This window comes from Bombina bombina, chromosome 4 (genome assembly GCF_027579735.1).
Source record: "Bombina bombina isolate aBomBom1 chromosome 4, aBomBom1.pri, whole genome shotgun sequence".
In the NCBI taxonomy this organism is placed as follows: domain Eukaryota; kingdom Metazoa; phylum Chordata; class Amphibia; order Anura; family Bombinatoridae; genus Bombina; species Bombina bombina.
In genome coordinates, this window is record NC_069502.1 from 1,210,719,841 (window position 1) to 1,210,791,929 (window position 72,089).

Sequence of the window (72,089 nt, forward strand, 5' to 3'; positions counted from 1 at the left end):
TCATTTAAGGAATTTGATCTATTTTGCTTTATATGTTGTTTTTTTTCTATTACATATTGCAAGATGTTCCACGTTGCAACTGAGTCAGAAGATACTTCAGGAAAATCGCTGCCCAGTGCTGGAGCTACCAAAGCTAAGTGTATCTGATATAAACTTTTGGTATCTGTTCCTCCAGCTGTTGTTTGTATTGAATGTCATGACAAACTTGTTAATGCAGATAAAATTTCCTTTAGTACTATTACATTACCTGTTGCTGTTTCGTCAACATCTAATACTCAGAGTGTTCCTGATAACATAAGAGGTTTTATTTCTAAATCCATTAAGAAGGCTATGTCTGTTATTTTTCCTTCTAGTATACATAAAAGTCTTTCTCCAACATAGGTGTGTCCGGTCCACGGCGTCATCCTTACTTGTGGGATATTCTCTTCCCCAACAGGAAATGGCAAAGAGCCCAGCAAAGCTGGTCACATGATCCCTCCTAGGCTCCGCCTACCCCAGTCATTCTCTTTGCCGTTGTACAGGCAACATCTGCACGGAGATGGCTTAGAGTTTTTTAGTGTTTAACTGTAGTTTTTATTATTCAATCAAGAGTTTGTTATTTTAAAATAGTGCTGGTATGTACTATTTACTCTGAAACAGAAAAGAGATGAAGATTTCTGTTTGTAAGAGGAAAATGATTTTAGCAACCGTTACTAAAATCGATGGCTGTTCCACACAGGACTGTTGAGAGGAATTAACTTCAGTTGGGGGAACAGTGAGCAGACTTTTGCTGCTTGAGGTATGACACATTCTAACAAGACGATGTAATGCTGGAAGCTGTCATTTTCCCTATGGGATCCGGTAAGCCATTTTTATTACAGAGTAAATAAGGGCTTCACAAGGGCTTGTTAAGACTGTAGACATTTTCTGGGCTAAATCGATTCATATATAACATATTTAGCCTTGAGGAATCATTTAATATGGGTATTTTTGTAAAATAATATCGGCAGGCACTGTTTTAGACACCTTATTCTCTAGGGGCTTTCCCTAATCATAGGCAGAGCCTCATTTTCGCGCCGGTATTGCGCACTTGTTTTTGAGAAGCATGACATGCAGTCGCATGTGTGAGGAGCTCTGATACATAAAAAAGACTTTCTGAAGGCGTCATTTGGTATCGTATTCCCCTTTGGGCTTGGTTGGGTCTCAGCAAAGCAGATACCAGGGACTGTAAAGGGGTTAAAGATAAAAACGGCTCCGGTTCCGTTATTTTAAGGGTTAAAGCTTCCAAATTTGGTGTGCAATACTTTTAAGGCTTTAAGACACTGTGGTGAAATTTTGGTGAATTTTGAACAATTCCTTCATATTTTTTCGCAATTGCAGTAATAAAGTGTGTTCAGTTTAAAATTTAAAGTGACAGTAACGGTTTTATTTTAAAACGTTTTTTGTACTTTGTTATCAAGTTTATGCCTGTTTAACATGTCTGAACTACCAGATAGACTGTGTTCTGAATGTGGGGAAGCCAAGGTTCCTTCTCATTTAAATAGATGTGATTTATGTGACACTGAAAATGATGCCCAAGATGATTCCTCAAGTGAGGGGAGTAAGCATGGTACTGCATCATTCCCTCCTTCGTCTACACCAGTCTTGCCCACTCAGGAGGCCCCTAGTACATCTAGCGCGCCAATACTCCTTACTATGCAACAATTAACGGCTGTAATGGATAATTCTATCAAAAACATTTTAGCCAAAATGCCCACTTATCAGCGTAAGCGCGACTGCTCTGTTTTAGATACTGAAGAGCATGAGGACGCTGATGATAATGGTTCTGATATGCCCCTACACCAGTCTGAGGGGGCCAGGGAGGTTTTGTCTGAGGGAGAAATTTCAGATTCAGGGAAAATTTCTCAACAAGCTGAACCCGATGTGATTTCATTTAAATTTAAGTTGGAACATCTCCGCGCTCTGCTTAAGGAGGTGTTATCCACTCTGGATGATTGTGAGAATTTGATCATCCCAGAGAAACTATGTAAAATGGACAAGTTCCTAGAGGTCCCGGGGCCTCCAGAAGCTTTTCCTATACCCAAGCGGGTGGCGGACATTGTAAATAAAGAATGGGAAAGGCCCGGTATACCTTTCGTCCCTCCCCCCATATTTAAAAAATTGTTTCCCATGGTTGACCCCAGAAAGGACTTATGGCAGACAGTCCCCAAGGTCGAGGGGGCGGTTTCTACTTTAAACAAACGCACCACTATACCCATAGAAGATAGTTGTGCTTTCAAAGATCCTATGGATAAAAAATTAGAAGGTTTGCTTAAAAAGATGTTTGTTCAGCAAGGTTACCTTCTACAACCAATTTCATGCATTGTCCCTGTCACTACAGCCGCGTGTTTCTGGTTCGATGAGCTAGAAAAGGCGATCGATAGTGATTCTCCTCCTTATGAGGAGATTATGGACAGAATCCGTGCTCTCAAATTGGCTAATTCTTTCACCCTAGACGCCACTTTGCAATTGGCTAGGTTAGCGGCGAAAAATTCTGGGTTTGCTATTGTGGCGCGCAGAGCGCTTTGGTTGAAATCTTGGTCAGCGGATGCGTCTTCCAAGAACAAATTGCTTAACATTCCTTTCAAGGGGAAAACGCTGTTTGGCCCTGACTTGAAAGAGATTATCTCTGATATCACTGGGGGTAAGGGCCACGCCCTTCCTCAGGATAGGTCTTTCAAGGCCAAAAATAAACCTAATTTTCGTCCCTTTCGTAGAAACGGACCAGCCCCAAGTGCTACGTCCTCTAAGCAAGAGGGTAATACTTCTCAAGCCAAGCCAGCCTGGAGACCAATGCAAGGCTGGAACAAGGGAAAGCAGGCCAAGAAGCCTGCCACTGCTACCAAGACAGCATGAAATGTTGGCCCCCGATCCGGGACCGGATCTGGTGGGGGGCAGACTCTCTCTCTTCGCTCAGGCTTGGGCAAGAGATGTTCTGGATCCTTGGGCACTAGAAATAGTCTCCCAAGGTTATCTTCTGGAATTCAAGGGGCCTCCCCCAAGGGGGAGGTTCCACAGGTCTCAATTGTCTTCAGACCACATAAAGAGACAGGCATTCTTGCATTGTGTAGAAGACCTGTTAAAAATGGGAGTGATTCATCCTGTTCCATTAGGAGAACAAGGGATGGGGTTCTACTCCAATCTGTTCGTAGTTCCCAAAAAAGAGGGAACGTTCAGACCAATCTTGGATCTCAAGATCCTAAACAAGTTTCTCAAGGTTCCATCGTTCAAAATGGAAACTATTCGAACAATTCTTCCTTCCATCCAGGAAGGTCAATTCATGACCACGGTGGATTTAAAGGATGCGTATCTACATATTCCTATCCACAAGGAACATCATCGGTTCCTAAGGTTCGCATTCCTGGACAAGCATTACCAGTTCGTGGCACTTCCTTTCGGATTAGCCACTGCTCCAAGGATTTTCACAAAGGTACTAGGGTCCCTTCTAGCGGTACTAAGACCAAGGGGCATTGCAGTAGTACCTTACTTGGACGACATTCTGATTCAAGCGTCGTCCCTTCCTCAAGCAAAGGCTCACACGGACATAGTCCTGGCCTTTCTCAGATCTCACGGATGGAAAGTGAACGTAGAAAAGAGTTCTCTATCTCCGTCAACAAGGGTTCCCTTCTTGGGAACAATAATAGACTCTTTAGAAATGAGGATTTTTCTGACAGAGGCCAGAAAAACAAAACTTCTAAACTCTTGTCAAACACTTCATTCCGTTCCTCTTCCTTCCATAGCGCAGTGCATGGAAGTAATAGGTTTGATGGTAGCGGCAATGGACATAGTTCCTTTTGCGCGCATTCATCTAAGACCATTACAACTGTGCATGCTCAGTCAGTGGAATGGGGACTATACAGACTTGTCTCCGACGATTCAAGTAAATCAGAGGACCAGAGACTCACTCCGTTGGTGGCTGTCCCTGGACAACCTGTCACAAGGGATGACCTTCCGCAGACCAGAGTGGGTCATTGTCACGACCGACGCCAGTCTGATGGGCTGGGGCGCGGTCTGGGGACTCCTGAAAGCTCAGGGTCTTTGGTCTCGGGAAGAATCTCTTCTACCGATAAATATTCTGGAACTGAGAGCGATATTCAATGCTCTCAAGGCTTGGCCTCAGCTAGAGAAAGCCAAGTTCATACGGTTTCAATCAGACAACATGACGACTGTTGCGTACATCAACCATCAGGGGGGAACAAGGAGTTCCCTGGCGATGGAAGAAGTAACCAAAATCATTCAATGGGCGGAGACTCACTCCTGCCACCTGTCTGCAATCCACATTCCAGGGGTGGAAAATTGGGAAGCGGATTTTCTGAGTCGTCAGACATTACATCCGGGGGAGTGGGAACTCCATCCGGAAATCTTTGCCCAAATTACTCAATTGTGGGGCATTCCAGACATGGATCTGATGGCCTCTCGTCAGAACTTCAAGGTTCCTTGCTACGGGTCCAGATCCAGGGATCCCAAGGCGACTTTAGTAGATGCACTAGTAGCACCTTGGACCTTCAAACTAGCTTATGTATTCCCGCCGTTTCCTCTCATCCCCAGGCTGGTAGCCAGGATCAATCAGGAGAGGGCGTCGGTGATCTTGATAGCTCCTGCGTGGCCACGCAGGACTTGGTATGCAGATCTGGTGAATATGTCATCGGCTCCACCATGGAAGCTACCTTTGAGACGAGACCTTCTTGTTCAAGGTCCGTTCGAACATCCGAATCTGGTCTCACTCCAGCTGACTGCTTGGAGATTGAACGCTTGATCTTATCAAAACGAGGGTTCTCAGATTCTGTTATTGATACTCTTGTTCAGGCCAGAAAGCCTGTAACTAGAAAAATTTACCACAAAATATGGAAAAAATATATCTGTTGGTGTGAATCTAAAGGATTCCCTTGGAACAAGGTAAAGATTCCTAAGATTCTATCCTTTCTTCAAGAAGGATTGGAGAAAGGATTATCGGCAAGTTCCTTGAAGGGACAGATTTCTGCCTTGTCTGTGTTACTTCACAAAAAGCTGGCAGCTGTGCCAGATGTTCAAGCCTTTGTTCAGGCTCTGGTTAGAATCAAGCCTGTTTACAAACCTTTGACTCCTCCTTGGAGTCTCAACTTAGTTCTTTCAGTTCTTCAGGGGGTTCCGTTTGAACCCTTGCATTCCGTTGATATTAAGTTATTATCTTGGAAAGTTTTGTTTTTGGTTGCAATTTCTTCTGCTAGAAGAGTTTCAGAATTATCTGCTCTGCAGTGTTCTCCTCCTTATCTGGTTTTCCATGCAGATAAGGTGGTTTTACGTACTAAACCTGGTTTTCTTCCGAAAGTTGTTTCTAACAAAAACATTAACCAGGAGATAGTCGTGCCTTCTTTGTGTCCGAATCCAGTTTCAAAGAAGGAACGTTTGTTGCACAATTTGGATGTTGTTCGCGCTCTAAAATTCTATTTAGATGCTACAAAGGATTTTAGACAAACATCTTCCTTGTTTGTTGTTTATTCTGGTAAAAGGAGAGGTCAAAAAGCAACTTCTACCTCTCTCTCTTTTTGGATTAAAAGCATCATCAGATTGGCTTATGAGACTGCCGGACGGCAGCCTCCTGAAAGAATCACAGCTCATTCCACTAGGGCTGTGGCTTCCACATGGGCCTTCAAGAACGAGGCTTCTGTTGATCAGATATGTAGGGCAGCGACTTGGTCTTCACTGCACACTTTTACCAAATTTTACAAGTTTGATACTTTTGCTTCTTCTGAGGCTATTTTTGGGAGAAAGGTTTTGCAAACCGTGGTGCCTTCCATTTAGGTGACCTGATTTGCTCCCTCCCTTCATCCGTGTCCTAAAGCTTTGGTATTGGTTCCCACAAGTAAGGATGACGCCGTGGACCGGACACACCTATGTTGGAGAAAACAGAATTTATGTTTACCTGATAAATTACTTTCTCCAACGGTGTGTCCGGTCCACGGCCCGCCCTGGTTTTTTAATCAGGTCTGATAATTTATTTTCTTTAACTACAGTCACCACGGTATCATATGGTTTCTCCTATGCAAATATTCCTCCTTTACGTCGGTCGAATGACTGGGGTAGGCGGAGCCTAGGAGGGATCATGTGACCAGCTTTGCTGGGCTCTTTGCCATTTCCTGTTGGGGAAGAGAATATCCCACAAGTAAGGATGACGCCGTGGACCGGACACACCGTTGGAGAAAGTAATTTATCAGGTAAACATAAATTCTGTTTTTAAAACTTCTCTTTTTTCAGATGAATTTTTAAAATGAACATCATCATTCTGATACTGATAATGGTTCTTCTGGTTCAGAGGTTTCTGTCTCAGAGGTTGATGCTGATAAATCTTCATATTTGTTCAAGATGGAATTATTTGTTCTTTACTTAAAGAAGTATTAATTGCATTAGAAATTGAGGATTCTGGTCCTCTTGATACTAAATCTAAAACGTTTAAATAAGGTTTCTAAATCTCCTGTAGTTATTCCAGAAGTGTTTCCTGTCCCTGGTGCTATTTCTGAAGTAATTTCCAGGGAGTGGAATATTTTGGGTAATTCATTTACTCCTTCTAAAAACGTTTTTAAGCAATTATATCCTGTACCATCTGACAGATTAGAGTTTTGGGACAAAATCCCTAAGATTAATGGGGCTGTCTCTACTCCTGCTAAAGATCCTTTAGATAGGAAAATTGAATCCTTTCTAAGAAAAGCTTACTTGTGTTCAGGTAATCGTCTTAGACCTGCTATATCCTTAGCGGATGTTACTGCAGCTTCAACTTTTTTGGTTAGAAGCTTTAGTGCAACAAATAACAGATCATAATTATCATTTGCATTTCTATAACATGCTAATTATTTTATTTGTGATGCCATCTTTTGATATCATTAGACTTGATGTCAGGTATATGTCTCTAGCTATTTTAGCTAGAAGAGCTTTATGGCTTAAAACTTGGAATGCTGATATGTCTTCTAAGTCATCTTTGCTATCCCTTTCTTTCCAGGGTAATAAATTATTCGATTATCAGTTGGATTATTTTATCTCAACTGTTACTGGAGAGAAGGGAACTTTTTTACCACAGGATAAAAAATCTAAAGGTGAATTTAGGTCTAATAATCGTTTTCGTTCCTTTCATCACAACAAGGAACAATAGCCTGATCCTTCATCCTCAGGAGCAGTATCAGTTTGGTAACCTTCTCCAGTTTGGAATATATCCAAGCCTTATAGAAACCCAAGCCAGCTCCTAGGTCCACATGAAGGTGCGGCCCTCATTCCAGCTCAGCTGGTATGGGGCAGATTATGTTTTTTTCAAAGAAATTTGGATCAATTCCGTTCACAATCTCTGTTTTTCGGAACATTGTTTCAGAAGGGTACAGAATTGGCTTCAAGTTAAGGCCTCCTGCAATAGATTTTTTTTCTTTCCAGTGTCCCAGTAAACCCAGCAAAGGCTCATGCATTTCTGAAATGTGTTTCAGATCTAGAGTTGGCTGGAGTAATTATGCCAGTTCCAGTTCTGGAACATGGGGCTGGGGTTTTATTTAATCTCTTTATTGTACCAAAGAAGGTCAAATCCTTCAGACCAGTTCCGGATCTGTCAATATTGAATCATTATGTAAGGATACCAACATTCAAGATGGTAACTGTAAGGACTATCCTGCCTTTTGTTCAGCAAGGGCATTATATGTCTGCATTAGATTTACAGGATGTATATCTGCATATTCTGATTCATCCAGATCACTATCAGTTTCTGAGATTCTCTTTTCTAGACAAGCATTACCAGTTTGTGGCTCTACCGTTTGGCCTAGCATCAGCTCCAAGAATTTTTACAAAGGTTCTCGGTGCCCTTCTGTCTGTATTCAGAGAACAGGGTATTGGTATTTCCTTATTTGGACGATATCTTGGTACTTGCTCAGTCTTCACATTTAGCAGAATCTCATACGAATCGACTTGTGTTGTTTCTTCAAGATCATGGTTGAAGGATCAATTTACCAAAAAGTTCATTGATTCCTCAGACAAGGGTAACCGCTTTAGGTTTCCATATAGATTCGGTGTCCATGACTCTGTCTTTTTCGGACAAGAGACGTCTAACATTGATATCAGCTTGTCAAAACCTTCAGTCACAATCATTCCTTTTGGTTGCCTTATGCATGGAAGTTTTAGGTCTTATGTCTGCTGCATCGGACGCGATCTCCTTTGCTCATTTTCACATGCGACCTTTCCAGCTCTGTATGCTGAACCAATAGTGCTGGGATTACACAAAGATATCTCAATCAATATCTTTAAAACCGATTGTACGACACTCTCTGACGTGGTGGACAGATCACCATCGTTTAATTCAGGGGGCTTCTTTTTTTCTTCCGACCTGGACTGTATTTTCAACAGATGCAAGTCTTACAGGTTGGGGAGCTGTATGGGGATCTCTGACGGCACAAGGAGTTTGGGAATCTCAGGAGGTGAGATTACCGATCAATATTTTGGAACTCCGTGCAATTTTCAGAGCTCTTCAGTCTTGGCCTCTTCTGAAGAGAGAATCGTTCATTTGTTTTCAGACAGACAATGTCACAACTGTGGCATACATCAATCATCAAGGAGGGACTCACAGTCCTCTGGCTATGAAAGAAGTGTCTCGGATTCTGGTTTAGGCGGAATCCAGCTCCTGTCTAATTTCTGCGGTTCATATCCCAGGTATAGACAATTGGGAAGCGGATTATCTCAGCCGCCAAACGTTACATCCGGGCGAATGGTCTCTTCACCCAGAGGTATTTCTTCAGATTGTTCAAATGTGGGAACTTCCAGAAATAGATCTGATGGTGTTTCATCTAAACAAGAAACTTCCCAGGTATCTGTCCAGATCCCGGGATCCTCAGGCGGAGGCAGTGGATACATTATCACTTCCTTGGAAGTATCATCCTGCCTATATCTTTCCGCCTCTAGTTCTTCTTCCAAGAGTAATCTCCAAGATTCTGAAGGAATGCTCGTTTGTTCTGCTGGTAGCCCCGGCATGGCCTCACAGGTTTTGGTATGCGGATCTTGTCCAGATGGCCTCTTGCCAACCGTGGACTCTTCCGTTAAGACCAGACCTTCTGTCACAAGGTCCTTTTTTCCATCAGGATCTCAATCCTTAAATTTAAAGGTATGGAGATTGAACGCTTGATTCTTGGTCAAAGAGGTTTCTCTGACTCTGTGATTAATATTATGTTACAGGCTCGTAAATCTGTATCTAGAGAGATATATTATAGAGTCTGGAAGACTTTTATTTCTTGGTGTCTTTCTCATCATTTTTCTTGGCATTCTTTTAGAATACCGAGAATTTTACAGTTTCTTCAGGATGGTTTAGATAAGGGTTTGTCCGCAAGTTCCTTGAAAGGACAAATCTCTGCTCTTTCTGTTCTTTTTCTCAGAAAGATTGCTAGTCTTCCTGATATTCATTGTTTTGTACAAGCTTTGGTTCGTATAAAACCTGTTAAGTCAATTTCTCCTCCTTGGAGTTTGAATTTGGTTCTGGGGGCTCTTCAAGCTCCTCCTTTTGAACCCATGCATTCTTTGGACAATTAAATTACTTTCTTGGAAAGTTTTGTTCCTTTTAGCGATCTCTTCTGCCAGAAGAGTTTCTGAATTATCTGCTCTTTCTTGTGAGTCTCCTTTTCTGATTTTTCATCAGGATAAGGCGGTGTTGCGAACTTCTTTTCAATTTTTACCTAAGGTTGTGAATTCCAACAACATTAGTAGAGAAATTGTGGTTCCTTCATTTTGTACTAATCCTAAGAATTCTAAGGAGAAATCGTTGCATTCTTTGGATCTTGTTAGAGCTTTGAAATATTATGTTGAAGCTACTAAGTCTTTCCGAAAGACTTCTAGTCTATTTGTCATCTTTTCCGGTTCTAGAAAAGGTTAGAAAGCTTCTGCCATTTCTTTGGCATCTTGGTTGAAATCTTTTAATTCATCATGCCTATGTCGAGTCAGGTAAAACTCTGCCTCATAGGATTACAGCTCATTCTACTAGGTCAGTTTCTACTTCCTGGGCGTTTAGGAATGAAGCTTCGGTTGATCAGCTTTGCAAAGCAGCAACTCTTTGCATTCTTTTACTAAATTCTACCATTTTTGATGTGTTTTCTTCTTCTGAAGCAGTTTTTGGTAGAAAAGTACTTCAGGCAGCGGTTTCAGTTTGACTCTTCTGCTTATGTTTTTATTAAACTTTATTTTGGGTGTGGATTTTTTTCAGCAGGAATTGGCTGTCTTTATTTTATCCCTCCCTCTCTAGTGACTCTTGCGTGGAAAGATCCACATCTTGGGTAGTCATTATCCCATACGTCACTAGCTCATGGACTCTTGCTAATTACATGAAAGAAAACATAATTTATGTAAGAACTTACCTGATAAATTCATTTCTTTCATATTAGCAAGAGTCCATGAGGCCCACCCTTTTTGTGGTGGTTATGATTTTTTTGTATAAAGCACACTTATTCCAATTCCTTATTTTATATGCTTTCGCACTTTTTTCTTATCACCCCACTTCTTGGCTATTCGTTAAACTGATTTGTGGGTGTGGTGAGGGGTGTATTTATAGGCATTTTAAGGTTTGGGAAACTTTGCCCCTCCTGGTAGGAATGTATATCCCATACGTCACTAGCTCATGGACTCTTGCTAATATGAAAGAAATGAATTTATCAGGTAAGTTCTTACATAAATTATGTTTTTTTCATTATAATGGTGTTTTTTCATGTATTTTATGTCGATGCTGAATATCTTCTCTTTTTTTTAATTTTCTTTTTTTTTCAGGTATTTTATGAAAATGCTGGTATGCTTGGTTTTTTATGTTGGATTAAGGTTGCCTCTCCCATCTCTTATTCTTTTTTCTCCTTTTTTTTTTTTCTCCCCTCCTCTCTCTCTTCCTTCAGGTCCAGGGGGTCATTAGTTATTTTTAGTGTATGAAGCTCAAACTAGTTTCGTGGAATGTGGGTGGGGTTTCTTCACCCATTAAACGTAAGATGATTATTAAATTTCTTGCTAGAAGTAAACCAGATATCGCACTGTTGCAGGAGACTCACCTTGAAGAAATGGAAGCCAAAAAATTACAGATAAAATGGGTAGGAGAAGTGATTTCTTCTCCGGCTAGAGGTAGGAAATGTGGGGTGGCGATGCTTATTAATAAATCCTTAGACTATAAGATCATTCAGACTGAAATCGACCCTGAGGCTAGATTTATTATTCTTCATATATGTATAGATAATGTCAAAATTACATTATGTAATATTTATGGTCCTAATAAATTTAATCGGGTCTTTTGGGACTTGATTAAAATTAAGCTGTTTCCATACGTTAAAGAGAATTTGGTCATTGGCGGGGACTTTAATATGACCTTATATCCAGAATTGGATAGGTTGGCAGGTACAAATTTACGGGAGAATAGTAGAAGTTCGAAGTATTTTCTAAACTTCTGCCAGAAATTACAGGTTTGTGACATATGGCGGAGACAGAATCCAGATCTGCGGAGTTTTACCTGTGAATCTAAAGCTCATAGAACATTCTCACGTATAGATTTATTCCTAGTTGCGGAGTCACTTGCGTTGGGCAAACCGGAGACACGGATCGGAGAGATCGCAATTTCGGATCATGCCATAATTTCTCTTGTGTTGCATTCTCAGGATAGAACTCAAAGTAAATTCCCCAGATTCTTTTACCCGCGGTACCTATATAGTGATCCTAGATTTTTGTCCTGGTTAGAACAGGTGGGAGGAATATACTAGGCTCAATGTTTCATACTCACATAAAATAGAAGTTTTTTGGGAAGCTGGCAAAGCCGTATTAAGGGGTGACATTAAGAGCTTCTTGGATGTAAGATATAAGAAATCCCGAGCCAGGGATAGGCAATTGTCTAATCAAGTACGAAATGCTTTTAAGAAATTTTGTGGTGATCGTTCTAGAGAAAACTGGTCCTCATATTCAAATAGTAAGAAGGAGAGAGATGTCTTTTTAATGCAGAAACATCAGGAGGAGGAGTTAAAAATTAACCTACGGTTTAGGGGCTTTCATGGGTCCTCAGCTAAAAATCTGGCAAGATTGGTTAAAGCTAGGGACAAGAAGAACCTGATCCCCTTGATCCAATACAGGGGCAGACGTACCTCTGAGGTAGATGAGATTTTGGGAATTTTTCTAGAATTTTACCAGCAATTATATGCTAAAGGGGAGTTTAATGAAGAAAATCAGATGAACTTTTGGTCACAGATTATTGTCCCTAAAATTTCAACTGAAGATCTCGAATTGCTGAATGCGCCTATTTCGGTTGAGGAGATAAGCAAGGCTATTGACCAGGCAAAACTTAATAAAGCAGCTGGGCCTGATGGTTTACCAGCGGAGTTCTATAAAAGCTTATCTAGGCAAGTTATACCTATTTTAGGAAATTTATACAATAGTTATTTTTTAAATAGTAGTAATATTTCAGCATTCTTTTCAGCAGCCAATATTTCTCTGATCCTGAAAAAAGGGAAAAACCCGGAAGATCCTACATCGTATAGGCCTATTTCCGTCCTTAATACGGATTATAAAATTCTTGCCTCTATTATTTCTCATAGACTAGTCCAGTGTCTAGATAAACTGATTCATCCAGATCAGGCTGGCTTTATGCCATCCCGGAGTTCTGCTAAAAATATAAGGAAACTTATAACGTTAGTTGATTTTATATGGAATACAGATCAGTGTAAGAAGAGGAAGGAGTTTAAGGATATTGCGGTCCTTACCCTAGATGCAGTCAAAGCGTTTGACTGCATCTCTTGGAGACATATGTTTACCACTCTATCTAAATTTGGCTTTTCGGGTAACTTTTTCAATTTTGTACAAAAGATTTACCAGAAACCTGTCTCTTATTTGCTGGTCAATGGTATGATCTCTCCTAAGATCCTTCTACACAGAGGAACAAGGCAAGGTTGCCCACTCTCACCCCTGCTCTTTAATATAGTTTTGGAACCCTTAGCTATTAAACTTCATGAAATTTTACCGGGGATTCCTTTGGGAGACCAAAATTTGAAAATTTTGCTATATGCAGATGATATTCTTTTATTTTTGAATAAAACGGCTGTCACTATCCCGGAAGTGATTCAGTCAATTAACCTATTTAGTTCATTTGCGGGCTAGAAGAGTGAACTGATGTGGCTTGGCCAGCAGCGTCCAGATCACAATCTTTCAGGAGGTGAAGGCCGTGAAGTATCTGGGATTAGAAATTAACAGTAATCCTAAAATGTGGTATCAGGCGAATTTCGGTTGGCTCTTTCAGAAAATACTAGATGATCTAAAGATTTGGGCTTCATTTCCTCTATCGTTATCGGCTTCAATTAATCTGATTAAAACTATAATCTTTCCAAAAATCTTGTATCATCTACAAAATCTCCCACTTTTGATTTTAAATAAAGATCTCGAGAAACTGTCTTCTGGGTTTTCAAAGTTTATTTGGAAATCTAAAAAACCTCGACTCTCGTTAAATAGGCTTTCTCAGAAATATGTGGAGGCTGGGTTAGCTTTACCCTGTCTTAGATTTTATAATTATGCATCTTTATGTAAAATGGCAATTGACTGGATTTCTCAGACTAATTTAGTCACTACTCTGGATAGTGAAGCTTACATGATTAAACCGTGGACCTTGAAAGCTCTATTGCATTGTACCCCTCGCTCTCTACCAGCAGGGGTGTCTTCACTTCTGTCTTTTAGGAATATAATTGTGGCATGGCATAGGTTTTGTAAACTGTTAAAAATTGATCCTTCCTTTTCCGAATTTTTACCCATTAAGGGGAATCCATTATTTCCTCCTGGTGTTGACCAGAAGTGTTTTCATGATTGGCAGGTGAAAGGTTTAGAATATGTACATCAACTGCTTAATGATGAGCTACAGATACTTTCTTGGGAGTCCATTAAGGAGCAGTATTTTCTTCCCTGGTCAAATCGTTTTGCTTATTTTCAGATCCGGCATTTTGCTAGATCGCAAAATTGGTGCCCTGATAGGTGTGGTAACTGGTCGGAGGTTAAGACGTGTATTAAAAAATGTATTGTTGGTGATGCTTCTATCTCATTGATCTATGATATTATGTTGACCAAACAAGGGGTACTAGATGAAGATAGATTAATTAGATTTTGGCTCCCCTATATTCCTTCAATAGATCGCGGGAAAATATGTAAAAGCCTCTCATTAGTGGCCAGTTCCCCTGTTCCAGTGAGCTGGAAAGAATCTCACTTGAAATTACTAAATAATTGTTATTTCTCTCCGGCTAGATTGTCTAAATTTTTCCCCAACAAAGTGTTTAAATGTGAGCATTGTCTATACATTTGTGCAGATCTCCGCCATATGTTATGGTCCTGTCCTAAAATTTCTCAATTATGGGCGAAAGTCCAATTTTGGTATAATAGAGTCTTTGAAAGCTCCATCCTCTTTTCTTTCGAGGACATTGTGTTACTCTTTCCAGTAATAGGTGGGAGTGTTAAAACACGCATTTTAAATACCATTTTATTAATAGTGAGGTTCAACATCTTTAAAAAATGGATAGCAAAGAGCTCCCCGAGCCTGTCACTTGTCTTAAGAGACATTCAAGCTCAGATTATTTTTTAATCTTTCCATTTGTCGCAAATATCTGAAAGAAAAATTAAGGAATTTTTGGTTGGATGGTCACCGGTTATTAAGTTATATCCAATCTCCCTTCAAAGGCAGATTTTGAAACTGTTTGTGGCCTCAATTAGTTTTGCGGAACTAGTAATTCTTCAGGTTTTTCCTGATACTTGGATTACCAATGAAGCGGGATAGACTAGTTACCTTTAAAAATTGATCCCCAGGTAATATGACGGCATAGAGTGAGTCCGGAGGCGGGAGGGGTTCTTATGGGTTTTTTTTGTTTTGTTTTTTTTTCTCTTTCTTTCTTTTCTTGTCTTTTTTTCTTTCTTCTTACCCCGAGGGGTTGTTAGTTATTTGAAAATTAGCCATCTTAGCTGAATTGCATCTGTGAAATAGATAGGGGCAATGCTGACCTGAAATTTTGGATATATATATTTCTTTGTTTTTTGTTTTTCGGATATGCGTTGGTCCTGCGTGACACAGAAATTGTTATTTATGTGTTATTATCATTTTTTGTTAAATGGCTAATAATAATAAATATAATTTAAAAAAAAAAAAAAAAAAAAAAAAAAAAAGATTAGGGGTATGTGGGTGGTGGGTTTTAATGTTGGGGGGGCTTGTATTTTTCTTTTACAGGCAAAAGAGCAGTTTTCTTTGGGGCATGCCCCACAAAAGGCCCTTTTAAGGGCTGGTAAGGTAAAAGAGCTTTGAACTTTTTAAATGTAGAATAGGGTAGGGAATTTTTTTTATTTTGGGGGGCTTTGTTATTTTATTAGGGGGCTTAGATTAGGTGTAATTAGCTTAAAATTGTTGTAATATTTTTAAAATGTTTGTAACTTATTTTTTTTATTTTTTGTAACTTAGCTTTTTTATTTTTTGTACTTTAGTTAGTTTATGTAATTGTATTTAATTGTAGTTATTTGTAGTTCATTTATTTTATTAATTTAATGATAGTGTAGTGTTAGGTTTAATTGTAACTTAGGTTAGGATTTATTTTACAGGTAATTTTGTATTTCTTTTAGCTAGGTAGTTATTAAATAGTTAATAACTATTTAATAACTATTCTAATTAGCTAAAATAAATACAAAGTTACCTGTAAAATAAATATAAATCCTAAAATAGCTACAATGTAATTATTAATTACATTGTAGCTATCTTAGGGTTTATTTTACAGGTAAGTATTTAGTTTTAAATAGGAATAATTTATTTAATTATAGTGTAGTGTTAGGTGTAATTGTAACTTAGGTTAGTTTTTATTTTACAGGTAATTTTCTCTTTATTTTAACTAGGTAGGTATTAAATAGTTAATAACTATTTAATAGCTATTGTACCTAGTTAAAATAAATTGAAAGTTGCCTGTAAAATAAAAATAAATCCTAAGATAGCTACAATATAATTATTATTTATATTGTAGCTATATTAGGGTTTATTTTACAGGTGTGTATTTAGCTTTAAATAGGAATAATTTATTTAATAAGAGTTAATTTATTTCGTTAGATTTAAATTATATTTAACTTAGGGGGTGTTAGTGTTAAGGTTAGACTTAGCTTTAGGGGTTAATAAATTTATTATAGTAGCGGCGAGGTCCGGTCGGCATATTAGGGGTTAATACTTGAAGTTAGGTGTCGGCGATGTTAGGGAGGGCAGATTAGGGGTTAATACTATTTATTATAGGGTTATTGAGGCGGGAGTGAGGCGGATTAGGGGTTAATAACTTTATTATAGTAGCGGTGAGGTCCGGTCAGCAGATTAGGGGTTAATAATTGTAGGTAGGTGGAGGCGACGTTGGGGGCGGCAGATTAGGGGTTAATAAATATAATATAGGGGTCGGCGGTGTTAGGGGCAGCAGATTAGGGGTTCATAGGGATAACGTAGGTGGCGGCGGTGTGCGGTCGGCAGATTAGGGGTTAAAAAACTTTAATAGAGTGGCGGCGATGTGGGGGGACCTCGGTTTAGGGGTACATAGGTAGTTTATGGGTGTTAGTGTACTATAGAGCACAGTAGTTAAGAGCTTTATGAACCGGCGTTAGCCCAGAAAGCTCTTAACTCCTGACTTTTTTCTGCGGCTGGAGTTTGTCGTTAGATTTCTAACGCTCACTTCAGCCAAGACTCTAAATACCAGCGTTAGAAAGATCCCATTGAAAAGATAGGATACGCAAATGGCGTAGGGGGATCTGTGGTATGGAAAAGTCGCGGCTGGAAAGTGAGCGTTAGACCCTTTCCTGACTAACTCTAAATACCAGCGGTAGCCCAAAACCAGCGTTAGGAGCCTCTAACACTGGTTTTGATGGCTAACGCCAAACTCTAAATCTAGCCGTCTGTGTTTTGTTCTTTTAAGAGCACAATGAGTTGTTGACCGCTGAGCCTGTTTATCAGCTTAATGTAACAAAATGACATTTTTAGGAAATAATTATGAATTTGATTCTAGTACATAAGACTGAAAAAGCTAATCAGTCAGTTTAAAAAAAGAATAAATGAATGCAGAGAACTGGCTAAAATTCTTCTGTGTGAGATAATGTTTAATAACTATAATACTATAATCAGGCTTTATAATAAAACACCGGCATAGTTTAGTTTGTAACTATGTAGAAGTAGATTTCAGCCTATTATTCAGTAGAGATTTTGTTCTGTTGTTTTTTTGTCATTTCTAAATAACAATTAAAATCAGTTACTTTGTTAATCAAAATTCAAACTATCACACTTCAACAGTGGCTTTAAGTATGGCTTTGGCTTGTTAGAAGCAGTTTGTATTTTTCTGCTGCATCTCATATGCTTTGGTTTTCAGGTGACGTGGTCTGACCTATAGTGTGACAGACAGGCTGAGATGGTAAAGGATATCTAAATGCTTATTACTTTGTTTAGTAATTATAAACTAAACCAACTTAAAGGGCCATGATACCCAAATGTTGAAACACTTGAAAGTGATGCAGCATAGCTGTAAAAAGCTCACTAGAAAAAGGAAATTTATGCTTACCTGATAAATTGATTTCTTTTACGATATGCCGAGTCCACGGGTTTCATCCTTACTTGTGGGATATTAACCTCCTGCTAACAGGAAGTGACAAAGAGCACCACAGCAGAGCTGTTACATAGCTCCTCCCCTAACTCCTCCCCCCAGTCATTCGACCGCAGGTATAGGAAGAGAAAGGAAAAGCTAAAAGGTGCAGAGGTGACTGAGGTTTTGAAAAATAAAATAAATCCTGTCTTAAAATGACAGGGTGGGCCGTGGACTCGGCATATCGTAAAAGAAATCAATTTATCAGGTAAGCATAAATTTCCTTTTCTTTTACAAGATATGCCGAGTCCATGGGTTTCATCCTTACTTGTGGGATACCAATACCAAAGCTTTAGGACATGGATGAAAGGGAGGGACAAGACAGGAACCTAAACGGAAGGCACCACTGCTTGAAGAACCTTTCTCCCAAAAATAGCCTCAGAAGAAGCAAAAGTATCAAATTTGTAAAATTTGGAAAAAGTATGAAGGGAGGACCAAGTCGCAGCCTTACAAATCTGTTCAACAGAAGCATTGTTTTGAAAGCCCATGTGGAAGCCACAGCTCTAGTAGAATGAGCCGTAATTTTTTCAGGAGGCTGCTGTCCAGCAGTCTCATATGCCAGGTGGATGATGCTTTTCAGCCAAAAAGAGAGAGAGGTAGCCATAGCTTTTTGACCCCTACGTTTTCCAGAATAAACAACAAAAAGAGACGATGTTTGTCTGAAATCCTTGGTCGCTTGTAAGTAAAACTTTAAAGCACAGACCACATCCAGGTATGTAATAGACGTTCCTTCTTAGAAGAAGGATTAGGACACAAGGAAGGAACAACAATTTCCTGATTAATATTCTTATCTGAAACAACCTTAGGAATCCAGGTTAATACGTAAAACCACCTTATCAGAATGGAATATAAGATGAGGCGAATCACATTGTAAAGCAGAAAGCTCAGAAACTCTTCGAGCAGAAGAGATAGCAACTAAAAATAAAACCTTCCAAGATAACAGTTTAATATCTATGGAATGCATGGGTTCAAACGGAATCCCTTGAAGAACCTTAAGAACTAAATTCAGACTCCATGGTGGAGCAACAGATTTAAATACAGGCTTGATTCTGATTAAAGCCTGACAAAAAGACTGAACTGGGACATCCGCCAGATGCTTGTGTAATAAAATTGACAAAGCAGAAATTTGTCCTTTCAGAGAACTAGCAGATAATCCTTTTTCCAATCCTTCTTGGAGAAAGGACAATATCCTAGGAATCCTAATCTTACTCCATGAGTAACCCTTGGATTCACACCATAAAGATATTTACGCCATATTTTATGGTAAATCTTTCTATTGACAAGCTTGCGAGCCTGAATCAGAGTATCGATGACCGACTCAGAGAATCCCTGCTTAGATAAGATCAAGCGTTCAATCTCCAGGCAGTCAGCTGCAGAGAATTTAGATTTGGATGTTAGAACGGATGTAAATTGCTGAAAGATGGCAAGAGTGAATCTCTGCCCATCGGATTATCTTTGATACCTCTATCATTGCAAGAGAACTTCTTGTTCCCCCTTGATGATTGATATATGCTACAGTCGTGACATTGTCCAACTGGAATCTTATGAACTTGGTCAGGGCCAGCTGAGGCCACGCTTGAAGCACATTGAAAATTGCTCTCAGTTACAGAATATTGATTGGCAACTGAGACTCTGTTGGAGTCCAGGTTCCCTGAGCCTTCAGGGAATTCCAGACTGCACCCCAGCCCAAGAGGCTGGCGTCCGTTGTCACGACTACCCATGCTGGCCTGCGGAAGCACATTCCCTGAGACAGATGATCCTGTGACAACCACCAAAGAAGAGAGTCTCTGATCTCTTGATCCAGATTTATCTGAGGAGATAAATTCGCATAATCCCCATTCCACTGTCTAAGCATGCATAGTTGCAGTGGCCTGAGATGAAAGCGAGCAAACGGGACAATGTCCATCGCTGCTACCATTAATCCAATGACCTCCATACACTGTGCCACTGATGGCCGAGGAATGGACTGAAAAGCTCGGCAAGTATTTAGAATCTTTGATTTTCTGACCTCCGTCAGGAATATTTTCATGTCTACCGAGTCTATCAGAGTTCCTAAGAATGGAACTCTCGTTTGTGGAACAAGTGAACTCTTTTCTATATTCACTTTCCAACCGTTGGTTATTAGAAAGGACAGCACAATGTCTGTGTGAGATTTGGTCAGATGATAAGTTGACGCCTGAACCAAAATATCGTCCAGATAGGGCGTTACTGCTATGCCCCGCGGCCTGAGGACCGCTAGAAGGGACCCTAGCACCTTTGTGAAGATTCTTGGAGCTGTGGCCAACTCAAAGGGAAGAGCCACGAACAGATAATGCTTTTCCAGAAAGGCAAACCTTAGAAACTGATGATGATCCTTGTGGATAGGAATGTGAAGGTACGCATCCTTTAGGTCCACGGTGGTCATGTATTGACCCTCCTGGATCATTGGTAAGATTGTTTGTATAGTCTCCATCTTGAACGATGGGACCCTGAGAAATTTGTTCAGGAACTTTAATTCCAAAATAGGTCTGAAAGTTCCCTCTTTTTTGGGAACCACGAAAAGGTTTGAGTAAAACCCCTGTCCCTGTTCCAGTTTTGGAACTGGACAAATTACTCCCATGGAATAGAGGTCTTTTAAACAATGTAAGAACGCCTCTCTTTTTGTCTGGTCTACAGACAAACGTGAAAGATGAAATCTCCCTCTTGGGGGAAAATTTTTGAATTCCAGTTGATACCCCTGGGTCACAATTTCTAATGCCCAGGGATCCTGCACATCCCTTGCCCAAGCCTGAGCAAAGAGAGAAAGTCTGCCCCCTACTAAATCCGGTCCCGGATCGGGGGCTGGCCCTTCATGCTGTTTTTGTAGCAGCAGCGGGCTTTTTGGCTTGTTTACCCTTATTCCAGGTCTGATTAGCTCTCCAGACAGGCTTGGACTGAGCAAAATTTCCTTCCTGCTTATTGGTGGAAGGGGATGCAGAGGGTACTCCTCTGAAATTTCGAAAGGAACGAAAATTATTTTGTTTACCCTTCCTAAGAGGTTTATCTTGAGGTAGGGCATGGCCTTTACCTCCAGTAATGTCCACAATGATTTCCTTCAATTCAGGGCCAAACAGAGTTTTACCCTTGAAGGGAATAGTTAACAGTTTAGACTTTGATGATACATCAGCAGACCATGATTTTAACCATAGCGCCCTGCGCGCCAATATTGCAAAACCTGCATTTTTTGCTTCTAATTTAGTAATCTGAAAAACAGCATCAGTGATAAAAGAATTAGCTAGTTTGAGAGCTTTAATTCTGTCCAAAATGTCGTCTAGGGGCGTCTCTACTTTCAGAGACTCTTCAAGGGCATCAAACCAGAAAGCCGCCGCTGTAGTTACTGGAACAATGCAGGCAGCAGGTTGTAACAAGAAACCCTGGTGAATAAATAATTTCTTTAGAAGACCCTCTAATTTTTTATCCATAGGGTCTTTGAAAGCACAACTATCTTCAATAGGTATAGTTGTACGCTTAGCTAGAGTAGATATTGTTCCCTCCACCTTAGGGACCGTTTGCCAAGAGTCCTTAATGGTATCTGACATGGGAAACATTTTCTTAAAATTAGGAGGGGGAGAGAACGGTATACCTGGTCTATCCCATTCCTTTCTAACAATTTCCGAAATTCTTTTGGGAATCGGAAAAACATCAGTGTAAGTAGGAACTTCTAGATATTTATCCATCTTACACAATTTTTCTGGAGGAATTGTAATGGGTTCACAATCATCCAGAGTTGCTAGGACCTCCCTGAGTAACAGACAAAGGTGTTCAAGTTTAAATTTAAAGGACGCTAAGTCCGACTCTGTCTGAGGTAAAATATTCCCTGAATCTGAAATTTCACCCTCAAGCAATAATTCCCTAACCCCCAATTCAGAGCATTGTGAAGGTACATCGTAAATAGTTAATAAAGCATCAGAGGGTTCAGTATTTACATTAATACCTGGCCTACTGCGTTTACCCTGCAAACCTGGCAGTTTAGAAAATACCTCTTTGAGAGTAGTTGACATAACTGTAGCTATATCTTGCAAAGTAAAAGAATTAGATGGACTAAATGTACTAGGTGTCACTTGTGTGGGTGTTAAAAGTTGGGATACTTGAGGAAAATTACATGGCATATCCTGATTCTCTTCAGACTGAGAATCATCCTTAGACACACTTTCATTTCCTAAATATGTCATATATCAGTACAAGAGGTACACAAAGTAAGAGGGGGTTCCACAATGGCTTCTAAACATATAGAACAATGAGTTTCCTCAATGTCAGACATGTTGAACAAAGTAGTAATAACCACAACAGTTGGTAAATACTTTATTTATTAACAAAAACAATTTTGCAAAAAAACGAGTACTGTGCCTTTAAGAAATAAAAGCACACAATTTTTTTCCCAAATACGCTTAAAAACGTCTATGAACGTTTAAAACCTATGTATGGATATATAAGTTTGCCAAAAATTATTGCATCCACATACAGCGATTGAATTTACTCTACAGGAACATTAAATAAAAAAAATAATACAATTTTCTAAGTAATGACCTCTACACCTCGCCAGAGCTCTGCTGTGGCGCCTACCTGCCCCCAGAGAACTGCCAAATGAATCGACACCAATCCGGATAGTGTAAAACACAGATAGGGCCCAACCGGAGCTAATGTCTGCTGTCTTTTTCAGAGTAAACTGCGCAACTGAGGCGCTAAAATAGGCCCCGCCTACAATGGACGTCGCACTTAGAAATTCAACTACCGCATGGGAAGCGGTTATAAACAGCCAAATTGTCCCCAAACGTCTTAATAATAAAATAAATAAATAAAAATTCTTTTACTGTTCCTTCATAATAAATTTTTGAACAAAAGGTCCCAGTGTCAATTATATGCTTGCAATAAAGAAAAAAACACCCAGTAGGACAGTAACTCCCCTTTACATTTAGGACTACTGCTTACCTGTTCCTTATAAGGAACCAAATACAGCCAATTCTGATATACAAGGTTTCCTCAGAAAAACTATTGATGCTGATTGGCTGCAGTTCATTTCTTCATTTTTTATTTTTTTTTACCTGCAACTTTTTACACAGAACTTACTCTGCTGAGCTGTGAAAGTTGTGAGGTAAAATATCTTCCTTTTTGACATAGAGATGCTCAGGTGATATTTTCCTGTCAGCTTTTTACAGTTATACTGCATCAGTTTCAAGTGATTTAGCATGTGAGTATTATGTCCCTTTATAGAAAATCTCAGTGCTGATTATCATAAATGTTTGATATACACACAGAACCCCTTTCATATTGGCTAAACCTATCTTCCTATTTTTTTCATTGCTGCTTGTATTCACCCATATAGAAAACTAAAGTGTTGAATCTAAGCCTGAGCCCTTGAGTGCCAGTTCAACTCTAAGCCTGAGCCCATAACCACCAATTCATCTCTGAGCCTGATCCCATGAGTTTCATACCTCAAGTACAGTATTTGTTTCCAGTGTCAGGAATCGCTCACGAACCACCCTGACTTTCTGTTTGAGTAGCCCATGGTCTGACATGGAATGATGAACATTCTTGTATTTCAGTACTTCCAGAATGCAGAGTAAATTGTTCTCTAATAGAGGAAGTTCCTCTTGAGGTCCATGTATCTGAAGGTATCTAAGAAAATGAAGAATCTGTGGAGTCGGCCATCCTTCTGATCCCAAGAGCAGTGCGTTCTTGAAGGTGGCTACATCTTCTGCATTTGGCCGTACTTGTGCTGGATGACAAGGATGTTTTTTTCTATTATGCAAGCGCTTAAGCACCATTTTTGTAGTTATCACTTGAAGGATTGGCTGGAGACGAGTCCAGTCCTCATTTGTACTTTGTTCAACTCCACAGTCCCTCAGCCGATCTTCCACCTCTCTCCAAAACCTATCAAAAGACTCAGCCAAAAGGGATCTGAGGAAGATTGTGATCTCATCCAAACATGAGTTGCTTATCCTACCTTTTGATATCTCAGCCATCAAGCGCTTTCTCAGCCCATTCATGAGTGGGTTACACATGCTATCCATTTCTAGAACTCTTTGCATCAAGGACATTATTTTCCTTTCTAATTTTACATGATTCAGTGTATGCAGAATATCTAGAGCTTTCAGTAGCTCTGGCTCCTCTGTATCTTGGACTGCTTTTCTGTATACCTTATAAATAGATTTATTCTGCAGCAACTCCAGCAAGGTGCTCAGATCTTGCTGGGACTGACCAGTGACTTCTGTAGCTTTGCCAGTTGATTTGTAATTATCTTTTTTCCTGTGTAGACGAAGGTTGACCTTTTGGGGACCAGTACCTTCCATGTGCCTTTGTTTTTTTGCCCTGTTAAAAGGAAAATACTTTTGATAATTCGGCAACAAATCCTAAATCTGTTCTAAAGTGGTTAGTAATTTGTCAGGATTTATGGTCTCAGGCTACCTCTACGTTCCAGTCTTGTAAATTTACTTTGTTATTTTGCATCTGGAAAATGATAAATAATCCTTTCTAATTTCTAGAGTAGTATATTGAAAGCTTTCTGCAGCAATATGAAAACCTAGGTTACAGGTTATGGTTTTGGCCTCTCTGGTTGGCGTTGGACAAAACAAACATTTTATATAAAAGCAAGAAGTGTTTAATGTTCCTTAAAGAGATTGATAATGTTATTTTATTCCTTCGATACCTAGTCACATGGGGTCTGAATGGGCTACACTTACTGACATATTTTTGAAATCTAATTTTATAGAATTAGTGTGAGCTTCAGGTATTTTTTACTAATCAAAATATCATACTTTTTTTGGATGACGTAAAAAATTGAAAATGTAAAAAAAAGATATTTAAGGCTATGCGATGATTATTTGCATTGAGAGCTCACTTGTTAGCATTTCTGCTCAGTAGTAACTCATTTTCTTATATGCAGTTATTAGTAAATAAAGGCAAAACTGCCACACAAAATGTCATGTGACAGAGTAATCTGACAGTTCTTTCATGGGCAACTAATGCAGCTAACGGTGCAGAAGTTGTGTGGAACAAGAATATTTCCTACCTTGTCTGGTTGGTCTTTATTGTGCTGGTTCCGTCACGCTCCTGTTCCTGGGTTTCATTTTGACATGGCGGGACGCAGAATCTGGAATGTAAATCAGCTCTGTTAGAAGGTACTGGCCAGGGGACAATCATAGAACTGGGGCTCAGCCTTACAGTTTACTATAAAAGACAAACGTAATATGTGACGCTAAAAGGAACGAAGCGAGAGAAGTAATATGACAGAACCTTCAGCTGCATTAGCGGATTTGATAAACCTGAGTATAAAAGTATTCAGAACAAGAGGATCTCATGCTGAAGAGCAGTAGGTTTATGTGTCATTTGCAGAAGCATCTTTACATAAAGGGTGTTTGATGCATGGGATGGGCTTCCAGTAGAGCAGGTAAAAGACAAATACACAAGAATGCCGGGGTATGACAAATCGTAGTGTCTAGCTAAATGTGCATTGTTGCTTCATCTAAAAGAAAACACTTCAAAATGTCAAAAACCTCATGTTCCCGTCCTGAATAAATGACTGTTTCCTGTCACACTTGCTGAGGCTTGTCCCTCTCCTCAGTAACGCAGGGGGAGTTGTCTTTCTTAGCCAGTGAGGATTAGTAGGAAGTACAACAATACTACTGCAGTATTAGTTTTTTGTGCTTTATATCAATAGTTTAATATTCGTATTTAACATTTTCTCTTGTAAGGTGTATCCAGTCCACGGATCATCCATTACTTGTGGGATATTCTCATTCCCAACAGGAAGTTGCAAGAGGACACCCACAGCAGAGCTGTTATATAGCTCCTCCCCTAACTGCCATACCCAGTCATTCTCTTGCAACTCTCAACACGCATGGAGGTAGTAAGAGAGAGTGGTGAAATATAGTTAGTTTTTTATCTTCAATCAAAAGTTTGTTATTTTAAATGGTACCGGAGTTGTACTATTTTATCCCAGGCAGTAAATAGAAGAATAATCTGCCTGAGTTTTCTATGATCTTAGCAGGTTGTAACTAAGATCCATTGCTGTTCTCACATATGTCTGAGGAGAGAGGTAACTTCAGCGGGAGAATGGCGTGCAGGTTACTCTGCTATGAGGTATGTGCAGTTACAATTTTTTCTAGAAATGGAAAATGCTAGAAAATGCTGCTGATACCGGATTAATGTAAGTTAAGCCTGAATACAGTGATTTAATAGCGACTGGTATCATGCTTACTCTCAGGGGTAATACCCTTATAAAATTGCAATATAAAACGTTTGCTGGCATGTTTAATCGTTTTTATATATGCTTTGGTGATAAAACTTTATTGGGACCTAGTTTTTTCCACATGGCTGGCTTAAATTTTGCCTAGAAACAGTTTCCTGAGGCTTTCCACTGTTGTAGTATAAAAGTTACAGTTGTTGCAGTTAAAATTACAAAGTGTGACATCCAGCTTCCCTCAGGAGTCCCCTGTATGCTATAGGACATCTCTAAAGGGCACAAAGGCTTTCCAAAGTCGTTTATTGGGGAAGGTAGGGCCACAGCAGGCTGTGGCAGTTTGTTGTGTCTGTTAAAAAACGTCTATATCGTTTTTTTTAATCCGTTTTTTTAATTAAGAGGTTAATCATCCATTTGCAAGTGGGTGCAATGCTCTGTTAACTTATTACATACACTGTAAAAATTTCGTTTGATTTGCTGCCTTTTTTCACTGTTTTTCAAATTTTGACAAAATTTGTTTCTCTTAAAGGCACAGTACCGTTTTTTATATTTGCTTGTTAACTTGATTTAAAGTGTTTTCCAAGCTTGCTAGTCTCATTGCTAGTCTGTACAAACATGTCTGACATAGAGGAAACTCCTTGTTCATTATGTTTAAAAGCCATGGTGGAACCCCCTCTTAGAATGTGTACTAAATGTACTGATTTCACTTTAAGCAATAAAGATCATATTCTGTCTTTAAAAAAATTATCACCAGAGGAATCTGACGAGGGGGAAGTTATGCCTACTAACTCTCCCCACGTGTCAGATCCTTTGACTCCCGCTCAAGGGACTCACGCTCAAATGGCGCCAAGTACATCTAGGGCGCCCATAGCGATTACTTTACAAGACATGGCGGCAGTCATGGATAATACACTGTCAGCGGCATTAACTAGACTACCTGAATTTAGAGATAAGCGAGATAGCTCTGGGGTTAGACGAAATGCAGAGCATACTGACGCTTTAAGAACCATGTCTGATACTGCCTCACAATATGCAGAAGCTGAGGAAGGAGAGCTTCAGTCTGTGGGTGATGTTTCTGACTCAGGAAAGATGATGCAACCTGATTCTGATATTTCTACATTTAAATTTAAGCTTGAACACCTCCGCGCGTTTCTCAGGGAGGTTTTAGCTGCTCTGAATGACTGTGATACAATTGCAGTGCCAGAGAAATTGTGTAGACTGGATAAATACTATGCAGTGCCGGTGTGGTGTGTACTGATGTTTTTCCAATACCTAAAAGGTTTACAGAAATTATTAATAAGGAATGGGATAGACCAGGTGTGACGTTCTCTTCCCCTCCTATTTTTAGAAAAATGTTTCCAATAGACGCCACCACACGGGACTTATGACAGACAGTTCCTAAGGTGGAGGGAGCAGTTTCTACTTTAGCAAAGCGTACTACTATCCCTGTCGAGGACAGTTGTGCTTTTTTAGATCCAATGGATAAAAAATTAGAAGGTTACCTTAAGAAAATGTTTATTCAATAAGGTTTTATCCTACAGCCCCTTGCATGCATTGCTCCTGTCACTGCTGCTGCGGCGTTCTGGTTTGAGTCTCTGGAAGAGGCTTTACAGGTAGCGACTCCATTGGATGACATACTTGGCAAGCTTAGAGCACTTAAGCTAGCCAATTCCTTTGTTTTCTGATGCCATTGTTCATTTGACTAAACTAACGGCTAAGAATTCTGGTTTTGCTATACAGGCGCGCAGGGCGCTATGGCTTAAATCATGGTCAGCTGACGTGACTTCAAAATCTAAGCTGCTTAACATTCCCTTCAAGGGGCAGACCCTATTCGGGCCTGGTTTGAAGGAGATTATTGCTGATATCACTGGAGGAAAAGGTCATGCCCTTCCTCAGGACAGGTCCAAATCAAGGGCCAAACAGTCTAATTTTCGTGCCTTTCGAAACTTCAAGGCAAGTGCAGCATCAACTTCCTCTAATGCAAACAAGAGGGAACTTTTGCTCAGTCCAAGACGGTCTGGAGACCAAACCAGACCTGGGACAAAGGTAAGCAGGCCAAAAAGCCTGCTGCTGCCTCTAAGACAGCATGAAGGAACGGCCCCCTATCCGGTAATGGATCTAGTAGGGGGCAGACTTTCGCTCTTCGCCCAGGCGTGGGCAAGAGATGTCCAGGATCCCTGGGTGTTGGAAATTATATCCCAGGGATATCTTCTGGACTTCAAAGCTTCCCCCCCAAAAGGGAGATTTCACCTTTCACAATTATCTGCAAACCAGATAAATAGAGAGGCATTCTTACACTGTGTACGAGACCTCCTAGTTATGGGAGTGATCCATCCAGTTCCAAAGGAGGAACAGGGACAGGGTTTTTACTCAAATCTGTTTGTGGTTCCCAAAAAAAAGGGAACCTTCATACCAATTTTGGATCTAAAAATCTTAAACAAATTCCTCAGAGTTCCATCATTCAAGATGGAAACTATTCGTACCATCCTACCTATGATCCAGGAGGGTCAATATATGACTACAGTGGATTTAAAGGATGCTTATCTTCACATTCCGATAACAAAGATCATCATCGGTTTCTCAGGTTTGCCTTTCTAGACAGGCATTACCAGTTTGTAGCTCTTCCCTTTGGATTAGCTACAGCCCCAAGAATCTTTACGAAGGTTCTAGGGTCGCTTCTGGCGGTCCTAAGGCCGCAGGGCATAGCAGTGGTCCCTTATTCAGACGACATCCTGATACAGGCGTCAAACTTCCAAATTGCCAAGTCTCATATGGACGTAGTACTGGCATTTCTGAGATCGCATGGGTGGAAAGTGAACGAGGAAAAGAGTTCTCTATCCCCACTCACAAGAGTTTCCTTCCTAGGGACTCTGATAGATTCTGTAGAAATGAAAATTTACCTGACGGAGTCCAGGTTATCAAAGCTTCTAAATTCCTGCTGTGTTCTTCATTCCATTCCGTGCCCTTCGGTGGCTCAGTGCATGGAAGTAATCGGCTTAATGGTAGCGGCAATGGACATAGTGCTGTTTGCACGCCTACATCACAGACCGCTGCAACTATGCATGCTCAGTCAGTGGAACGGGGATTACACAGATTTGTTCCCTCTACTAAATCTGGATCAAGAGACCAGGGATTCTCTTCTCTGGTGGCTATCTCGGGTCCATCTGTCCAAAGGTATGACCTTTCGCAGGCCAGATTGGACAATTGTAACAACAGATGCCAGCCTTCTAGGTTGGGGTGCAGTCTGGAACTCCCTGAAGGCTCAGGGATCGTGGACTCAGGAGGAGACACTCCTTCCAATAAATATTCTTGAAGAGCGATATTCAATGCTCTTCAGGCTTGGCCTCAGTTAGCAACTCTGAGGTACATCAGATTTCAGTCGGACAACATTACGACTGTGGCTTACATCAACCATCTAGGGGGAACAAGAAGTTCCCTAGCGATGTTAGAAGTCTCAAAGATAATTCGCTGGGCAGAGACTCACTCTTGCCACCTATCAGCTATCCATATCCCAGGTGTAGAGAACTGGGAGGTGGATTTTTTTAAGTCGTTCTTAAGGTTCTTCAAGGAGTTCCGTTTGAACCTCTTCATTCCATAGATATCAAACTTTTATCTTGGAAAGTTCTGTTTTTGGTAGCTATTTCCTCGGCTCGTAGAGTCTCCGAGTTATCTGCTTTACAATGTGATTCTCCTTATCTGATCTTCCATACGGATAAGGTAGTCCTGCATACCAAACCTGGGTTTTTACCTAAGGTGGTATCTAACAAGAATATCAATCAAGAGATTGTTGTTCCATCCTTGTGTCCTAATCCTTCTTCAAAGAAGGAACGTCTATTACACAATCTGGACGTGGTTCGTGCTTTAAGGTTTTACTTACAAGCTACTAAAGATTTTTGTCAAACATCTGCTTTGTTTGTTGTCTACTCGGGACAGAGGAGAGGTCAAAAGGCTTCGGCAACCTCTCTTTCTTTTTGGCTAAGAAGCATAATCCGCTTAGCCTATGAGACTGCTGGCCAGCAGCCTCCTGAAAGGATTACAGCTCATTCTACTAGAGCTGTGACTTCCACTTGGGCCTTTAAAAATGAGGCTTCTGTTGAATAGATTTGTAAGGCGGCGACTTGGTCTTCGCTTCATACGTTTTCTAAATTCTACAAATTTGATACTTTTGCTTCTTCGGAGGCTATTTTTGGGAGAAAGGTTTTACAGGCAGTGGTACCTTCCGTTTAAGTACCTGCCTTGTCCCTCCCTTCATCCGTGTACTTTAGTTTTGGTATTGGTATTCCACAAGTAATGGATGATCCGTGGACTGGATACACCTTACAAGAGAAAACACAATTTATGCTTACCTGATAAATTTATTTCTCTTGTGGTGTATCCAGTCCACGGCCCGCCCTGTCATTTTAAGGCAGGTAATTTTTTCATTTAAACTACAGTCACCACTGCACCCTATGGTTTCTCCTTTCTCTGCGTGTTTTCGGTCGAATGACTGGATATGGCAGTTAGGGGAGGAGCTATATAACAGCTCTGCTGTGGGTGTCCTCTTGCAACTTCCTGTTGGGAATGAGAATATCCCACAAGTAATGGATGATCCGTGGACTGGATACACCACAAGAGAAATAAATTTATCAGGTAAGCATAAATTGTGTTTTTCATGCAAAACAAACAAACAAACATATATTCACATGTGAATGCTGCTGTTTCATATGCATGACAAAATTCTTGAGTAAAATGTTCCTTTAAGCTTATATTTTCAGAAGGGAATATTGGCCTTCTGGTTCATATCTACCTTGAATAGCTATATTTATATTATGTTTTCTTTATATTTTTAATACCTTGTCACAGAATTTATAAACACAGTTGATCAACTTGTAAATACAAATAAAGCTGAGAAACCTTATGGGTAACGTGTTTTACACCCAGTAACCATAACTGATTATTTATATTTGTCACTATAATGGATGTTTTTTGCACTATTTTATTACAAGTTTAAGAAATTCAGAAAGTTAATTATTTTTAAAAATTGTATTCTCTATCTGAATCATGAAAGAAAAAAATTGTATTCTCTATCTGAATCATGAAAGAAAAATATTGTATTCTCTATCTGAATCATGAAAGAAAAAAATTGTGTTTCATGTCCCTTTACTTTTTTGTTGTTGTAATTTTTATTTTTATTGAAGGAAACAAAAACAAGCATATGCTATTGCTCGTATAACAAAAAGTTCACAAATAACAAGATAATTTGCTAGTTACAACTTGCAGTATACAATGCCAGAGGAGCAAACCCATACTTCCCTCATTTTCTTTTACCCTTCTCGTCAATTAACACAACAGTGGCCACTTTAGGGCCTTGGTCAAACCTTTTACGCTAGGGGTTTTAGGTCAGGATAGGTCACTTGTAGACCTATATTATACGCTCGCCCTCCTATGTCACAAGGACCACGGGTGGGCCCAAGAATAAAATAAAAACCGAAGGGGAAAGGAAGGGTATATGAATGCAAAAATTTCTAATTCTCTATGGTAGGGTTCAGAGAACAAACCATCGTTCTCCAAACAGGGCAGAGACTGCTTAACTCTGCCAAATATACAGAGGATAGTAAAGGGAGAAGGAACATAAAATAATATGGAGGGGGAGCTGTGCCTCTCTCTACCTGCATTAGGTATAGTCTATAACACTACAGGAGTGCACGAATCTATATCCAGCTAGGTTATGTACATTAATATACAGGGACATGCTGTTTAACATAGATCCAATGAACTACCCATGAACAAACCCCCCCTCATGTAACCCACAGGAAAATGATCAGTCACATAGTGGGGAGGCCTAAAGTACATTAGCAAAGGGACCATATTAAATTATAAAACTATCAGTAGTTTGCATCATAAACAATCATTCATACCTAGCATATTATAAGAAACGTCATCAAACAGGAAAATCATCAAAACTTAGGATGAGAAATGAGGAGTAACATTTTGTGCCCAACTATACATGAGTTTGAAAAGAAGTAAAGGTGCACAGATAATATAGCTGATGCAAACTACACCAAACTGGTCAAACTTATATTGCAGTGGCGTCACTAGGGGGGGGCGGGGGGGGGGCGGGCCGCACCCGGGTGACACCCACCAGGGGGTGACACCAAAAAAAAAAAAAAAAAAAAATTTTTTTTTTTTTTTTTTTTTTTAAATTTTATTGAAATTCAAAGAAATACAATGTTGAGATGCATAGATTTTTTTTTATTAGAGGGGCTGGCATTTGTGAACATTGGTGGGACTGGGGAAGATGTAGACACACAATTTTTTTGCCCCTTGAGCCAGTGCTGCAATTTCAACAAATAGTTTTCCCGGCTGCTTTTGCTTGTTTGTACTTTGCTTCTCCCCTGCCCAATTTCGCTATGAATGTTGTGGGCATGCCGTGGGGCTTGCAAAGTTGCGCTGCTAGCCTAAACCTGCCTGCCTATCTGTGCTCACTGCTCAGTGACATGTGGAGCAGTGGAGTCACTCACTGCTGTGCTGTCTCTCTAAACGGGAACTGGCAAATCATGAGGGGATGCCTGGCACCTGACCGCATGACTGTTTGACACTGTCTTTAAAGTGAAGGAGCCACGTATGATGCCCACCAGACCATTACGGTTACGGTACACTAAGTGCACACTGAACAGGTAGGAGGGCGGGCGGGGGTCTGGGGGTGGGCAGAGTGCAGAGGTGATTGGCCATAAGAAGCGGTAGGCACGCGGCCCGGGGCTGTGCACTGACAGACTTGGAACAGAGTCAGAGAGCAGAATTTTCATAGTTTGCACCTAAAACTTTTCTTTAGTGATTTATTTTTAGAGTGCTCTGTTTATCTTTCATTTGATGCTCTGCTGAGCCAGGGAGCAGCTCTAGGCATGAGCTTTATAATTAATGCAGTGCAGTTTACATATTTTGTATGTGTGTGTCTGAGTTTTTGTGTGTGTGTGTGTGTCTCAGTGTTTTTGTGTGTGTGTCTGAGTGTGTTTCCGAGTGTTTGTGTGTGCATCTGAGTATGTTTTAAGTGTGTCTGAGTGTTTGAATGTGTGTTTGCCTGTGTTTTTGTGTGTGTCTGCTTTCTGGGGGGGGGGGGGGGTGACACCATAACTTACCGCACCGGGTGACACCAACCCTAGTGACGCCACTGCTATATTGCAGTACATCTTATAGGCCCTGTTGAGACTCACAGGCTTAACCCACTCCCGCTTTCTCCATGTGTGTAGTACATGCGGCACTCAAACCACTTCTGGTGATTAAAGCCCTTTTACAGCTTTGTGTACAAAATAGATCAATGAGGTTTATAAGTTTTCATCCTTAGTGCATACAAAAAAACACCATCAAACCTAAGAATCATCATAAATAGGATGTAAACTTGGTAGTCCACAAAATAGGAGAGAGGAACAAAGTGTGGCATGAGTACTGGTTATTCATATATAATATCTAGTTACAAAGAGAGAGGGAAAACGGAAACACGCAATGCAGTAAACAGTTTTATAGTACATGAGAGGAGCCAGGTCTATTTCATAGAATGTTACACAGACCTTCATAAGTGTCCCATATCTAACCCACTCCAGATTTGACAGTGTCCGTGGCATATTTAGTGTTGAAGCCTCTCTCTGTAAATGGGCCCCATTTATAACCTCGTGCACCAGGGAGCTCAATGAAGTGCAACCGGTGCAACAAATATCGCTGTCTTTGAAATATGAGGATGTACAGTCCCTGGGGTCCTTCCGTTCTCTTGTGTCTCCGGTGTTCCCCTCAATATGACCCGCTTGTGGTCCTGTGCTGGTCTGCTTGCGTGACATACACAGTCGCTGCTGCAGCTCCTGCTAGCTTGCGCTGTATGGAGGTCTCCTCGTTACGGTCTAGTCCACTGTCCACTTTGGTGTTATTGAGAGGTTGCTCCGTTGCGTCCGCAGTATAGAACAAAGCGTTCTCTGCAGTGTGGGAAACTATTTCTTCAGAGCTACAGCTCTCAGTGTGTGCTCCTTCCAATAAGTTATGGCGCCGGACAATAGACTCTATGCGCTTCTCCAATCTGCCGTAATGTTCGCTGAAAAGTTTCTCCAAAGTACCCCATGTCAGTTCAGCTACACAGGCCATAATTGTTGGTCGGGGTCAGGTCAAGATCCGTAGTAGAGCGCTATACCTGTATATGCGATAATCCTCCCTTTAACTCTGTAAGCGGCCACTTAACCCAGATGGCCGGGGGGGTGGAAGTGTCACGCTAATGTGGGTAGGCCGCAGCCGCCTGGATTCAAATAATGGAGTATGTGTTAGGACTTAAAGCAAGTTTCTTCAGCTCTCCCTGTGCTCAGGTAGTTCACAACGATAATTGTTCTCAGATATAGTATCCTCAGACAGTAATTTTTGGTAAGTTCTTAATGATTCCTGGAGAGCTGTGAATAATGCGTCCTATCATGGCTCCTTCTTGGACACGCCCCCTGTTTCATGTCCCTTTAATTGTAATGTATGAGACAGCAGCCTATGTGGGATATTTATCAAAGCGTCAACTATGTTGCATTCGCGGGCGTCAATACGCTCACCAAACATTGTGACCGTGGATCTGAATACGATCTAATTTATCAAAAAAGCCGTCAAAAACACGCGCGTCAAGTACGGTGCGAAGAGCATCGGAGTGATGTTAACTAACAGTCATCGATGTTGCGGATTTTCGGGTTTTTTCCCAACTTTATTTATACCATTTCATTACTGTCCACAAACAAGCACATTTCTCTTTAGCACATTATTGTATACTAGTCCTAAAGCCTGTGTACACGGGCCAATTTTTTAGGTACCGCGGTTTCAACCCTTGCTCCCTCTCTCTCCCCCCTCTCTTTTGCGCTCTCTCTCGTCACGCCCCCACCAGGCAGCTGAAGGCCAGGTGTGTTTGTCCGCGCGCAGTCTCTACTGCGCATGACGGCTTCAGACAAACACACTTGGCCTTGGCCTTTTATAGTGTAGCACAGTGTTGTGCTCTTTTATGAGCCTATATTAAGGCAGGCTTTTTTTTTTAGTTGTATAGAGACTTTTTATATGTGCTGTGCAGCGCAGTGTTGGGCTCTTTTATGTGCCTATATTTTCTATGTGCTGTGTATCACAGTGTTGGGCTATTTTTTGACCCTATTAAGCCTGCTTTTTTTTTTTTTAAACTAAAATAGTTATTTTATATGTGCTGTGCAGCACAGTGTTGAGCTCTTTTATGAGCCTATATTAAGACAGTAAAATATTTATTTTCTATGTGCTGTGTAGCACAGTGTTGGGCTCTTTTATGAGCCTATTAATCCAACCTTTTTTGTTTTTTAAAGAAAAATATTTGTTTTCTATGTGCTGTGTAGCACATACATAAGTCCTGAGCAAATGTTTTTATTTTGTAACTAAAATATGTTTTTTCTATGTGCTGTGTAGCACATACATAAGTCCTGAGGCCATTTTTTTTTTTTTTACTAAAATATTTTTTTTCTATACATAAGTCCAGACCAATTTTTTTTTTTTTTTAACTAAAATATTATGTGCTGTGTAGCACATACATAAGTACAGAGCAAATGGTTGTTTTTAAAACTAAAATATTTGTTTTGTATGTGCTGTGTAGCACATAGATAAGTCCGGAGCTTTCAATTGACTTTTCTATACATAAGTCCAGACCAAAGTTTTTTTTTTTTAAAGTAAAATATTCTAAGTACAGAGCAATTGTTATTTTTTTTAAACTAAAATATTTGTTTTGTATGTGCTGTGTAGCACATAGATAATTCCGGAGCTTTCAATTCACTGCATTGCGCATTTTTATTAAGTTTTGTGAAGCCTCGCGACGCTTTCAACTGCTAGTCACGCGACTACTCGCGCCGGTGTGGATTCAGCTCGCGCTGAGGCTATGTTTGCGTGTGCGTGCTCGTGCGGCCAAGTTTGAGGTAAGTGTGTGGGTGCAAGGGTGCGCATGCGTGCTAAGTGTGTGGGTGCGAGGGTGCGCGTGCGGCCAAGTTTGAGGTAAGTGTGTGGGTGCGAGGGTGCGCGTGCGCGTGTGGGCAAGTAAGTGTTAATGGCTAAGTGTGTGGGTGCGAGGGTGGGTATAATAGGCTAAGTGTTAATGGCTAAGTGTGTGGGTGCGAGGGTGCGCGTGCGGCCAAGTTTGTGGGTGTGTGGGTGCGAGGGTGTGCGTGCGAGGTATAATGTGTCAGCTGTCAGCTGTGCGCTGCAAGGTGTTTTCTCAGCTTGGAGGTGCGCGTGCGAGGATCTAAGGCCAAGTGTGTTTGTCTCTACTGCGCATGACGGCTTCAGACAAACACACTTGGCCTTGGCCTTTTATAATATAGGATAGTGTAAATGTATTCTTTTTCTGAGCAGGACTAATATAGCAAGAAGCGACATATTTGGTGCAAAGTGGGGAGTGAATAATTAGAATTCTTTTTAATATTGTACATACATATTTTAGTATGTATATACACACACACACACACACACACATATATATATATATATATATATATATATATATATATATATATATGTGTGTGTGTGTGTCATGTCAGAAATCTTTTGCAAACATGTTTACATGTTCCTAAGTTCCTTAAAGGGACAGTCTACACCAGAATTTTTATTGTATTGAGAGATAGATAATCCCTTTATTACCCATTTCCCAGTTTTCATAACTAACACATTTATAATAATATACTTTTAACCTCTGTGATTATCTTGTATCTAAGCCTCTGCAAACTGCCCCTTTTTTCAGTTCTTTTGACAGACTTGCAGTCTTGCCAATCAGTGCCTGCTCCCAGATAACTTCTCGTGCACGAGCACAGTGTTATCTATATGAAATACGTGAACTAACACCCTCTAGTGGTGAAAAACTGTTAAAATGCAATCTGAAAGAGGTGGGCTTCAAGGTCTAAGAAATTAGCATATGAACCTCCTAGGTTAAGCTTTCAACTAAGAATACCAAGAGAACAAAGCAAAATTGGTGCTAAAAGTAAATTGGAAAATTGTTTAAAATTACATGCTCTATCTGAATCATGAAAGTTTATTTTGGCCTAGACTGTCCCTTTAAGTTCCTTTTTTTGTTCTAAACAATGTTGTCTGTCATATCTCTGTGTTTATTTATAGCACTAAATGTATATTTTGTAAATGTATTATTAGTCTGAGCAGGAATAATTGCAAATATAACATGTAATCAGAGTATCATACAGGGTCGGCTCCAAGGGGGCCCACCCAAATGGAATGCTGTGCCCCCTCAAAAAATATTGATATGAGCATACGCTTTAAAAATAATAAATAAAATAATGAATTGTTATGTAATGCTGCATGTTGGGGGCAGGTTTAGCTGCCGAACTGTGAGGTCGCATCACGCATCTGCAAGGAGCTCTGTGTCTTAACCTTTTATTTGAATTGGAAGCTAACTAGAGATTTTTTTGGATTTATCTTTAACCCTATTCATTTTACCTAACTATCGTGAGGGCCTAAGATCACAGTGCACTTTTGAGGCGTCGATAGAAGCCGGTAGCCATTTATAGACTTATATTTATATGATACAATCATATTCTTATAGGTTTACAGTACATAGATTGTATTAAGTAGCCTGATATCCATTAGTTATTGCAAAACAGGTATAGCAAAATCTAATTTACAAAATCACCAGTACCTGAAAACCTAGTATCCTCACTGCTATTGCAAACAAAGGGGTTAATTGCATTGGGGGGTTGGGGTGCATGGCTGTTTAGGAGACATGAATGAGATTTGAGAATGAGTTTAAGGGTTTTGGATCAGGGTGATTAAGGGGTGAATTGTTTTTAAGGAGCTATTGCACTGGGGGTCTCAAGTATAATGGCTCTGTTTTAGTGCACTGCATAGGATTTAGACTTCATTCTTTTACCTAGTAATCTAGCACAAATTCTCCAAATGTTAATAGTGGGGGATAAGCCAGCCAGAAGCTACACTTTCCTGCAGAATATTTAGGTCTGCTCTTATTTTGACTCTCATACATGCTTTGTAAATGCGTGCCCCCTGGTGAAAAAAAAATGCCCCCCCCATTTCATTCGTTCTGGAGCTGACCCTGGTATCATATGTATTTATTTGCAATCTATGGATATTTTAAAGGGATAGGAAAGTAAAAATGTAAGTTGCACTAGTGGGAGCTATCTGCTAATTGGTGCCTGCACACATTTGTCTCTTGTGATTGGCTAAATAGATGTGTTCAGCTAGCTGCCAGTAGTGCAATTCTGTTCCTTCAGCAAAGGATAACAAGAGAATGAAGCAAATTTGATAATAGAAGTAAACTGGAAAGTTGTTTAAAATTGTATGTTCTATACAGATCATAAAATAATATTTTGGGGTTTCCTGTCCTTTTAAGAGCTGGGCCAGGTTTCTCTCCGCACCTGTCTAATTCCTCCTGATTGCAATCTATTTTTAAAAACCACCCCTACACAGGTGTAGATGACATTTCTTACTGAAAAAGAAATTTAAGAGAAAGAAGAAATACACTAAAAAATAGCATGCCTGTAAAGAGGTGATTTAAATTTCTGCTGTATCTGAATCATGACAGTTTAATGTTAGGTGGGCTATCCATTTGAGCTATAAGCTTAAGATTATATTGAATCAAACATCAATTCAAATGTTAAAATCCTTGTCTAAAATATCACACTGTGTGTCCTAATGTCAGCATCAATGTTTATCTTTAATACTAATTTCACATATACATACTTTCAAAGTATAATACACAATGTAACAAATGGCACTAACAAGTTCTGATGAGTGATCAATGACACAAGTATCGAGCAATTTGATTTGTTAGTGATAGTTTATAATGTATATTTGAATCAGATTGACTGATGTCATGAATCTTGTGATTATGCATATTCCAATCAAAAGAAATGGAAAAATGCACTAGTGTGTGGGTTATTTAGGAGTTTGCGTCATAATTGGTGCGAAAAGTGTTGCGTCAAATATGGCGCGAAGTGGAGAGTGTGACTTGTATTACATGGCTTAAACATGGTGCACATAGATTTTTCCAAAAAATAAAAAGGAAGTTAGCTATATTATGTTGTGTATTTATTTCATTTGTATCTCTATATCTATTAGTGCGACAAGTTTGGGGCAAAACTTGGCACCAAATATGTAGAAATAATATTGTCCCCTTGATTTGTAATGAGAGACAAAGTTGTAGCATAATCCATAAGTAGTAATGTATTTTCCATTTTTATCCCTATATCTAGTAGTGCACCAAATGTGGAGCAATAATATTGTTTGATTTAGAAAGGGTATACAATTTTAATAAAGTTTATCATTTTCTTTTATTATGTAATATACTTCATTCTCTTGCAGCATCCAACATAAGCTTTCTGTGTTTTCCGACTCCCATTGAGTTCTATGGCATCCGCGACATGAAGGTACGCTGAGTCAGAAAAGACGCGAGCGTAACTGTAGAATTTTTGATAACTTTGTGAGAGCTTCAAATAGTGTCGAATAGGAGGGCGAATGAACACGATTTCGCATTGATCACGGGATCGTATGTTATGTCACAAATTTCAACATTTGCCGATCTTGATGCTTGGATAACTACGGCGGATCAATCTCGTCACAATTGCATTGCGGAATTCCAGCATATTTTCAGTTGACGTTTTGATAAATAGGCCTCTTTAGCTTTATTCAGATAGATCATAGATTCATGTGCTAAATTAATAGAAGAATAAATAAATATGTTATGGCATCTGTAGCAGTGGTAAGGTCATGTATATCTGCTGACCCTGCGGTGCAGTGTGAGTTGTGTCCAGTCTCAGACTTACCCCTGGGCTAATCAGACTATGGGTCGTTCCTGTGCTCAGTCACGTCCATGTTAAAGGACACTGCACAAATGCAGTGTAAATAATCCATTCAAATAGATAAATAATACATATTGCAATGCTTTCTATTAAGTTTAAGGCTTAGTGATTTTTTTTAAAAATTAAAACAATGAACTGACGGTGGAAGTGAGGTGTGAGGAAGACAAAAGGGAAGCAATAGCACTAACCCAACATGTAAATATGTATATTTCATATTCCAATGTCAATTAACATCGCATATTGTAACATGCGCATACCAGATCGCATATTGTAACATGCGCACACCCCACATGAAAATATGTATATACATATATATTAATGTATTTATATGTGTATATATGTCTGTAAATGTATACTTATAATAATAAATTAATACATATGTACAAATATATACAGTACATATACATCTTTAGCAATGTATCTGTATTAAAGCCCTTTGGCTGCTTTTTTTTTCTCTGACACCCGAGATCTCACATCTTTGAGCCTTTAGAACTTTTTAATGCAATATTATTTGGGAATAATTTGTAATAGGCAATGTTATTATGAGTGTAACTGTACTTTATAACGTGTTTTTTAAGTGTTTTGTGCAACTTTTTAATTTCTGAAAACAGTTAACCACAGCTCTGAAATCGTGGTCAGGATTCTCGCGTAAATCAAGATTGCGCTAGCGATATCGCGTTTTCGCTCCTATTGTAATATCAGTACAATTAAAAATGCTTGCAAAAAGATGATATTGGTTGGGGAAAACTGTTTGCGCCTCACTTGTAATCTAGCCCATGACATTTAAACTGTTTAAACTGTATAACATATTATTTAACGTTAAAATTCCCATTTGTAAGCTGATTTTGCTGGTTGTGTGGAACACAATTTACATTTCAATATAAAATAATGCTGTATATATGTAAGTATCATACATTCGCAGGAGGAGAAAAAGGGCGAGGAGTTCTTTACTGGTGGTCTTGGTCACAGATGAGCTAACAGCCCAACTATGGAGGGGGACAAATTAACATGAAAGGCATCAATATTTAAGGTGATTTTTTTTACAAACTATTATTTGTTTGAAATCCTTGTAATCAGATATCAGTACTAACAATGAAATGATAAATAACGAGGCATTTGTCTATTATTTATATTTTGTGACTATTGCAAGTTCTGTATCATCCTACAAATATAAATAAACTTTGTTTTCTCTGGTAAATAAACCCAGAAAGGACCTCAAGACCTGGCTCTTCAACTGAACGGCAACTGTTAGCGTTTTCGCACCAGATCAGCTCCCCTTAGCGCCTTGAGACCCTCACGGGTGAATAGCCGCGCTTTATAAGAATCCGATAGATAGTGATTGGCACAACTTGTTTTAGCGGAAACACAGCTACTCTCAGCAGATTCTCAGTGTACTTTTTATTTTGTTAATACAACATGTACAGAAATAATGTGTGAATCAATACAAATATATATATTTATATTAAGTTAAACCATTATTGTGATTTGTGGCCCCTCTCAGCAGGGTTTGCTGCTGCTTCTGACCAACCTCTGACTTCTATCAGGACTGACAGTGACCATTTCTGGTGTTGAGCCCTTACACCAGCTGCAGGCAGGTGAGACTTAGTGTAACAGATTTCCTGCATTACTATAACTTATAGGAACACAGTGCTTTATATAACATTAGGATTATGCACATTATATACATATGACCCCACTGACAACCTTAGTGCCCCAACACCTTAGGGTCTGCTACCCCAACCCCCAAAAGATTACCCCTCAAATCAGGAAAAAAATAAATAAACAGGAAAATAAGTAATTTTTCTGCTTCCCAGTATGTTTATTCTTCAGCTTCTCCTGGTAACAACAAAAGGGTTTCTATTCGATTAATTCAATCTGGCTCTAGTCTAGTGTTTTCTGTAATGATAAGCTAGGTTGTGGATCACAACTGCAGAGATTGATATTGTTTGCCTTTAATATAGATACTATGATTGTATTGCAAAGTATCTCTTAATTCAGGCGAAGTAGTTACTATGTTTATCTTTTCACCTGAACAGTATTTCTGAGTCAGGTTAATGTGAATTAGATATAGACTGTGGAATCGTCATACATTGGTTACTTATCCTTAGACACTGATTTGACTCTTATTTAGAATGTTAGAGAAACTTTGGCAAGCTGATAGAGTTCGTGACCGGCAGGCTAATACCAGGAATCTGCTTGGAGAACTGTACAGGGCCACAGTGTGAAAGGCTGTAATGGCCTGATCCTGCACGCTCAGAGAAGATGTGAGAGGTGAGCGGCTGCAGCGTCTGTGTACTGCTGTGTGCAGAGGAGCGCTGAGAGATGTGAGGCGGCAGCGTCTGTGATCAGCTGAATGCGGAGGCGCGGCTGAGCTGACAGGCAGTTGGCGTGTGAATCATGCTGAGTCTTGGAAGCAAGCCTGTAAGGAATCTTCAGAGGTATTGTTGGTGGAGGGATAGAGCTCCGGAGTAGCACCTTGTATGAATCCGTTTGTATAGATGAGTTCTTGGTTCCCGGTTATGACCGGAATGCGGTTTAGAAAGTCACTTGTAATTTGGCAGAGTCTGTTTACTCTTACGGGTCAGGAACAGATGGGTCTTTTCCAACAAAGGTAGCACAACATAAATACATAAAGGATAATAATCCTGCTTGATAGAAGTTAGGAGAAGTGCCAAGTTTTAGTAAGAAAGGCTTTAGGTAGATAATCTTCCTTTTGCAAATAGGAGATATGCAGAGGTTGCAAGTATAGCTGCAAGAACCTGTCTGTAACAAACAATACTGAAGGCAAGGTAAAGGGCGTGTCCAGGGTTTAAATAACCTCCCTAGGTGAGCACAGGTAAAATTTAAAGGGGCAGAGAAGAATAGGTTTGATCCATGACATATCCCCCTCCTCAAGGTAGCTGCCCCGCAGCTGTAAACCTCGGACGATCAGGATTCCTCCTGTGAAACATGGAAACCAATCTGGGAGCATGAACATTCGAGGAAGGCTCCCAGGAATAATCTTCGTCAGCGAAACCTTTCCAGTGGATCAGATACTGGAGAACACCATGGTAGATGCGGGAGTCCAATATAGATTCAATTTCGTACTCTTCTTCTGAGTCAAGGGAGATCTCATGAGGAGAGGTGATGCTGGCCTGTCTTATTTCACGATAAGGCTTTAACAGGGAGACGTGGAACGTGGGATGAAGCCTGGAATTGGGGGGCAATTCCAAGGTGACAGCATTCTGATTTACTATCTTCGTAATAGGATAGGGACCGATGAAAGCTGCATTAAATTTCTTGCTTGGGGTTTTGAGTTTGATGTTCTTGGTTGACAGCCAAACTAGATCTCCAATCTTGTAATCAGGTGGCTTGCGTCGCCGGAGGTTATAATAGTGAGTTTGGTGGATTTGAGCTTCATGTATCTGAGTTTTAAGTTCTACGAAAAGATCCTGGAGGTTCTTAGTGAGATCATCTAAATTGGGACAACTTGAATTGGGTTGTGGATGAAGCTGAAAGGATGGATGATATGCATAGTTTGCAAAGAATGGTGTCTTACGTGTGGTAGAACTTGTGGAATTGTTGTAGGCATATTCTGCCATCGCGAGGGTGCTTGCCCACTGATCTTGGTGGTTGGAACAGTAGGAACGTATATACTGTTCGAGCCATTGGTTTATTCTCTCCGTTTGACCATTCGATTGTGGGTGGAAGGATGAGGAAAAACGGAGTTCGACTTGCATGCAGTCACATAAACGTTTCCAGAAGTGAGAGGTGAATTGGGAACCTCTATCTGTCACTATGGCTTGTGGAAGTCCATGTAACTTTACGATATTATTTAGAAATAACATGGCTAGTTCAGAAGAGGTGGGAAGCTTGTGGAATGGTAAGAAATGAGCCATCTTCGTTAGATGATCAACTACCACGAGTATGGTATTGTAACCATTTGACATGGGAAGTTCTACAATAAAGTCCATTCCTATGGTTTGCCAGGGCCGGTCAGGTATTTGTAAGGGTAACAGTAGTCCGAAAGGAGGTTTCCTTTCAGTCTTGGAGGTGGTGCAAACGTGACAACTTTTAACGTATTTTTCCACATCTGATCTGATAGTAGGCCACCAATAGGTACGTGTGAGAAGATCTAAGGTCTTATTGATTCCTGGATGTCCTGCCAATGGGGAGTCATGATGTTCTTTTAATAAATTGTCACGTAGGAAAGGAGGAACGCAGATTTGTCCATGGTGGTAATAGAGACCATCAGGTCCTAAGACGAGATCTAAACTGGAAGAGGATCTGTCTTACTTTTGGAGACTTTTGAGGATTTTGGGATAAGTTGGTGATAATGCTATGATTTGATCTATAGGTATGATAGTCCTAGGAGCATTGAAGGATGGTGGTTTGGAATACTTTCTGGAGAGAGCATCCGCTTTCCCATTGTTACTTCCAGGCCTGTAAGTAATATGGAAATCGAACCGTGAAAGAAACAAACTCCATCTCAGCTGTCGGGAGGATAAAGTACGGTTAGTGAGGAGATATTCCAAATTTTTGTGGTCTGTATAGATTAAAATGGGATGTTTAGTGCCTTCCAGAAGATGTCGCCAGTGCTCCAAAGAAACTTTAATGACTAACAACTTCTTTTCACCAACAGGATAGTTAAATTCAGCTGCGGTCATAACTCTGGAGAAGTAAGCCACTGGGTGGAGAGGTTCTTCGGGGGTTTTCCGTTGAGAAAGAATGGACCCAAGTGCATAATCAGAAGCGTCAACTTCGAGTATGTAGTAGGAATCTGGATCTGGGAATTTTAGAATGGAAGCTTTAGTAAAAGCATTCTTAAGATGGTTAAAAACGGTCTGAGTTTGTTCTGTCCAAAGAAACGGAGTATTAGCCCCGGTGAGAATAGTTAAAGGTTTTGTCAAAGCTGAATAATTCCTGATAAACTTCCTATAGTAATTTGAGAACCCCAAGAATCTCTGCAGGTCTTTCCTGGAAGTGGGTTCAGGCCAATTTTTAATTGTATCAACTTTGGAGTCATCCATCTGGATTCCAGCTGGTGAAATGGTGTAACCCAGGAAGGTGATATCAGAGGTATGAAATATGCATTTTTCCAACTTAGCGAAAAGACGGTGCTGTCTGAGCCGTGAGCGTACCCATCGAACATGTTTCTTGTGTTCTGTCATGTCACTAGAGTATATTAAAATATCGTCTAGGTATACAACGACACATATGTCAAGGAGATCACGGAATACATCGTTGATCAGATATTGGAACGTAGCAGGGGCGTTGCAAAGCCCGAACGGCATCACCTTGTACTCATAGAGCCCATATCTTGTTCTGAAGGCGGTGAGCCATTCATCCCCTTTCCTGATCCTGACGAGATTATACGCTCCACGCAGATCTAATTTGGTGTATATGGTTGCCTTGCTGAGACGTTCGATGAGTTCGGGAATTAAGGGTAATGGGTATCGGTTCTTCACGGTGCGCTTGTTAAGCTCTCTATAATCAATTATGGGGCGAAGAGAGTGATCTTTGTTCCTGACGAAAAATATGCCAGCCCCAGCTGGAGAGGTGGAAGGTTGTATGAAACCTTTCCTTAGATTTTCGGATAGGTAGTTTTTTAAGTGGTCTAATTCAGGTTGGGATAGTGGATATATATGTCCGTAAGGAATGGTAGCACCAGGTAATAGTTCAATAGGGCAGTCGTATGGACGGTGTGGTGGAAGAGTTTCTGCTTCCTTTTCACTGAAAACATCTTGGAATTCATTGTAGTCTTCTGGAAGGGTATTAGGTGAGAGACTGCATATGCGAGAGTGTACGAAACAGGTGTCCTTACAGAAATCTGACTGGAAATCCACTTCTAACCGGTCCCAATGAATGGTGGGTTGGTGTGTCTGTAACCATTGTAACCCAAGTACCACTGGGAACATAGGGGAAGAAATAACATCAAAGGATATGTATTCAGTGTGTGCTGTGGAAGTGGACACTTTGATAGGAATGGTTTGGTGAGTAATGGGACCGGAACTGATGGTATTACCATCAATGACTCGAATAGAGACGGGTGTTGCTTTCAATACAGTGGGTATTTTATTTACAGTGAAAACCCCAATCAATATATGATGAGTGGGCCCCGGAGTCGATGATTGCCTCACTGGGTACCTGGCGATGATCCCACTGTAAGGTAAGAGATAGAGAACAGTAAGCTACATCTTTGATGTTAGTTGTTAAACATGTAGTTACTCTCAAGGACTGACTTCTTTTTTGTCTTTGGAGGATGGGACATTCCTTCACAGAGTGAGCTGAGGAAGCACAATACATGCATAAATTGTTCATGCGTCTGCGGTTCCTTTCTTCAGGCTGGAGAGGTCCTTTTGTGAACCCGAGGTCCATAGGTTCAGAGGTTTGAGTGATGGTGGGTTTATGATAGGAGGGAGACGGTCTAGTAGTGGTATCGAAACCCTGTCTTTCCATTTTCCGTTCTCTTATCCTTCTATCAATTTGGATGCTGAGTGTAATTAACCCTTCTAAGGTTTTGGGAAGCTCTGTACGAGCAAGTTCATCCTTTACAGCATCATTTAGACCCAGGCGGTACTGGTTCCGGAGAGCAATATCACTCCACTCTGTATCTTTACTGTATTGTTTAAATTCACTTAAGTACTCCTCAACTTGCTTTTTCCCTTGTTTGAGGGATCTCATTTTTGTCTCAGCTGAGAGTTGGGTGTTGATGTCTTGATAGAGAATAGCCATTTCCTTAAAGAAGTCTTCCAGGGAAGTGAGGATGGGATGGTCTTGCGTGGTTCCCCTCTCAGGAATGATATAACCGTTAAAACCTTGACGCGTTCAGTTGCGTAGGTTTTAGGTTTTAAGTTGAAAAGCAGGTTGCAGGAATTCTTGAATTGAGAAAACATAGCCCTGTCCCCATGGAATTTTTCAGGCAAAGAAACTTGGGGTTCTGGGGGAATATCGGCGGTTGAGGGTTTGCCCAGAGAATCTCTGATTATATTAGTGAGAGTCACATTCTGAACCTGCAATTCCCTGAGTGCTTGACTGAGTTGGTCAACCCTCTGAGAGAGTGTATAGACGAATTGGGGAAGCTCCGCTGGATCCATATAAAAGGCTTCAGTATTCTGTAATGATAAGCTAGGTTGTGGATCACAACTGCAGAGATTGATATTGTTTGCCTTTAATATAGATACTATGATTGTATTGCAAAGTATCTCTTAATTCAGGCGAAGTAGTTACTATGTTTATCTTTTCACCTGAACAGTATTTCTGAGTCAGGTTAATGTGAATTAGATATAGACTGTGGAATCGTCATACATTGGTTACTTATCCTTAGACACTGATTTGACTCTTATTTAGAATGTTAGAGAAACTTTGGCAAGCTGATAGAGTTCGTGACCGGCAGGCTAATACCAGGAATCTGCTTGGAGAACTGTACAGGGCCACAGTGTGAAAGGCTGTAATGGCCTGATCCTGCACGCTCAGAGAAGATGTGAGAGGTGAGCGGCTGCAGCGTCTGTGTACTGCTGTGTGCAGAGGAGCGCTGAGAGATGTGAGGCGGCAGCGTCTGTGATCAGCTGAATGCGGAGGCGCGGCTGAGCTGACAGGCAGTTGGCGTGTGAATCATGCTGAGTCTTGGAAGCAAGCCTGTAAGGAATCTTCAGAGGTATTGTTGGTGGAGGGATAGAGCTCCGGAGTAGCACCTTGTATGAATCCGTTTGTATAGATGAGTTCTTGGTTCCCGGTTATGACCGGAATGCGGTTTAGAAAGTCACTTGTAATTTGGCAGAGTCTGTTTACTCTTACGGGTCAGGAACAGATGGGTCTTTTCCAACAAAGGTAGCACAACATAAATACATAAAGGATAATAATCCTGCTTGATAGAAGTTAGGAGAAGTGCCAAGTTTTAGTAAGAAAGGCTTTAGGTAGATAATCTTCCTTTTGCGAATAGGAGATATGCAGAGGCTGCAAGTATAGCTGCAAGAACCTGTCTGTAACAAACAATACTGAAGCAAGGTAAAGGGCGTGCCCAGGGTTTAAATAACCTCCCTAGGTGAGCACAGGTAAAATTTAAAGGGGCAGAGAAGAATAGGTTTGATCCATGACATTTTCCTATTAATGCTGTTTTTTATGTTTTTTTTGTGTTTTTTTAAATCATTTTTATTGAGGTAGCAATGACAAACCTACAGAAAACATTTGAATGGCAACATGCCTAAACAGAAATATCAGCTTTGGAATATCTAATACATAGACATGTCCTAGGTGATATGTTTAGTGATGGATCCTAAGAATAGGAGCCATTGGCCCTACTAGACACCTCTTTTATATTTTTACATTCCAGCCTATGGGAACAATTATCTAACAGATATATCATGTGAGACCAACATTTCTCTTTAGTAAGTCCAAATAAAAATAAGTAGGCTTCTAGGCGTCCACTTAATAAACATCCATTTATAAGTAAGTTCACAAAGCAAATAGTAGATAATATTCTCCCCAGAAGTCTAAGAGCCTAAGGGGTCTCTTCACCATCTTATGACCCTAAGGCTCCCCGGGCCCAGACGGTCTAGCGCCTATCGTAACTAGTAGTATGGGTCATCCTTATATTAATGCATATTGTCCCACCCCTCCTCCTCCACTACCACCCTCCCAGACCCCACTGAGTCTACTCAGGTCAGCTCAATAGCTATCAATAAAAGGCTCTAATATCTATGAAATCTTAGGGGTCTGACGGATGGAAACATGCTTCATTTTAGTTAGCTCATAGTCCGAGGAATTCAGAGTAGGAACCAAGCACCACCCGACTGGGCCTAAAGGAGCCCCAGGGCACAGGGAAATTATGGGGTTGCAATAAACTCATATCATGAATAATATTCCCAAGCAACAGAGCAAATATAGTAAGAATAAGGATAAAGGGCTCCGCGCCTCGGATGTGGCAGAGACTACCTAAACTCTGCCTTTATACCAGAGTTCCCTGGAAAAAAAGTGGGGTTAGAAGAAGAGTAGTTATATAAATATCAGTTGTATGCTGCATCGATATAGGGGAGGGAAGCATGCTTATGAATATAGTTTCCTTCACCTCCCTAAAAGATATAAAGAGTCTGGACAGATCGCCCTATCTTGGCCTCTGACAGAACAAATCTGTGTATAGTAATAAATTATAGGTGAGGAGGAGACATACACCTGTGATGTAAACTATTAAGCTCTCCCTGCTGAACCAAAATACAAACTAAGTGCTCCAAATTCCCAGCTAAAGGAAAGGGAGCTCCAAAGCAATAAATGAAGAATGTGTTATAATGAGAAATGCCTATTTAGATAACTCTTTGGAAAGCTTATGTCAACAAGATGTTTAGGCAACAATACTAATACCTTCACTCTGGGTGCAAGAATACGTGCACAGACTTAAGAAGCCTATCTGTGGGGGCAACACTTGTAGCGTAGGCATCACATATACATAACATGAGTTGGAGAGAGCATAGGTACTAATTCAGCACTACAAATAGAGGCCCAATAGGTCCTACATATGCCTATATAGAAAAACATGTATGAGTCTCAGTAAGTAGGAGCAAGGCCTATACTCAGTCTTTAGACATCACAAAAGTTACTGGTTGTTGGGGATAGTGCAATGAGATAGTCACAGGGTTTCTCAGGTAAGAGCTTCCAACCCCACCAGAATCAAACCAAAATGTAAACCGACACCAACTCTGCATACCCGTACCAGCAGCTGTATAGCACATCCAGCCGACAAAATCCCTGGGGACGTCTGTAGGGATTCCGTCCGACCAAATGTGTGTGGCCAGGACTCTGAGGAGGCAGTCACCCTCCTCCGGATCTCATACAGACCTCCAGGAGCTGATATTCATTTCGGGGTCTGAAAGGAAGAGGACATCATCTGCAGTCCTGTCGGGGGAAACAATGGATAGGTATTCTCGCTCCTCCGCTCCACTCTCAGGCTCATGCAGGGGACAGATTGCTATACGCGATGAGGGGCACCAAAGGAAAGTAGTGGTGTCAGCCTGGTTCCCTGGCGCAACACTCACTCGCATATTATTCTCAGCGGCTATGACTTGGCCATGTGGGGAAGGAGTCGGGTCTCAATGCTTGATGTCAGGAGAGATGAGAAGTGTTTCGATGAGTGCGATCTAGCAATGCATTCAGTACAATAAAATGTTCCTCCAGGAGAGCAAGCACTTTCTCCTCTGAAACTTGCTCCATAGATGCCATAGGGAATATTTATCCACCATCCAGCACTGATGTGTGATGCTGTATCTTGCGTAGAGCTCAGCCCCTGTGCTGCAGTAAATGGCGCGCCGCATACTCCTTCCTAGGCTCTGGGCTACAGATAGGCCCCAAGCTGCATCCCATCTGTCGTTTCACCAAGCTCCCAGGCTATACGACCGTGCCTCCTATTCCTCTCACACCTGGACTGGTCACTTAGGCTCTTTTGAGTTAGGCTTCACCTTCAGTTACCGACTATGTATAATACTTTGAGCTGGAGCTCCTAGACTCTGCAGCCGCTCTTGTCGATGGCTAGCTCCGCCTCCCCCATGCTGTTTTTTAAACTAAAGTACTGATTGTTAATGAGACAACCAGTCAGGATTAGGGTAGGAGTAATAACTGCCAACATTTTACCATCCCATACTTCCAGTTGGTAGTAGGACTGGGATAGACATGTTAGGGTTAATGATTCTTGGGATGGCAGTTATCGTGGACTGAAATGGGGACTACGAGTTAATATTTTAATGTGGTGGTTGGATGCCACAGGTAGTGTTTATTGCTGTGGTGTGGGTCACAGTTTAAATTTACAGGGCAGTAACATTTGTCCTAGGCAAACAAGTCACTTGCCTAGGGCAGCAGATTTTGAGTCCCACTATACACACACATACCATAAACACACACACTCACCATAAACATACACAAATACACTCACAGACACACACACATATAAACACATGCACACTTGAATATGAACATTTACTTTGGAAATGCCATGGAAAAAAAAAAGTCACGTTACAGGTGAGGGTGGGGGGGGCAGCAGATTTTTGGGTGCTTAGGGCAGCAAAAAATCTAAATATGCCACTGTACTCATGTTATTGTGTCTGGAGTCAAATGCTGGTCAGTGAAACCTGACATAAGACACAGCTATTATTTAATGAGGCTCAGATAACTGTCACTAAAGAATAGGGATTTGATTGAGATCACGTTGCAGAAATGTTTTCACTAGGTCTGATTCAGTTCTAGACATTCTGTTTATAGAGCATTTCAGTGTCTTGTCACGGTCATTATTATCTACATAGTATATGAAGATACAAAACTATATTTCCTGAAATAAATTAGAATAATTAGCAGCCTCTTCAATAAGTCCTTTGGGGGGGTGGCAGTTACATGAAATGGTTTAAAGGGACAGTCTAGTCAAAATTAAACTTTCTTGAGTCAGATAGGGAAGATCAAGGACCAGTAAATACAGTAGATTTGCATGAACAACAAATCCACGACAACAAGACAATGCAATAGCACTTAGGGGACGAATTATCAAGCGGCGGGCGGACATGATTCGCTGTGGCGTTTAACATTGCACAAGCATTTCTGGTGAAATGCTTGTGCAATGCAGCCCCCTGTACATTCACGGCCAATTGGCCGCTTGCAGGTGGTGTCAATTATCCCGATCGTATCTGATCGGGATGATTGCTGTCCGCCTCCTCAGAGGTGGCGGATGAGTTAAGGAGCAGCTGTCTTATGACCGCTGCTTCTTAACTTAAGTTTCCAGCGAGCCATAAACTACAGGGGTACATTGCATCCGCTGCTTGTTAAATCTACCCCTATGTCTGAACTTCAAATTAGAAGTAGATTTTTTTCTGATAAATTTCAGTTGTGTTTATTTCGACTCCTCTTGTATCATGTGATAGCAATCAGCCAATCACAAATGCATATACATATAATCTGTGAATTCTTGCACATGCTCAGTAGGAGCTGCTGACTCAAAACGTGTAAATATAAAAAGACTGTGCACATTTTGGTAATGGAAGTAAATTGGCAAGTTGTTTAAAATTTAATGCTCTAACTGAATCATGAAAGTTTAATTTTGACTTGAGTGTCCCTTTAAACAACTTTCCAATTTATATTTAGCATCAAATTTGCTTTGTTCTCTTGGTATTCTTTGTTGATAGCTAAACCTAGGTAGGCGCATATGTTAATTTCTAAGCCCTTGAAGGTTGCCTCTTATCTCAGTGCATTTTTACAGGTTTTTACAACTAGAGGGCGTTAGTTCATGTGAGTAATATAGATAACATTGTGCTCACTCCCATGGAGTTACCTATGTCAGCACTGATTGGCTAAAATGCAAGTCTGACAAAAGAACTGAAATAAGGGGGCAGTCTGTAGAGGCTTAGATACAAGGTAATCACAGAGGTAAAATGTATATTAATACAACTGTGTTGGTTATGCAAAGCTGGGTAATGGGTAATAAAGGGATTATCTATCTTTTTAAACAATATCAATTCTGGAGTAGACTGTCCCTTTAAGTGTATTAGACACCAGGGAATGGGAATTAGTGAAGGGATGGATAAATCATTCCTCATTTATCAAGAACCTCAAGTTTCTTCTCAGACAGGCATAAAGGGGAAAGTGTGTTTTAACAGGGACAGGGTTGGGGGTGGTATAGATGGGCAATAAGGGTTTTTGAGCTCCCTATAGTGTGGTCATTTTATTTAAATTAAACCAGTGATCCTCTCCACAATAGAAAGTTTAAGTGAGTAAAGGTATATTACAGCAACCTGTCTAATTAGTCGTGCTGTGCAACTTAATTAACAAACTGTGATAGAATCAGCTCATATAAATTATAAACAGGAAACATATGAGCACAAACAGGAAGCTACAAATAGGGGCAGGTGACAGGTCCACGGTCCCATTGTACTGTACAATGAGGTATTTTGTATGTCCTGCACTACTTTTGTGATGCTGTATAGAAGCACTAACCCTGACACACTCAGACACTTACGTAAAGAACCTGCTGATATCGTGATGCATGAAACGTATAAAAGGCTCAGTGAGAGCGCTCAGAGACAACTGATACACTGATCTCAAATCTGACCGCTGAAGACCTCTTGTGCCCAGATCCAGGAGACCTCTGACCTTCTTGTCTTGTTCAGGAGACCCAGAGAACAAACCTGTGAGAGAGATAATGCATCAGACCCTGTTGGATTTCTGCTGAATATTGAGTTACTTGTTGGCTATAGATTTTCAGAAGATGGCTTCTATCTAACATGACCTCATGACTTCTTATAACTACAACCAGTATAGAAAGTGATGTAGTATGCTAACTAGGGTAAGTAAGTAACTGAATTTTATCAGGACAGGCTCAGATAGTGCTTGTTTGTATCTAATACAACCTGACCTGCACATTATTAAGATGTACAATATGTGGGTTCTGTCTGAAGATGCTGGATCTCCTGGGTGGTTGGTACCATATTCATTGAGTTAGACAAATTCTGTGCATCTGATACGCTACGCACCCTGCGTAAGAATTTGTCTTTGTGCAAAATCTCAATGCCCCCCTCTGCGCATGTACTGGCTGTCCCAGCTGGTGTTGGTATTTCTTACATAGGGTATTGGTATAGTAGATAATAGATATTCCTACACTTTAGCTGCAGGCTGAGGGGCAAATTGTTGCTCTACCCCCAGCTCTGGGCTTGTATTTAATTATTTAACACAGGAAAATCTGTAGTGTTTGAGAAATGTATTAAGTTTATCAAAGTCTTAAATTATATAGGTTTGTATTGCGGCATGCACTGTGGGGTAATATAAACATTATGTAAACAGTAGTGAGTACTTGTAACTATTTTAAGTTCTAAGGATCTGATTATCTAAAGGTCTCTGGATTGGTGAGATCTTGTACGAAATCTCACCAGGAAGTTTATATTATATAAATCAGCACTAGTAGGAAGTATATACAAGTCAGCACTAGTAGGAAGCATATATAAGTCAGCATTAGTAGGAAGTATATATGTCAGCATTAGTAGGAAGTATATATAAGTCAGTACTAGTAGGAAGTATATGTATTCAGCACTAGTAGGAAGAATATATAAGTCAGCACTAGTAGGAAGTATATATAAGTATATAAATAAGTCAGCATTAGTAGGAAGTATATATGTCAGCATTAGTGGGAAGTACATATAAGTCAGTACTAGTAAGAAGTATATATAAGTCAGCTCTAGTAGGAAGTATATATAAGTCAGCACTAGTAGGAAGTATATACAAGTCAGCACTAGTAGGAAGTATATATAAGTCAGCATTAGTAGGAAGTATATATGTCAGCATTAGTAGGAAGTATATATAAGTCAGCACTAGTAGGAAGTATATATAAGTCAGCATTAGTAGGAAGTATATATGTCAGCATTAGTAGGAAGTATATATAAGTCAGTACTAGTAGGAAGTATATGTATTCAGCACTAGTAGGAAGAATATATAAGTCAGCACTAGTAGGAAGTATATATAAGTATATAAATAAGTCAGCATTAGTAGGAAGTATATATGTCAGCATTAGTGGGAAGTACATATAAGTCAGCACTAGTAAGAAGTATATATAAGTCAGCTCTAGTAGGAAGTATATATAAGTCAGCACTAGTCGGAAGTATATATAAGTCAGCACTAGTCAGAAGTACGTATATATAAGTCAGCAATAGTAGGAAGTATATACAAGTCAGCACTAGTATATATAAGTATAAAATAAGTCAGCATTAGTAGGAAGTATATATAAGTCAGTACTAGTAGGAAGTATATGTATTCAGCACTAGTAGAAAGAATATATAAGTCAGCATTAGTAGGAACTTAGAAGTATATATAAGTCAGTACTAGTAGGAAGAATATAAGTCAGCACTAGTAGGAAGTATATATAAGTCAGCACTATTAGGAAAAATATATGTCAGCATTAGTAGGAAGTATATATAAGTCAGTATTAGTAGAAAGTATATATGTCAGTACTAGTAGGAAGTATATGTATTCAGCACTAGTAGGAAGAATATATGTCAGCATTAGTAGGAAGTATATATAAGTCAACACTAGTAGGAAGAATATAAGTCAGCACTAGTAGGAAGAATATATAAGTCAGCATTAGTAGGAAGTATATATAAGTCAGCATTAGAAGGAAGTATATATGTCAGCATTAGTAGGAAGAATATATGTCATATATAAGTATGAAGCGAAGACCAAGTCGCCGCCTTGCAAATCTGTTCAACAGAAGCCTCATTTTTAAAAGCCCATGTGGAAGCCACAGCTCTAGTAGAATGAGCTGTAATCCTTTCAGGAGGCTGCTGGCCAGCAGTCTCATAAGCTAAGCGTATTATACTTCTTAGCCAAAACGAAAGAGAAGTTGCCGAAGCCTTTTGGCCTCTCCTCTGTCCAGAGTAGACAACAAACAAAGCAGATGTTTGACGAAAATCTTTAGTAGCTTGTAAACAAAACTTTAAAGCACGAACCACGTCAAGATTGTGTAATAGACGTTCCTTCATTGAAGAAGGCTTAGGACACAATGACGGAACAACAATCTCCTGATTGATATTCTTATTAGATACCACCTTAGGTAAAAACCCAGGTTCGGTACGCAAAACTACCTTATCTGCATGGAAGATCAGATAAGGGGAATCACACTGTAAGGCAGATAACTCGTAAACTCTACGAGCCGAGGAAATAGCTACCAAAAACAGAACTTTCCAAGATAAAAGCTTGATATCTATGGAATGAAGAGGTTCAAACGGAATCCCTTGGAGAACTTTAAGAACCAAATTTAAACTCCATGGCGGAGCAACTGGTTTAAACACAGGCTTGATTCTAACTAAAGCCTGACAAAATGCCTGAACGTCTGGACTATCCGTCAGATGCTTGTGCAAAAGAATAGACAGAGCAGAAATCTGTCCCTTTAAGGAACTAGATGACAATCCCTTTACTAATCCTTCTTGGAGAAAAGATAATATCCAGGGAATCCTGACTTTACTCCATGAGTAACCCTTGGATTCACACCAATAAAGATATTTACGCCATATCTTATGATAGATTTTCCTGGTGACAGGCTTCTGTGCCTGAATTAAGGTATCAATGACTGACTTTGATAAAATCAAGCGTTCAATCTCCAGGCAGTCAGTCTCAGAGAAATTATATTTGGATGGTTTAAAGGACCCTGAAGTAGAAGGTCCTGTCTCAGAGGCAGAGTCCATGGTGGAAGAGATGACATGTCCACTAGATCTGCATACCAAGTCCTGCGCGGCCACGCAGGCGCTATCAAAATCACAGATGCTCTCTCCGGCTTGATTTTGGCAATCAGACGAGGGAGCAGAGGAAATGGTGGAAAACACATAAGCCAGGTTGAAGGACCAAGGCGCTGCTAGAGCATCTATCAGCGTTGCCTTGGGATCCCTGGACCTGGATCCGTAACAAGGAAGTTTGGCGTTCTGGCGAGACGCCATGAGATCCAGTTCTGGTTCGCCCCCAACGTTGAACCAATTGTGCAAACACGTCCGGATGGAGTTCCCACTCCCCCGGATGAAACGTCTGTCGACTTAAAAAATCCGCCTCCCAGTTCTCTACACCTGGGATATGGATAGCTGATAGGTGGCAAGAGTGAAACTCTGCCCAACGAATTATCTTTGAAACTTCCAACATCGCTAGGGAACTCCTTGTTCTCCCTTGATGGTTGATGTAAGCCACAGTCGTGATGTTGTGCGACTGAAATCTGATGAACCTCATTGTCGCTAGCTGAGGCCAAGCATGAAGAGCATTGAATATCGCTCTTAATTCCAGAATGTTTATTGGGAGGAGTATCTCCTCCTGAGTCCATGATCCCTGAGCCTTCAGGGAGTTCCAGACTGCCCCCCAGCCTAGAAGGCTGGCATTTGTCGTTACTATTGTCCAATCTGGCCTGCGAAAGGTCATACCTTTGGACAGATGGACCCGAGATAGCCACCAGAGAAGAGAATCCCTGGTCTCTTGATCCAGATTTAGTAGAGGGGACAAATCTGTGTAATCCCCATTCCACTGACTGAGCATTCAGAGTTGCAGCGGTCTGAGATGTAGGCGGGCAAAGGGCACTATGTCCATTGCCGCTACCATTAAGCCGATTACTTCCATACACTGAGCCACCGAAGGGCGAGAAGTAGAATAAAGAACACGGCAAGAATTTAGAAGTTTTGATAACCTGGTCTCTGTCAGGTAAATCCTCATTTCTACAGAATCTATCAGAGTTCCCAGAAAGGAAACTCTTGTGAGAGGGGAAAGAGAACTCTTCTCTTCGTTCACTTTCCACCCGTGCAACCTCAGAAATGCCAGAACTATGTCCGTATGAGACTTGGCAATTTGGAAATTTGACGCCTGTATCAGAATGTCGTCTAAATAAGGGGCTACTGCTATGCCCCGCGGCCTTAGGACCGCCAGAAGTGACCCCAGAACCTTCGTAAAGATTCTTGGAGCTGTAGCTAACCCAAAGGGAAGAGCTACAAACTGGTAATGCCTGTCCAGGAAGGCAAACCTGAGAAACCGATGATGATCTTTGTGTATCGGAATGTGAAGATAAGCATCCTTAAAATCCACTGTAGTCATGTATTGACCCTCCTGGATCATAGGTAGGATGGTACGAATAGTCTCCATCTTGAATGATGGAACCCTGAGAAATTTGTTTAGGATCTTGAGATCTAAGATTGGTCTGAAGGTTCCCTCTTTTTTGGGAACCACAAACAGATTTGAATAGAATCCTTGTCCCTGTTCCTTCTTTGGAACTGGGTGGATCACTCCCATAACTAGGAGGTCTTGAACACAATGTAAGAATGCCTCTCTTTTTATCTGGTTTGCAGATAATTGTGAAAGGTGAAATCTCCCTTTTAGAGGGGAAGCTTTGAAGTCCAGAAGATATCCCTGGGATACAATTTCCAACGCCCAGGGATCCTGGACATCTCTTGCCCAAGCCTGGGCGAAGAGAGAAAGTTTGCCCCCTACTAGATCTGTTACCAGATCGGGGGCCAATCCTTCATGCTGTTTTAGAGGCAGCAGCAGGTTTTTTGGCCTGCTTACCTTTGTTTCAAGATATAAAGAAAGGGTTAAAAGGGAAGCGCTAAAACAAAGCTAAAGGTAATCTCTCACTTAATATATATACAGTTTATTTAGACACATATAATTCACATAAAAAGGGACGTCTCCCCAAATGACACTGTCATAAAAATATTAGTTCAATATATAACGGGGCCGCTATATATAAAATCCATAAAATATATTGCACAATGATAGACGGTTCTAAAATATATCATAAATCAGAGTTCAGTTAAAAGTTCATAAATTGACGATTAAAACCACCAAGCTGCCAGAGGAAAAGTTGTTATGGTAGGTCTACCAATCAAAGTGTTCTGAATACTCCACTGCACTTTGATTGGTAGACCTACCATAACAACTTTTCCTCTGGCAGCTTGGTGGTTTTAATCGTCAATTCATGAACTTTTAACTGAACTCTGATTTATGATATATTTTAGAACCGTCTATCATTGTGCAATATATTTTATGGATTTTATATATAGCGGCCCCGTTATATATTGAACTAATATTTTTATGACAGTGTCATTTGGGGAGACGTCCCTTTTTATGTGAATTATATGTGTTTAAATAAACTGTATATATATTAAGTGAGAGATTACCTTTAGCTTTGTTTTAGCGCTTCCCTTTTAACCCTTTCTTTCTATCATTTAACTTTGTGACAATTATAGGGATATTGTCATTTAGGGGGAGTTTGTTAATCTCATGTGTCTTAGCGCACCTTAGACCCTATTTCTAATACCTTTGTTTCAAGCCTGGTTAGGTCTCCAGTGTTATGCCATACATTTAAGATTATGATATCAGTGTTATGCCATACATTTAAGATTATGATATCAGTGTTATGCCATACATTTAAGATTATGATTGTTTTTTAACATTTATTTACATCCTATTAATTGTTAGCTGCTATTTGCAAATTTTTGCACGGACTACTGATTTTTTATACAAGGGAGACGTCCCTACCGCTAATTTCTATATATGTTTTTATGTAATTTGTTTATTTCATTTAATAAATTTAAATATCTTTTAATGTGGTGTGTATACTTTTAGCTTGTTAGCGCACTTTCTCTACCTTGAGGCTTAGGCTTCGTTATTGGTCATTAACTTAGGTCTCCAGACCGACTTGGACTGGGCAAAAGTTCCCTCTTGTTTTGTATTAGAGGAAGTTGATGCCGCGCTCGTCTTAAAGTTTCGAAAGGCACGAAAATTAGTCTGTTTGGCCCTTGATTTATTAGACCTGTCCTGAGGGAGGGCATGACCTTTTCCTCCCGTAATATCAGAAATGATCTCCTTCAAACCAGGCCCGAATAGGGTCGGCCCCTTGAAGGGAATATTAAGAAGCTTAGACTTTGAAGTGACGTCAGCTGACCATGATTTAAGCCATAGCGCCCTACGCGCCTGAATAGCAAAACCAGAATTCTTAGCCGTTAGTTTAGTCAAATGAACAATGGCATCAAAAACAAATGAATTGGCTAGCTTAAGTGCTCTAAGCTTGTCAAGTATATTGTCCAATGGGGTCTCTACCTGTAAAGCCTCTTCCAGAGACTCAAACCAGAAGGCCGCCGCAGCAGTGACTGGGGCAATGCATGCAAGAGGTTGCAGAATAAAACCTTGTTGAATAAACATTTTCTAACCCTCTAACTTTTGTCCATTGGATCCAAGAAAGCACAACTGTCCTCGACAGGGATAGTAGTACGCTTAGCTAGGGTAGAAACTGCTCCCTCCACCTTAGGGACCTTTTGCCATAAGTCCCGTGTGGCGGCATCTATTGGAAACAATTTCTTAAAAATAGGAGGGGGAGAGAACGGTACACCTGGTCTATCCCATTCCTTAGTAATAATTTTTGAAAATCTTTTAGGTATTGGAAAAACATCAGAGAAAACAGGCACTGCATAGTATTTATCCAATCTGCACAATTTCTATGGCACTGCAATGGTGTCGCAGTCATTCAGAGTAGCTAAAACCTCCCTGAGTAACACGCAGAGGTGTTCAAGCTTAAATTTAAATGTTGCCATATCAGAATCAGGTTGCATCATCTTCCCTGAGTCAGACACATCACCCACAGAAAGAAGCTCTCCTTCCTCAGCTTCTGCATATTGTGAGGGGGTATCAGACATAGCTACTGAAGCGTCAGAGTGCTCTGTATTTCTTCTAACCCCAGAGCTGTCTCGCTTTCCTCGTAACCCAGGTAGTCTGGATAATACCGCTGACAGTGTATTATCCATGACTGCCGCCATGTCTTGTAAAGTAAACGCCATGGGCGCGCTAGATGTACTTGGCGCCTCTTGAGCGTGAGTCCCTTGAGCGGGAGTCAAAGGCTCTGACACGTGGGGTGAGTTAGTCGGCATAACTTCCCCCTTGTCAGATTCCTCTGGTGATAAATCTTTTAAAGACATAATATGGTCTTTATAACTTAAAGGGAAATCAGTACATTTGGTACACATTCTAAGAGGGGGTTCCACCATGGCTTCTAAACATAATGAACAAGGAGTTTCCTCTATGTCAGACATGTTTAAACAGACTAGCAATGAGACCAGCAAGCTTGGAAAACACTTTGCAAAAAGTTAACAAGCAAAAAATAAAAACGTTACTGTGCCTTTAAGAAAAATAAAAAAGGTCAGAATTTGAAAAACAGTGATAAAAAGCAGTAAATCAAACAAAATTTTTACAGTGTGTATAATAGGCTAACAGAGCATTGCACCCACTTGCAAATGGATGATTAACCTCTTAGTTTCCAAAACGGATCAAAAAAACGAAATAAACGTTTTTTAACAGTTACAACAAACTGCCACAGCTTTGCTGTGGCTAGGGTTGCCACCTTTTGCCCAGGAAATTCCTGGACACTTTTTAAGTGGGCGTGGAGGGTGTGTGTCTCAGGGCGTGGCTTGGGGGCGTGGCTTGGGGCGTGGCTTCTCGCGGCATCAAATTTATTAGGAAATCAATTTTTATATTATATATATTATATATATATATAAATATATATAATATATAAATATATTTATTTATATATATATATATATATATATATATATATAATCTATATATATATATATATATATATATATATTATATATAAATATATATATATATATTATATATAAATATATATATATTATATATATATATAAATAATATATATATATAATATAATATATATATAATATAATATATATATATATATAATATATATATATATATATATATATATATATATAATATATATATATAATATATATATATATATAAAATATATATATATATATAATATATATATAATATATATATATATAATATATATATAATATATATATAATATATATATATATATATATAAAATATATATATATATATATATATATATATATATATACTAAGTTGAAACCCCAATACCAAGTGAAATAGTACTGTATTATATAGCCAGATTGACAAACATAACTGTTATGCCGTTAGGTTTATTAACAAACTATCAAAATTATTGGAGCAGTGTTTGGCGCATTACCTTGCTTCTAGGCTTCATGTCATGAACCTGACTGACCGGACTCGGGGTAACTTACTGGTGGAGGTGGAGGTGGAGGTGGGGCCGGGGGACGCGCGTGATCACAATGTCCTGCCTCTCTCTCTGCTGCCTGCAGGATGTGACGACTCCCCCGCTCTGACCCACTTCCCCCCTCCCACTGGTGTCAAACAAACTAACCAAATTTGTACTCTCCAGCTCTCTCTGCAGACTGCGCGGTTAGTAACCCCAGGCTAAGCGCTCCTCTGGCCATCTAATATTTTGTAAAGTTTGTGCTCAATGCGCCAGGGGAGCGCTTAGCCCGGGGCATTTGAGGCTAATCCCGGGACACGGGACATAGAGCCTCAGACCGGGACTGTCCCGGTGAAACCGGGGCGGGTGGCAACCCTAGCTGTGGCCCTACCTTCCCATACAATCGACTTTGGAAAGCACAAAAACCCTTTGTAGAGGTCCTAAGTGTTCAGGGGACTCCAAGGGAAGCTGGAAGTCTCAAGCTGCAAAAACTACTGCACGATTTAGGCCTGAAATTTAGGCCTGAAATTAGGCCCCTCCCAACCTGTACTCACAGTGAGAGGGCCAAACAAAACTATACCTAGGCAAAATATAGCCAGCCATGTGGAAAAAACTAAGCCCCAATAAAGTTTTATCACCAATATGCATATAAAAAACGTTTAAGCACTTCCAGCAAACTTTTTATATGTCAGAAATGTGAAAAATAATAAGAGTATTACCTCTAACAGCAAGCATGATACTAGTTGTTGTTAAATCACTGTAATCAGGCTTACCTCAGATAAATCCGGTATTAACAGCATTTTCTAGCATTTACATTTCTCTAGAAAAATTTAGACTGCACATACCTCATAGCAGGATACCCTGCACGCCATTCCCCAAGCTGAAGTTACCTCTCTCTTCAGTTATGTGTGAGAACAGCAATGGATCTTAGTTACAACCTGCTAAGATCATTAGAGACCACAGGCAGATTCTTCTTCTATTTTCTGCCTGAGACCAAAATAGTACAACTCCGATACCATTTAAAAATAATAAACTTTTGAATTGAAGAAAAACAACTAAATTACACCACATCTCTCTAACTGCTTCCATGTTTGCAAGAGAATGACTGGAGGTGGCAGTTAAGGGGAGGAGCTATATAGACAGCTCTGCTGTGGGTGATCCTCTTGCAGCTTCCTGTTGGGAAGGAGAATATCCCACAAGTAATGGATGATCCGTGGACTGGATACACCTTACAAGAGAAATATATGTCAGCATTAGTAGGAAGTATATATAAGTCAGCACTAGTAGGAAGTATATATAAGTCAGCATTAGTAGGAAGTATATATAAGTCAGTACTAGTAGGAAGTATATATAAGTCAGTACTAGTAGGAAGTATATATAAGTCAGCATTAGTAGGAAGTATATATAAGTCAGCATTAGTAGGAAGTATATATAAGTCAGCACTAGTAGGAAGTATATATGTCAGCATTAGTAGGAAGTATATATAAGTCAGCATTAGAAGGAAGTATATATGTCAGCATTAGTAGAAAGTATATATAAGTCAGCAATAGTAGGAAGTATATATAAGTCAGCACTAGTAGGAAGTATATATGTCAGCATTAGTAGGAAGAATATATGTCAGCACTAGTAGGAAGTACTGTATATATGTCAGCATTAGTAGGAAGTATATATGTCAGCACTAGTAGGAAGTATATATGTCAGCATTAGTAGGAAGAATATATGTCAGCACTAGTAGGAAGTACTGTATATATGTCAGCATTAGTAGGAAGTATATATAAGTCAGCACTAGTAGGAAGTATATATGTCAGCATTAGTAGAAAGTATATATAAGTCAGCAATAGTAGGAACTGTAATCTGATACTGGTATATAGTTTACATTTAAACATGTAAGTGGCAAGAGTACATGAGCTAGTGATGTATGGTATATACTTTCCTACCCAGAGGGGGCAAAGTTTCCCAAACCTCAAAATGCCTTTAAATACACCTCCCACCTCACTCATACCTTAGTTTTTACAAACTTTGCCTCCTATGGAGGTGGTGAAGCAAGTTTTGCTTGATTTTTCTTCTGTGATTGGCGCTTCTAAGCATTTTGAAGCCCAATTCCTCTCACAGTACAGTGTTTGTCTGAGGGATGTGAAGGGAGTATCGCCTGATGATACCGTGTTTTCACCTATGGGAAATCTATTCTAAGGCTCTCTGTAAATCGGTCGCAGGGATTCATCTGCTACCTCCCTTTACAGATCAACATTATTTTATTATTATCATTTATTTGTATAGCGCTGCCAAATTCCGTATTGGGTACAATGATAGGGGTATACAATGACAACATTTTGATAAAAATACAAAACATAGTTCCGGTGGGCGGGCGCCGCGGTCGGCAGCAGGTGAATTGAGCTCCGCTCGGAACCTACATGAAAACTTTTAAAAAGTGACCTGGAACACTTGTTTTCACCCTGAATCTACTTCTTGCCTGCCCTGCTGCTGACCGGGTGCCCACTGAAAAATCCTTGGCAGATACAGCTGCCCGGAGCGGAGGGATCGCTAGGTCTGGGACCCCCTCTGTCTTTTTCAGGAGAGCTAACATCGCTCCACCACTGTGACCTGCCGCTTGGGCTGCTAAACACCGGGACACGGATCGCAGCTAAGGGGTAATACCTGACCCCCGGAATACCACTAGAAGCCGGCCTGCAGTCATCTGAGCCGACACCCTCCCGGACCGGGTGAGAACATCTCCTCTCTGACGAGCAGCCATCTTGGCCCCACGTGGCATACCCCCATCCTGAATTGAGGAGAAACCGCTCACTTTGCAGCAACCAGGGATCGCGGCAGTTGCCGACACTAACACCGGGCTACCTCACATCACCCCCCAGACTGCTCAATAGGGTCTGGTGAAAGGGACTCACACCGCAGATCGCCTCCGCCACGGAACTTCTCTTTTGGCGCGAAACGGCGCGGCTCCTTCTCGAGGGGCCCCATCTTGCAGCAGACGCCAAACAGGAGCCACAGGACCCACCGGGGGTAAGCCTATTTACTTTGCCCTATCTGAAGGCCCCCTACTCAGTGCCGGACACACCCGCTCCACCTAAGGCCCATCCACAAATGACCAGCTCTCCTTTTTCTTCCCTCTGGGGACACTAATCACTGGGAGGCCTCGGGTTTACATTAGCAGGGTTGGCAGCCCACGCTCCTCCGGGACACTGCAAATACCGCTAGACCTGATCCCAACTCCTACAGAGCCTCTTATTAAACTAAACTAATAGAGCCTACCTAACATGCTAGGCCTCCTTTAAACTGCATAGCCTCCTATCACCCTTCAGCAGCTTTGAGGCAGAACTGATCCGGCGATCCCAGATTCTTGGCTGTGGAGCTTACTGCCATTTGTTTTATTGAACTGCACACACAGGGATTCCTGGTCCCCTATTCTTAGGATACTGAATGTGAGGCCACCTTGCTGCAAAACCACCACATTTGTTTCTCTGTGGAGCCTGCTGTACAGAACCTGAAATATTGCACTGCTACTAATTTCTGTTCATAATCCTTTTCTTTTTTTTCTCCCTAGCAACCAGAGTATACTGTTGTGCTTATTCAGACCTTGTGTATATTTGTCTGCATACACTGTGTGGGTTTTTGAAACTCAAATTTTAGATTTTGACATTGCTCACATTGGCACTTAACCATACAGTCACCTGTTTCATTGAACTGCACATACAAGGACTCTTGGCCTCCTATCCTTAGGATACTGAATGTGTGGACACCTTGCTGCAGGCCGCCACATTTGCTTCTCTGTGGAGCTTGCTGTATAGAACCTGAAATTTTGTACTGCTAATAATATCTGTTCATAACCCTTTTCTCTCCCCAGCAACCAGAGTACTCTGCTGTGTTTATTCTGACCTTGTGAATGTTTGTCTGTATACACTGTGTTGGTTTTCGAAACTTAAATCTTAGATTTTGACATTGTTCACACTGGCACTTAACCATTCATACTATATTTCATTCAGTCTAGACATGCTCAGGGGTGCTGTTTCTTGCGAGATTTGACTGCCTGATTGTGATTTAGTGCCCCTGCTGGCGAGGTTTACAACTGAATTTTATCCAAGTTTAACACTGCTCCCCGATATTGCCCTTCGATCACTACCCATCTATCTCATATCTTTCATTGGTTTATGGAGAAATACCTAACTAACACACCAATGGCGAGTCGCAATAAAGCTAATGACCGCCGTCACAGGGCTACAAATGACCCTACTACACAAGGCCACAGTTCTGATTTTCCACTAGAAGGCGAATTATTAGATACACACCCCATTGTCAAACAAATTACCATGCTTTTTATGCCTAAAATTGACAACCTTCAAAGGGGAGTAGACACCCTAGCGGGTGAGGTTAAACAGTTTTCCACCAGGATGGGGGAGGCAGAGGGTAGAATTTCAGACCTGGAGGACTCTAATGTCACCACCACTCATAAGATAGAGCAGCTAGAGAGACAAACCGCAACCCTCCAATCAAAAATAGATGATCTAGAAAATAGATCGAGGCGCAATAACATGCGTCTCCTTGGCCTTCCCGAATCCATCAAACAATCCGATCTAATTCATTTCGTTGAAAATACCCTGCCATCTCTGTTAAAACTTTCTCCTAAAGACTTAATTGGAGGAGTGGAGAGGGCACACAGAGTGGGCCTGGAAAGGGGGGGTCAGGACCCGGCACAACCCCGTCCCATAATGATAAAGTTCTTACATTTTCAGACCAAAACAGCCATCCTGAGAGCTTACAGGAAATTGCATGAGCTGGTGTTTGAGAATGCGAGATTGCTGTTGTTTCAGGATTACTCTGCGGATCTCATGAGACGCCGCAGAGAGTTCGCGCCTCTCTGCTCTCGACTGCATAGGGAGGGCAGACAAGCGTATCTTTTATACCCTGCCAGACTCAAACTGGTTACCCCCAGGGGCCTTAGATTCTTTGATTCCCCAACAGCCGCCCAGGAGTTCCTTGATAACTATGAACCCCCTGTACGCAGCCCCACGCGTAGCCCAGTGAGACAGATGAGAGAAGGTGAGGGCTGAATGGCTCTGATAGACTCATATTTACTGTATTTAAACCCTTATACCTAATTACTACATCTACAATCTAACACTATGGCTGGAATGGTATTGACGCTGATCCAGTTGACTGTATTACTACTGAGCCTTTCCCTGGGGAAAAATCTTGAGCGGGCTGGGGTCCCTGGTCCTGGTCCCCCTAGTGAGCTGCGGGAGGGTGAGATGCAATGTAGGCCCCAGTTGAAGAATAGAGAGGGTCGACTAGGGTGTTCCCCCCTCACTCAGTTCTGCATGAAATGTTTTGAACTTTTTGTTATACTTACCTCTTGGAAACCACCTCCATTCAGATTCCAGTATAAAGAACACTGTTTTTGTCTCAATATATTACCTACTTTTAATTATGTTAAAACTAAATCTCTGCCATGGAATCCAAGGGTAAAACTGTTCTATGAGGACCACTTTGAGTCCCTTGTTAGAGTTACCGTGTTTGTACTTCTGTTATTTATGCATAAATCTAAAGGTAAATGTCCTTGTTGCAACACGCCACCTTTTAGTGGTTATGTTTTGAGTTGTGGGTTAGAATGGTTTTCAATGACAATCATATACTCTTTTTTACAGTGTAGCAGTCATGGTACACTAAAGGAGAAATTCCACTTGGCGAGGTCTGGCGAGGGATTGGTGTGCTGTGAGGCTGAACCGGGAGTCTTGCCACGCACCATGGGAGGTCACCAAAGTATGAGGTGTGAACTTCCTCTCCCCTTTTTTTTTTTTTTTTTTTTTTTTTTTTTTTTCTTCTTTCTTTCTCCCCTCCTCTCCTCTCCCTCTCTTCCGTTCCCCCCCTTCCCTCCTTCATGATTATGCTCTTACCCTCTCTCTGATGTCTCTCCTTTGCACTTACTATGCCGTATGCACTGTACACTTCTTTGCCATCCATGTAGTCTCCACCTCAGGATCATTGATAGTAGTAAACATTTAATCTGTACTCTTGGAACGTAGGGGGAATTCATTCCCCCATCAAGAGAAAATCGATCCTAACACACCTCAGGAAAAAAAGAGCGGAGATTGTGTTTCTACAAGAGACACACCTCTCGGACTTGGAACACAGTAAACTACAGACTGACTGGGTGGGTAGAGTAGAGTATGCCTCATACAAGTCAGCTAGCAGAGGAGTGGCCATACTCTTTGGTAAACAATTGAACTATGAAGTTCTGGAAACACTTAAAGACCCTGAAGGTAGATTCATTGTCGCAAAGATTCGCACCTCAGACAACATCTACACACTATGTAACATCTATGCCCCTAATCAAAAAGATAGGAAATTCTGGGACTCCATACTGACAACGCTCATTCCCTTTCTAGGGACTCATATCATTCTAGGAGGAGATTTCAATTTGGCCCCAAACCCTCACTGTGATAGGCTTAAAGATCCCAACAGATGCACAGAGAGAAGCCTGCCTAGGGTATCAGATAAATTTGAGAGAGATGTGTTTGGAGGCTTATCCACCTCCCTTGATATCTCAGACATTTGGCGACAGCTTAATCCGGATGGTAGGGATTACACTTGCGTATCCCGGGCCACACCCTCTATGTCACGCATTGATCTCTTCATGATCTCAAACTCTCTAATCACCCGAGTCATCGATACTAAAATAGGCGAGATTATTGTCTCTGACCACGCCCCCATAGCTCTTTTTCTGGATATAACTCCCAGGGTTGGCAACAGACGCACTCTACGCTTCCCGAGATATCTTGTAACATCCCAGGAATTCCAAGCCTACCTAACGCATTGTTGGGATGATTACAAGGCAAATAATATCCAACACATACATACTCCAGAACTTTTCTGGACTACGGCCAAAGCGGTGCTCTCGGGTGATATTATCGCTTACCTAGCCCGGAGAAAGAAACAATGTCTAGAAAAGGTTGTTAACTTGAGGAACAACCTTGCAGAGGCCTACCGCGAATATTGTTCTATCCCCTCCAACGATTCCTACCATAAATATGTTGGTACCAAAACAGAATACGATGCGCTTCTGGCGCACCAGGCCTCGCAAGCGCTCCTCCGGACTCGCGGTAAATACTATCGCTATGGGGATAAATCCGGGAAGCTTTTGGCTACCCTAGTGAAGCTCAATAACTCCTCCAGACACATTGCTGCTTTAAGAGCGGGTGGCAGAGTGCTCAAAGACTCCAATCAAATAGCGGAGGCTTTTGCCTCCTATTACTCTACCCTTTACGCAAGTGAGCTCCCCTCGGGAAACGAAGTGAGAGACAGATTCTGGGAATCTGTTGAGCTCCCAAAAATCTCAGAGGAGCAATTAAATAAACTGAATGCTCCGATAGCGAGGGACGAGGTTGAGAGAACCATCATGGCCATGTCTCTGGGCAAGGCGCCAGGTCCGGATGGATTGCCTATCGAATTTTATCGATTACTTAAGTCACAGGTCACTCCCTCTCTTGTGGATCTATTCTCTATCTACCTTAGAGAGGAGTCGGCACCCTCCCCAGAATTTGTATCGGCCTCCATCACTTTGATTCATAAAGAAGGGAAGGACTGCCTGTTACCCGAATCTTATAGACCGATATCCCTGCTAAACGCGGACTATAAGATCCTTACTAAATTGTTCGCCGAGAGACTTAAGTTCATTCTACCCACTATCATCCAAGAAGATCAGACTGGCTTCATGCATGCGCGCTCTTCAGTAGTTAACGTACGCAGGGTCCTACAGATAGCTCAATTCTTCTGGTCTGGCTCGAGGAAACAAGCGGAGACAGCTGACTCGGAGGCCTTCCTGCTGTCGCTTGACGCAGAGAAGGCCTTTGATCGGGTGGAATGGGACCACCTTCTCCACACTATGTCCCAAGCCAACTTCTCTGGTCCCTTTCTCACTCTCATCAAAAATCTCTACCACTCGCCCACGGCTAATGTGATTGTTAACAATGTCTTCTCGCCTGATTTCCAGCTACACAGGGGCACAAGACAGGGGTGCCCCCTGTCGCCCCTACTCTTTAATATAGCGTTAGAACCCCTGGCCGTTAAACTGCGGCAGACCTTCCCGGGTGTGGATATAGCAGGATCTCCACAGCATTTGGCACTATATGCCGATGATATGCTCCTCTTTGTACAGGACCCTCAAAGACACCTGCCTAATATCATGAATGATCTCAAGAATTTTGGCCTATTCTCGGGTTATAGAATAAACGTACAAAAGTCGGAGATCCTTTGGCTAAATAGGAAAACCACCCCTGGGGTGAACTACCCCTTTACAATAGCCAAACATAATATTACCTACCTCGGTATTAAGATTTCAGCCAACCCCAATAGGCTATATGCTGACAACTTAACCCCCATATGTGCTAAACTTCAAGCCCAAATGAACAGTTGGAGATCCCTACCATTGTCGTTGACGGGAAGAATTGCCCTGCTTAAAATGGTGGTGCTCCCCCGGGTTTTATTCCCACTTCTAATGCTTCCCCTACTCTTGAGCAAAGCTGATCTCAAGCTTCTAAACTCTGCAACAAGAGAGTTCATCTGGCAAGGGAAAAAATCGCGGATCTCGAGGGAAAAACTTAATATGACATTCCTTAATGGAGGCTTAGCACTCCCTGATTTCCGGCTTTACAATTGGGCCGCTCTGATTCGTCTGGTAGTGGATTGGCAGGTAGGCACCCATCACTTCTGTCGTCCAGATCTGGAGCAGGCAGTGCTGGGGGACATTTCCCTGGCCTACCTTCCGCATCTTGCAAACATGAAGGCCTTGAAGAACCTGGGTCTCAACGCTCTATTCAGCGACCCCCTGAAGGCCTGGCTTCTTGCCCACAAATATCTAGGCAAAACCTGCCACGCTTCGCCTTATCTTCCTATCAGGAGTAACCCAGATTTTCCGACAGGATCTGACACCCTGCCTTTCAGGATTTGGGAGGCGAAGGGGATAAAATCTCTCAAGCCTCTCTTTGATCCGCTAACAAAAACTTTCACGACATTTGGGGCCCTACAGAGGGACTATGGCTTGCCAAGAACTCACTTTTATGCATTCCTCCAGATACGTCACTATGCTGGAACACTGGTCAGAGACACAACAGATTTTTGGGAGGGATCCCCTTTCCGCCTCACTCAATCACTATATGCCATGGGCAGGTTTTCTCTCTCAGAAATATATCAAACCCTATTGAAACACCACCTCCCAAAGATACAACCATCTATACAGATAGGCTGGATTAGAGAGGGACTGGGAGAGACTACATGGGTGGAAATTAAGAACAGTATGGAAAAAACCAGGAAAGCAACCCTTTCAGCCACGCTTAGAGAATCCCAAGTACGCTTCTTACATAGGGCATACTTCACACCCAGAGTTATGGCCAAGTGGATTCCCACCCACACAAATAAATGCTCTAAATGCTCACTAGATAACCCTAATCTCCTCCACTATGTATGGGATTGCCCTCCGGTCAGGCAATATTGGGGTAAAATCCAGTTTTGGCTGAAACAAAAACTCCAGATACAGCTTGAGATACGCCCCGAAACCATCATATTCCTATGCTGGGATGACCGACACAAACAACATGACTCAGTACTGAGCTTAATCATGCTAGTGGCTAGGAAACACATATTGAAACACTGGATTAACAACACTGGCCCCTCATTTAAAGGCTTTAAGAACCTTTTACAATCCCAATTATTCATTGAGCAAATGGACGTCAGGATAGATGTACAGAACAGATTGAGCCTATTCCTACGTAAGTGGCGCAGATTAATTCTCACCTTTGAACTGGAAATACAGAGGCTCATTCTCAAGCCATTTAAAGACTCTGTGATTTTTATGGAAAGTACTTTAAGGGGTGACTGGGCTCACCTGCTTCAGGAGCATGGTTAGTGGCTTAGCTTTAGGCCCCGCATCGTGCTCCACACGCACCCGCATCTCATCCTCCAAAGCATCGCGCTTACCCCTTTGCACCACCTGCCTCCTCTTTCCCTCCTCCCCCCACCCCCCCCCTTCTCTCTCTTTTTTTTTTTTTTTTTTCTCTCCCTCTGCCAGGCCTCGACCTCGACCGGCCCCACAGTAGGGCCTTAAATGGTTTAGTAATAGTTTAGTTTATTTTTTCTTTTTTTTAGCTATTAAGTTAGTGTATTTAGGAACGTTTTGGTTTTAAAAAAATACTTTAAAATGCCTGGGGATGGCAGACACGTACAGAGGTAACTTTTATACTCACTTGTAGATCAATGACTGGCGGAAATGTCAATATGTATCAGTGAATAACACTCCTCATGATTATGTTTACTCCTGCTATTGTTATATACTGTAATCTTACCTATTAATTGTAAATTGTACATTGAATCTATGTATCCTCTGTGCGTTCTGTTTTTGCTCTCCCTAATAAAAAATGATATTATAAAAATACAAAACATAAAACTAAACAAATCTGGTACAGGAGGAAGAGGGCCCTGCTCCGGAGAGCTCACAGTCTACAGGTTTAGGGTGCAGAGACATAAGGTTGGGGTTAGCTTGTTACATCAGCTGTAGTTGCAGTAGTGAGTCAGGCAGTTCATGTATTATGAGGGATGGAGGAGAGATGGTAAGCCTCTCTGAATAGGTGGGTTTTCAAGGTGCGTCTGAAGCTATACAAGGTTGGAGGCAGTCTTATGGAGCGGGATAGAGAGTTCCAGAGGACAGGAGCAGCATGTGCAAAGTCTTGGAGGCGGGAGTGGGATGTAGAGATAACAGGAGTGGAGAGACGTAGGTCAGAGGCTGATCAAAGAGGACGGAATGGGGAATATTTCACGATAAGAGAGGAAATATAGTTGGGAGTTAGACTGTTTAGTGCTTTGTAAGTTAGGGTTAATACTTT

General features: G+C 40.9%; 1 long non-coding RNA gene across 1 annotated transcript; it reads right to left on the bottom strand.

Moving 5' to 3' along the window:
• Positions 1-23,890: 23,890 nt before the first annotated feature.
• On the bottom strand, positions 23,891-52,724 carry LOC128655817 (uncharacterized). The gene is made up of 3 exons (XR_008401918.1): positions 52,609-52,724; positions 24,664-24,744; positions 23,891-23,963 (listed from the first exon to the last, which is right to left on the bottom strand). It is a non-coding gene; the product is annotated as an uncharacterized LOC128655817 (long non-coding RNA).
• Positions 52,725-72,089: the final 19,365 nt, after the last annotated feature.